The sequence below is a fragment of the Castor canadensis genome, chromosome 11 (assembly GCF_047511655.1).
Source record: "Castor canadensis chromosome 11, mCasCan1.hap1v2, whole genome shotgun sequence".
Taxonomy (NCBI): Eukaryota; Metazoa; Chordata; class Mammalia; order Rodentia; family Castoridae; genus Castor; species Castor canadensis.
The window spans coordinates 61,075,115-61,136,062 of NC_133396.1; the positions used below are offsets into that span (position 1 = coordinate 61,075,115).

The 60,948-nt window shown below is 41.5% G+C and overlaps 1 protein-coding gene across 1 annotated transcript; it reads right to left on the reverse strand.

The window, feature by feature from the left end:
* Positions 1-20,449: 20,449 nt before the first annotated feature.
* Positions 20,450-37,141, reverse strand: LOC109697448 (polyunsaturated fatty acid lipoxygenase ALOX15). The gene is given in 17 exon segments (XM_074044768.1): positions 20,450-20,647; positions 20,757-20,911; positions 20,914-20,923; positions 21,046-21,151; positions 28,918-29,034; positions 29,201-29,370; positions 29,475-29,642; positions 31,181-31,516; positions 32,665-32,808; positions 33,461-33,621; positions 33,832-33,935; positions 34,101-34,226; positions 34,322-34,400; positions 35,358-35,486; positions 35,489-35,558; positions 37,008-37,120; positions 37,123-37,141. Coding segments are annotated over 17 exon segments (2,187 nt in total). The 3' UTR covers positions 20,450-20,467.
* Between the last annotated feature and the right edge of the window lie 23,807 nt (positions 37,142-60,948).

The window sequence follows — 60,948 nt, forward strand, 5'->3', positions numbered from 1 at the left end:
CTCAGCCATGTAACTATAGCCAGGTTTTTTGAGTTGGGATGTTGGAGTACAAATCCTTTTATAATTATGAAAAAACCTCTATTATTGAAGTGAGTTAGGCTAAAGCAAGCCTCCTCCTGCCCCAGAGGCTTCTCCTTCCCCTTCTACCTCAGTGCTGCCCAATTCCTCCCTGCTACATTATCATTCCAGGCTGCCTTCCCTGCTTTACCCCACAGCCAAAGATTCCATTGTTCCCCAACACACCCAGAACATCCGCTTTCCCAACCTCCTCAGACCTAGGAGGATACCAAAATCAGGATGTTTCTCCATGGGCTTCCAAGTTATGTTTGCCTAGCACAGCTGGTCGGCTGGCTATAGGATGCAGCAGTCGGTGGAGGACTGGAGCCAAGAGCTTACACATCAGTCAGGTGAGTGGGACTGGAATTACAACAAGCTCCACTCTGACTGCAGTTCATGTGGTCTTGGCAAAGCACGTCAGTTCTCGGTATCAGTTTCCTCCTTTATCAAATAAGGGTAACATCCTTACTTCCTGAGTGAGTGAACTCTCACACCATCTTCATCTTGCTCACTGAGTCTCACAAGTTAACCACTCATAATCAGAGTCCACGGGACAACTGCAAAAGATACTCCCCAAACACAATAATCAGATGGCAGCTGTATCCTTTGCCACATGAGTCATTCCAAACCTCTAATAGCTTCTAATAAAGTTTTTCATCCTTCATCAGTGCACATTGCTATCAGATGATTATTTCACTAATGAAAAATCACACTGACTCAAGCCTTTTATTTTATTTTTTTACATATGCACAATGGAGTCTTAATCCCTCATTAAGAACAATGAAATGACATCATTTACTGGAGATCATCATGTTAAGTGAAATAAGCCATGTTATAAAGACAAGGACATTTTCTTTCATTTGTGGAAGCCAAAGCAAAACAAAACAACCAACCAAGGCCATGAAAATGGGGACTACAAGGGAGGAGGAAGGTGATTTGCAAGGGGGTTGGAGGAGAGAGAATACGACAGAGTAATAGAGGAGTTGAATACAATCAAAGTACACTATACGTATGCCCGGAAATAAGAAGATGAAACCCCATACTATGTACAATTTAATATACACAATAAAAATTCAAAAAGCTAGACTTTTGTAGAGAAAGAAAAATTGTTGTAAAACACTATGCATGTTACATCAGCAGCACCTCAGACATCTCATATTGCTGTCTCTTGACTGCATCAAGAACCACATTGAGTGATTGACCTGTACCATCTATGATGAGTGCCAAGCATCTTAAACACAGGGTCCCTCCTACACTGCTGGTGGGAATGTAAACTAGTACGACCACTGTGGAAAAAAATTTGGAGGCTACTTAAAAAGCTAAACATTGATCTACCATATGATCCAGCAACCACTCTTGGGGATATACCCAAAAGAATGTGACACAGGTTACTCCAGAGGCACCTGCACACCCATGTTTATTGCAACAATATTCACAATAGCCAAGTTATGGAAACAGCCAAGATGCCCAACTACTGACGAATGGATCAAGAAAATGTGGTATTTATATACAATTGAATTTTATGCAGCCATGAAGAAGAATGAAATGTTATCATTCGCTGGTAAATGGATGGAATTGGAGAACATCATTCTGAGTGAGGTTAGCCTGACCCAAAAGACCAAAAATCATATGTTCTCCCTCATATGTGGACATTAGATCAAGGGCAAACACAACAAGGGGATTGGACTTTGATCACATGATAAAGCGAGAGCACACAAGGGAGTATGAAGATAGGTAAGACACCTAAAAAACTAGATAGTATTTGCTGCCCTCAACACAGAGAAACTAATGCAGATACTTTAAAGCAACTGAGGCCAATAGGAGAAGGGGACCAGGAACTAGAGAAAAGGTTAGTTCAAGAAGAATTAACTTAGAAGGTAACACACATGCACAGGAAATCAATGTGAGTCAACTCCCTGTATAGCTATCCTTATCTCAAGTAGCAAAAACCCTGGGTCCTTCCTATTATTGCTTATACTCTCTCTTCAACAAAATTAGAGATAAGGGCAAAATAGTTTCTGCCGGGTAGCAAGGAGGTAGTGGGGGAGAGGGAGAGGGCAGGGGTGGTAAGTGAGGTGGGGGGGAAGGACGGAGAAATGACCCAAACATTGTATGTACATATGAATAAAATAAAAGTTAAGAAAAAACACAGGTTCCAGGACTGGTGAAGTAGGTCAAGTAGTAGAATACTTGCCTAGAAAGCATGAAGCTCTAAATTCAAACCCCAGTACCATGACAACAACAAAAAAGATTCCAATATATGTAACATCCCAATTTTTTTCTGCATGATGACAGGAAGTTTTAAAAAGACAGGACAAGAAAACAAAATGATGATACAAGGAACTTTCAGGCTCAATATTGCGGCAAAGAAATGAAGAATTTGAACAAATAGAATCAACTATGCCTGAGAAAGACTTAAAATTCAAATGTACATGCATTGTACAGTCATTCTTGAGAAGTCTCTATATGTTATCATTTAACAAAAGTACAAATTATAATTTTCTGCCTTTAATTACACTCAGATCCTCTTCTTATTGTAGTAATGCTAAAAAACTTTCTCACTATTGAGTCAGGATCTATCCAAGTGCATCAGAAAAGAACACGGAATAATAATAAGGTTCAAACACCACTTTGTTCATATTATACTGAGAAAATGCTCATTTCCGCACTTCAAACATCCATCAGAGTTCTTTTGACTCACTGTGTTAGTTATTGTGTCACTGTGATCAAGTATCTACCAAGAACACATAAATGAAGGAGTTCTTTTTTTGCTGATAGCTTTAGAGGTGTCATTCCATTATGGCAGGAAGGGTATAGCAGAAGAGAGCAGTTCACACCATGGCAGCCACGAAGCAAAGAGAGAGACAGGAAGGGGTCAGGAGAAAGATATCCTAAAGGATCCACCCCGAGAGACCTACTCCTAGATCCCACCTCCTAAAGTTTTCATATTTGCCCAAAATAACACCAACCTGTTCGGGAGCAAGTCCCCAACCCCTGAGCCTTTTGGGGAGGACATATCAAACCATAACACTCACAGATGCCTTTCAGCTTCTGCTTAAGCTATAATATATAATAAGCTCAAGAACTTAGTCAACAGGAACAAATGGAATTTTCTTTGTAGTCCCTTCAAACACTGTGTAGAGTGATCTAGTTTCCATTCACAGGATCACCAGAGCCCTCTTTACTGTTCCCAGCAGGCCACCTTCACAGAGCATCTGTGGGACCTAAGAATTCAGATGGGTCAGATGGTCCTGTTGAGAAAATTGAACTTCAATAGACTTTAAAGCCTCATCTATGGTAGAACAGCCAAACCAAACTTAATAACCCAAACTGAGGCTCTGAAACTACTACATATAATAAAGCTCTTTGACCGTGAATGGCCCCAAATTTTGTCTTTCTCAGTCTCAGTCTACCATGGTTAAAACAAGGATATTTGTTTTGTACCCATCCCTATGATCGAAAACAGTCACAGAGCTGATGATATGGAGCTCACCGAGTGGGTTCATAGGGGGATTTTTTATCCTTTGAGACTTAAAAGCATAGTCTTGATGCCATTGCTCTTGACTACTTCTAATCATTTTTACCTTATTTACATTTATTTACTCCTTTTTCCTAAGATTGGTTCACCAAATGATCTGGGCAAATAAAATATTAAATACTTAAAAATGACTTTGAATTCTAAGTAACATATCCACCTTTTGAAATGTTCCCGACAACAGTTAGGATCTGCTTTTCTATGAGGGGCTTCCTACCCTTCAGATGCCCGTGAGCAAAGGACAAATGTGAACTGGGTTTCTTTTGCTTCCTTTGTATGTTAACAACTCTGAGCCAAGCATTGTGACACATAGGTTATCCCAGCACTTGAAAGGCTGAGGAGGAGAATTGCAAGTGAAAGATCAGCATGGGCTATATAACAAGACTCTGTCTCAAAAAAAGAAACAAAAATGGGCTACTCATGGTGTCACACACTTGAAATCTCCCAGCTACTCGGGAGGCAAAATTAGGAGGATCACAGTTTGAGGCCGGCTTGACAAAGTTACTGCAAAACTCTATCTGAAAACTAAGGAAAAAAAAAAAAAAGACTGGTGACATAGCTCAAGCGGTACAGTGCTTGGCTAGCAAATGCAAGTCTCTGAGTTCAATCCCCAGTGCTGAAAAAAAAAAGCTTATCAGAGGGCTGGGAACACACTTCAGTAGTAGTAGAGTGCTGGTCTCGCAGGCATGAAACCCTGGGTTCAATCCCTGGCACTGAAATAAAAGTAAAGCATTAGGAATTCTAGAACAGTGAGGCAGGGGCTGTTTCTGAGAAAACTTTAAAAAGAAGAAGAAGGCAGAGGAGGAGGAGGAAGCCTGGGGACATGGCTCAAATGATGAAGTGTCTGCCTACCAAGGCAAAGGCCCTGAGTTCAAACCCCAGTTCCTAAAAAAAAAAAAGAATGTGTGTGAATTTCAAATTCCTAATTACTGCTTCAAGTACTAAACCCTAGAGAATTTCTATAGCTATGTCCAAAAATCTATCTCTTATAGACAGACACACAGGGGGGTGCTGCAAAAAAAGAAAATTCAGTTTGATTCCATTAGTTAAAGAAAGCTATTAATGAGAACAGACTTAGATGCCCATCATTTGAATGGGATATCAAAGAGTTCTGGGGAAATGGCAAGTATGCCTAAACCCTTCAGAAATGCTCCATGCTGCCCTTCCTATGGCAGACCCAGTAAGGTGTATATACCCTGCATGCATACTAAAGCACTGAGACAAAGAGATTCAGTCAAATAATTATCTACTAAGTGACAGAAATACAATTTCTATGTTTGGCAATGTGGTGACTAATGGATCGCTAGCAAAGACCTTCAAAAGCAAACTTACTCAATGGACCTAATACTAGTAGTTTGCCCATGGTGGTTCTCACCAATTGTGAAGAGCAATTATTGTCTTTCTATGGCTCTGTGAGAGTGGATTGTTGCCTAAAAATGTTGCTGTCCAGGCTCTCTTGCTCACTAAAGACGTTGTATATCGCCCATGGTCTTATCTTAATGGAAGTTGGGTTGTTGCCTGGACAGAAAGTTCATAGGAACTTCATCTTCTGAGTCTCTCTATTAAGTGAAATTCCACAGTTAAGAGGACATTCAAGAATAAGAGTCATGCTCCTGGCATCTCATGAGGGATGAAGGCCTCTTGCCCTCTCCTGAAGAGGCTGCGTAGACCAGCCATTACTGCCTCACTAGAGGAGGATCTGCCTCCCAGCCCCACTCCTCACAGTGAGCTAGTAATCAGAATGGAATCCCAACACTCTTGGTTGTAAATGCAAAGCCAGATTCTAGAAGACAAAGTTGATTTCAGAATTTGCTAATTTATGCCAGCAAAAATCTGAAGACTTTTGTAGAAATGGATTTATGAGAGTGATCAGCAAGGGTGAGAGGAACATTTGCACTAGGCGGGACTTGCTGAAGGAATGCACTTACCCCAAAAACTGCGTGGTCAGAGCTTACCCTGCTCGTCTAGAGACCTGCATAGACACATCTGGAAGTGGTTCTCACACTTGGTGGGTTGGTCAGCATGAAGTGTGATGCACTTCCAGATGTGCAAGTGAAATTTAGATGCCGTGAAACGCTGGACATATTGGAGAGGAAGCATTGAGAGGTATCAGTACACAAGAATTCTGGATTGGTTCCATTGCATGTGTCTCACCCCCGCACCTCCACACCACGTCCCCAGAGGAAACCCAGAAGATTCTCCCTCACCAGAACTGAGGAAGCCATGTTTTAACTGAGATTTGCTAAATATTCAGTGTATTTACACACACACACACAATGAACTTCGCCTGTGCCTATTTTAATTTGATACAAGTCTCCAGATAAACTAAAATTAATTTTTTAATTACCTTAATTTTGCATTAGTTTGAGAAACCAAAGTCAATTAAGGATCTGTAAAATATATTTAAGTTACCATCACAAAACTCACAGTAATTCTTCATAGTAGTATTTCTCAGAGAATTACATCTTTAAAAAAGACCTTATCCAAATGAGTGGAGTAACTGAAGACTCACATACGTTACAATATTATATGACATTTATAAGAAATAGCTTATAAAGTTATTTTTTATTATATCTTAATTTTGATGAAAGCTCATGCATCTGTTTATATACTTCAAATAGTAGTGTGCATATAGGGATTTATCTGACTCAAGAAGTGTAAAGACTTTAACTACTTAATTTGGTTTTTAAAGATCTAAGGTCTTACATGAACAAAATATGGAGATGTCATTTTTTATTTCCCACAATGTAAAAATCACAGAGATTATTAAGAACATTTCCTTTTTATTTTTATTCATATGTGCATAGAATGTTTGGGTCATTTCTCCCCCCTTCCCCCTGAAGAACATTTCCTTAAATCTAAATTTTACCAAGTCATTTAATTTTTCTAAAAGATTGCCTTGATTTAAAAAGTTAATTGAATATGGATTAAAAATAATTTTGCCATTTCTTTTTTTGCTAGGTAATATTAAAACTAAATACGTCTTTTTTTTTTTTTTACATTTTAAATTTTATTTGATTTAACAATGGGTATAAGTTTATTTTATTTTTTTTCATTTTTCTTTTATTATTCATATGTGCATACAAGGCTTGGTTCATTTCTCCCCCCTGCCCCCACCCCCTCCCTTACCACCCACTCCACCCCCTCCCGCTCCCCCCCTCAATACCCAGCAGAAACTATTTTGTCCTTATCTCTAATTTTGTTGTAGAGAGAGTATAAGCAATAATAGGAAGGAACAAGGGTTTTTGCTGGTTGAGATAAGGATAGCTATACAGGGCATTGACTCACATTGATTTCCTGTGCGTGTGTGTTACCTTCTAGGTTAATTCTTTTTGATCTCACCTTTTCTCTAGTTCCTGGTCCCCTTTACCTATTGGCCTCAGTTGCTTTAAGGTATCTGCTTTAGTTTCTCTGCATTAAGGGCAACAACTGCTAGCTAGTTTTTTAGGTGTCTTACCTATCCTCACCCCTCCCTTGTGTGCTCTCGCTTTATCATGTGCTCATAGTCCAATCCCCTTGTTGTGTTTGCCCTTGATCTAATGTCCACATATGAGGGAGAACATACGATTTTTGGTCTTTTGAGCCAGGCTAACCTCACTCAGAATGATGTTCTCCAGTTCCATCCATTTACCAGCGAATGATAACATTTCGTTCTTCTTCATGGCTGCATAAAATTCCATTGTGTGTAGATACCACATTTTCTTAATCCATTCGTCTGTGGTGGGGCATCTTGGCTGTTTCCATAACTTGGCTATTGTGAATAGTGCCGCAATAAACATGGATGTGCAGGTGCCTCTGGAGTAACAGTCTTTTGGGTATATCCCCAAGAGTGGTATTGCTGGATCAAATGGTAGATCGATGTCCAGCTTTTTAAGTAGCCTCCAAATTTTTTTCCAGAGTGGTTGTACTAGTCTACATTCCCACCAACAGTGTAAGAGGGTTCCTTTTTCCCCACATCCTCGCCAACACCTGTTGGTGGTGGTGTTGCTGATGATGGCTATTCTAACAGGGGTGAGGTGGAATCTTAGCGTGGTTTTAATTTGCATTTCCTTTATTGCTAGAGATGGTGAGCATTTTTTCATGTGTTTTCTGGCCATTTGAATTTCTTCTTTTGAGAAAGTTCTGTTTAGTTCACATGCCCATTTCTTTATTGGTTCATTAGTTTTGGGAGAATTTAGTTTTTTAAGTTCCCTGTATATTCTGGTTATCAGTCCTTTGTCTGATGTATAATTGGCAAATATTTTCTCCCACTCTGTGGGTGTTCTCTTCAGTTTAGAGACCATTTCTTTTGATGAACAGAAGCTTTTTAGTTTTATGAGGTCCCATTTATCTATGCTATCTCTTAGTTGCTGTGCTGCTGGGGTTTCATTGAGAAAGTTCTAACCTATACCTACTAACTCCAGAGTATTTCCTACTCTTTCTTGTATCAACTTAAGAGTTTGGGGTCTGATATTAAGATCCTTGATCCATTTTGAGTTAATCTTGGTATAGAGTGATATACATGGATCTAGTTTCAGTTTTTTGCAGACTGCTAACCAGTTTTCCCAGCAGTTTTTGTTGAAGAAGCTGCTATTTCTCCATCGTATATTTTTAGCTCCTTTGTCAAAGATAAGTTGCTTATAGTTGTGTGGCTTCATATCTGGATCCTCTATTCTGTTCCACTGGTCTTCATGTCTGTTTTTGTGCCAGTACCATGCTGTTTTTATTGTTATTGCTTTGTAATATAGTTTGAAGTCAGGTATTGTGATACCTCCTGCATTGTTCTTTTGACTGAGTATTGCCTTGGCTATTCGTGGCCTCTTGTGTTTCCATATAAATTTCACAGTAGATTTTTCAATCTCTTTAATGAATGTCATTGGAATTTTGATGGGAATTGCATTAAACATGTAGATTACTTTGGGGAGTATCGTCTTTATGAAGCCCCGATGTTGAAAAGTTTCTTCCACGTTTTTACAGGGCTGGACAGTGGTACAGGTCTGTCATCCCAACTATGCAGAAGGTAGAGATGGGAGGATCATAGTTCAAGGGTCTGTGCAAAAAAGAAAAAAAAGTTAGTGAGACCTCATCTCAAAAAATTAGTCAGGTGTGGTGACTACAAGTGCTGTATACCTGTAATCTCAGCTACCTGGGAGGCAGAGTTAGGAGGATCATGATCTGAGGCAGGTCCTGGGCAAAAGCATGAGACCCTATCTGAAAAATAATGAAAGCAAAAAGGGCTGGGAGTGTGGCTCAAGTGGTAGGTCAAATGCAACATCCTGACCTCAAACCCCAGCACCTCCAAAACACAAGAAGGTTTTCTTTATGACAGCCAGGCACAGCATTCAGGAGAGTAAGGCAAAAAGACCTCAAGTTTGAGGTCAGCCTGGGCTACATAGTGAGATCCTGTCTCAAAAACAAATTTTTATGACCACTAATAACTTGCTAGAAATTTATACTCTTGTTCTTTACCTTATAACTCAGTAGGGCAAGTTCAATTTTGATTAATAACAGTTGTGCATACTCACTCACACGGACCTTATTATATCCTCATCAGCATGTAATGTTTTTCTCTAGCCCAATAGTTCATAACTTGACTAAATGCTTTTGATCAAAAATTCCCTCTTTCCACTGAATACTTAGAGGAAGAGACTCTTCTGTGGTGGCCATGGAGGAAAGGCTCTCAGATTTAAGGGACTCTACTCAGCTGGAGGAGGCCAGTCAGAGGGTGGCCTCAGCTGCCACCTTTCAGTCCATTGCTGCGCTCACTCAGGTCCAAGCTTTCTCCAGGCTTCTGAAGCCAGTGAATGGCTGTGGAAAGGTACTGACTTGTCCTCACTGCCTCAGTGGGACTCCTCTGATGGGCAATCTTTGCTCTGGGGATTTCCATCACTCAGCCACGATCCATTCAGAACCACGCTGGGATCTAAGGCTCCTCCTGCCATATGTCCTTACTGTCCCTCCTCACACAGGTATCAGAACTGTATCACTGTCTTAGGCATTCCCTGTCTTCTTTTCTACTTCCCCTTTATCCTTCAAGGAATTTTCCAAATAAATTTCTTAGGTATTTATTTCTGTTTTGACATCTGCTTCTCAAAAGATTTAAATTGACACAGTTGGTAGAAGGCTGATCTAGAAGCAGGGATGGGACAAGATGGGACTTGGAGTAAGGAGGTCTGAAGCTCTACTTCAGAGCTACATGCATCTACATGGATGCATACATGCTGATATGAAATATGGAAACTGTGTCATGTTAGTGCCCACCAGCAAGCACACACTTCTGAAGAGACACTGAGCAACCAAGTACACACAACTAAACCTGTTGTCATTGCATAGGCCAACCTAGAGGTGGCACATGTGGGTACCTGAAGGCAGAGATGGGAGCTATGGCCCAAGAGAATGGACCTCTGTTTACCAAGGTCAGTTAGTTACTACTGCCTCTGATGTGGAAACTGCCATCTCCAAAGACCAGGACTGCACCTCTAATGTGACACTATTTCTCAAGAACAGCTGATTACATTTGGCCTCTCCTGTTCTAGAAGGGCCAGAGATTCATCCTCACAAGAAGAAATATCTATTCCTGGGTCATCTGTGCTCTGGAAACACTATCTATAAACCAAGGCTTTCCTGAAGCTGCCCTGGAGTCTGAGGCTCCTCCTATCCAAAAATCCCTTCCCTTTATCCCTGCATCATATCCTGAGGATCCCTCTGCCTGCTCTTCCCCCTTCGCTCTCTTTATTTTCCCCTAGAAAGTCTTTTGAACATTGAATTCCAATTTGACCTTTGCTTTTTGAAGGACTACAACTGACATAGTGCCTTAACATCTAATCCATATACATCATTTAATGTGGTTTTATAAGTTCCCAAGCACAATTTATGATTTGGTTTTTTTGCAAACACCGTGACATCATTACTTTGGCAATCATTTCATTTTCTTCCAGGCAGGAGAGTTTTTTTTTTAATGACTAATACAAACAAATCATTGGGCGTTTTGGCTGGATGTGTTCTTGCCCACTCCCCCCACCTCAGATGGCCTTTGGGATCTCTTATCTTAGCTGTTGCCAAACACTTAGAAGTTTCTTGCAACTAACAAAATGTAGCTTGGTTCAATTTGAAAGACTCAGTAGCCTTTCTTTTCTTTATTTTGCTTCATTAATTTTATTTGTTTATTCATTGATGGTATTGAGGATTGAACTCAAGTCCTCATGCTTTCTAGGCAAGTGCTCTACCACTGGAGCCACATGCTCAGTCCATAATTTATTTTATTTAATTTTTTCTGGTAGCATTCAGGGTATCATGCTTGCTAGGCAGATGCTCTTATCACTTGAGTCACTCCACCAGTCCTTAATTTTAATTTTGATTGACTTTCATCCTCTAACACTGTGAATTAAATAAATCCTCTTACTTTATAAGATAACATATCTTAAGTATTTCATTATAGTAACAAAAAATTAACTGACAAAGCATCCATTCATATTCTCCAAGAAGTGAAAAATTTCCTGATGTTGAAATAAAATTAAACACAAATATGCATAAACTAAAATTTCAAGTTCACCTGTTTTCCTTCTTATAGATTCTCACAGCAGGAAAATCTACTAGCCTCAATTTTAATAAATCATAATGTGATCAATGCTGTGATCAATTTCAAGACCAGCTCATCCTCTGAGCCAAATGCCAATAAATCACAGATGAAGTTTCACCTGCATCCCTTGAAATCAAACCCAATGCCATTTAGGGAAAGTTACTAGACAAAAATAATGACAGTAATTGAAGAAATTTTCTTCTTTTCCAATGTGTGGCAGATTGCTTCAAAATCCAGTCTCCCTTCCTATACAATACTACAATTATAGCCTGTCATACTGTGGCTGAATTACACTGCATTTCCCAATCTCCAATGGAACTGGATTTCACCATGTGACTTTGTTTTCTGGAATATATAAGCAATGTATTCTTATTTTTGTTTGGAATGTTTTTTCTATTCCTACTGACCACTATTCAGCTTCAACTATGAAGTTCAAGACAGCACCCTGTGAGATACAGATCTTAAAAATGAAAGAAAGGGACAATGGCCTTTGAATTACGCAGCAGAGCTCCTAGACCACCTGAAATACCTTCCTTGATGTGTTTTTTAGAAAGGAATAATTTCATCCTGAGACCCTCCATATTTTTGATCAATTGCACTTTCCAGCCTCTTTGTTGAGTGGTATGATCTACACTAGCTAATATACAATGCAGATTTTCTCAGCAAGTCAATTTTTTATCAGCATTGTTCTTAGTGGGTTAGAAACAGATGGCGGAGGCTGACAGGCTCCTCTTCTTTGCCCACACATTTTTATTTTCCATACCTTGTCCATATTCGGCAGTAGTATGGAGTTACTATTAGTACACCATTTTCTGCTCAGTTTAGCCAATCCACATCACTATCCAATCTGTTCATTGAAACAGACTGTCAAACTCTTTCCTTAAATAGAAAATTTAGATTTCAAAATGGATGTGCCAATAATCTCCTCTGGAACTAGCAAAGGAAATCTATAATAAATAATAATTTCCAGAAAACAAAAACATAGATTAAACCACGAATGCCAAACCAACCAATCATTGAGAAAATTAATCATAATTACAGACTCTTAGAGTTGAGGGTTGTTTTCAGAGGATGTAGCAAAAAGACATGGTCACAGAACAGTTTCAAAGGCTTACATGTCACTAATAATCTGCCCACCAAAAAGAAAGGTTGAAACATTGTTGAAGGATGAGCTAATCATACAGTTTTTCTAAAAACCAATTTACACACAACATCCCACATTTGATCAAAGCTATCTAATCATGTCAGAGACATATGACCAAATCCCCCAAAAAAGGCAAAAGAAGTCCTAGTAGTTATCAGTTAGCAAATAAATATTTAAAATAACAATGACTTTGGGTTTAAAGTGATACATATGAGAAAAATAATAAAACATGGTGGAAAATATGTAAAAAATGGAGAATTTCAGCAGTGGATTGGAATATATAAAAGAAAATTAGAATAAAACTTTAATCAGAAAATTACAGCTATTGAAATCAGGAATTTCATCTAGGGGTTTACCTACATATTAACATAGCAAAATGGGCCAATAACAGGCATGCAAGTTGAAGCACACAGAGGAGGTATAATGTAAACCTTATAAATGAGTATGACCTATATATAAGATATAGTTTTTTTAAGACTCCATTTTACTTGTTATTGGATTCCCAGAAGGAGAAGATTGGGAGATTGGACACATCTGAATAGATAATGGCTAAGTCAATGAAAACATTCAAGAATCTCTTGAGAACTCAACTAGGATAAAAATAAAGAAAAATGTTGCTGAAAACAAAGGACAAAGGAAAAACTTAAAAACACAAGAGGAAAAAAGACACTTTACTTTCAAAGGAAGAAAACAATAAGATTGATTTTAAATCCCTAACAGCTTCTGTGAAAGCCAGAAGACAATTGGTGGCATTTCTTAAGTGCTGAAAGAAGACTGCAGGCAACTGAAAATTCTATACCCCCTGAAAATATCAGTTAAAGTGAAAACAAGTTAGAGATATGGCAGACAAACTAAAACAAAGAATTGTCTTCACCACTCTATGAAACACTATAATGAGAAAAGGAGCAATCTCAGGGGAAAAAAACTGAAGAAAAGAACGAAGACCACGGAAAGAACTTTTTCAAGAAACATATTTGCTCATCCCAAAATCAAGATAAATAACCTTGATAACACCTACTGACCCTTACTAAGTCTGGTTCTTTGGTACAAAAGGAGCTGGAAGAACTTCAATTTCATTTCACTGTCAAGTAAGTTTTAACTAATGCTCTTTAATAAAAAGATATTTTCAGGGTTGACATCTTTCTTTTGCCAAAAAATACTGTTGTTGCATCTACAGAAAAGTATAAGTCAATTTTATTTATTTATGGTGGTCTGGGGTTTGAACTCAGGGTCTCATGCTTGCTAGGCAGGAGCTCTACCACTTGAGCCACTCCACCAACCCAAATTTATATTTTCAAGTGGAGAAGATGAATGTGGCATTTTTTAAATTTTCCTTTGATTAGGTAAAAAATTGGTTTCTCAAATACTTGTCTAATAAAATTGTTTATAAATAAAACAATTCACTTTTATAATAAAAATATTTTGATTAAAATCTTGTTAAGTGAATCTAATGCTATATCTTTTTTATGGAAAAGCTGATGAATTTTATGTAAATGATAAAAATTATTTTTAGAATTTTATTTTCCCAAAGACTATAATTTCTGCTGATAGATATATGCATCATTTCCAACCCATAACAGATATTGCAATTAAAAATTCTAACATTACTTAGGAAGAATAGTTTGTATAGTTCAAAGCAGACATTCAAAGTTGAATTACCCCACCCACAAAGCTTCCATGGTGTCTCCCCAAAGAGACCAATGGATCCCACAGATTCATATATGTAATTTTCACTTAATTGAAAGAGTTCACTGAGTCTATGGTTCTGGAAATTTGCAGAAAACTCTTTTAATTCAAGGATTTCAGGACAATTCACTAAATATAAACAATGTAAGGACATGGTTTTCAAGAAATTTCTGCCAAGTCATTATGGTGAAATTAAGAATAAATTTAAGATCTTAGTAAAGGAAATAATTTATCAAAAGTAGAAAGAATAAAATGACATTATTATCTGAATATAACATTATTGGTCCCATTTCTGCCTACAATACAGAAAGCCTGAATAAGCATTACTTCACCCTAAGAAGATAAAGCCTGATAAACACAATTATGACTTCTCCTGAAGACATCAGAGAACTATGTTTGTAGGTAACCACTATCACATAGTCTGATATCCCCATAAAGAGCAGCCCCTTCAAGGAAGACAGTTCACCTGTGCCACATCAGAAAAGATAACAGGACCACCATACAAGCACTTGAAAATTCAGTTAAAAATACTCAGTAATTCCTAAAGGCAGAGTATGAGCTATTCTGAAAGTACAGAATTCCTAAAAACTACCGACACAAGGGGAATCTTCACCCACTCACAGGCTCTTCCCCACCAACCTCCCCAAGGTGCTCATGAGGAGGACCGGGGGCAAACAAGAAAGTAGACAGCCTCCCTCAGGAGTACAGACCTGCAGAAGGGGATCAACCACCGCTGCAGGAAACTCACAAGCCTGAAACCTCCTTCCTTATGGAACACAGCCCCTAAGTTGATAGAGGAGAAACAGAAGAAGACCAACCTAAAGAGAGAAGAGTACAAAAAATACTATATCCCTGGAAGAAGGATAGGGAGCACCCCATTTTGAATGGTACCCTACCACTCAGGGTGGTACCAGAAACATTGTCCCACACCAAACCCATCAAAGACACAAGGCAAAGAGTGACTGCCACATGTAGGAGATGCAGGACCACTGAGTAAGCCCATCTTTTAGATACAGGTACACAAGGCCTTCCTAAAACTGAAAGCTGAACCAAAACAAAAGAGAAAGTCCCTTACCCTTCCCAGCCCCACCACCAGGTTAACAAGCAACAGCAGTCAACCACTGGAGGAGGCCAAGAGAACGGAGAGAGACCCCTGCAAGTGCAGAGGCAAGGCTGAAAGCTGATGATACAGGGGAGACTTTGAGACTAAACCCCTGGTGCCCCAGAGGGTTTTTGAATGTGGCAGTACACCAATGTAAACAGAAGCAATAACAAAACCACCTAAAGCCAATGTGTGAGTTATGTTTTCTCAGTACTGTGATAAAATACCTGACATAAGCCACTAATGGGAGGGAGGATTTGGTTTGGCTCATGGTTTCAGAGCTTTCAGTCCATAGTTTTTGGCTTGTTGATTCTGGGCCTTTAGGGAGGCAGAATATCATGGCAGCAGGAGCATGCGGCAAACGCACCTCAACTCCTTGTGAACAGGAGGGAAAGGGAGAGAAACGGAGAGGGGCCTAGGACAAAATACAGTCCCCAAGAACATACTCCACTTTCTATAGCTTTCAGAACCTCCCCAAATAGTACCAACACCTGGGGACCAAGCTCTCAACACAGGAGACTGTGGGATCATGTCATATTCAAACCATAACATTCTGCCCTTGGCTCCCAAAGTCTCATGTCTATCTCATAATGCAAAATGCATTTAGTCCATTTCCAAGAGTCTCTAAAGTCTTAATAGTTCCATCATGGTCATTAGTCCAAATTCAAGTCTTCTCTGAGGTTCAAGGGAAACTCTTAGCTGTAAGGCCTTATAAAATCAAAAATTACATGCTTCCTCTACAATGGCACAGAGTAAATGTTCCAAATTCAAAAGGGAGAAATAGGAAAATAGTAAGGAAGGATCCAACCAAAGCAAGACTGAAATCCATCATGGCAATCATTAAGTCTAGTATCTGAGGTACACAGTGGTGTGACACTGAGGCAGAAGAACAGGAAAGTACAGTTTGGCCAATGAGGGTAGATACTGACCAGATAAACTGTCACAAAAGTCCCACTCAAGACATGCCCTAACAAACAACAAGGTGATTGGACTTTGATCACATGATAAAAGTGAGTGCACACAAGGGAGATATGATGATAGGTAAGACACCTAAAAAACTAGATAGCATTTGTTGCCCTCAACGCAGAGAAACTAAAGCAAATACCTTAAAAGCAACTGAGGCCAATAGGAGAAGGGGACCAGAAACTAGAGAAAAGGTGAGATCAAAAAGAATTAACCTAGAAGGTAACACACATGCACAGGAAATCAATGTGAATCAACTCCCTGTGTAGCTATCCTTATCTCAACCAGCAAAAATCCTTGTTCCTTCCTATTATTGCTTATACTCTCTCTTCAACAAAATTAGAGATAAGGGCAAAATAGTTTCTGCCGGATATTGAGGGGGTGGGGGAGAGGGAGGGGGCGGAGTGGGTGGTAAGGGAGGGCGTGGGGGTGGGGGGAGAAATGACCCAAGTGGTGTATGCACATAAGAAAAAAAAAAAAGACATGCCCTAAGACCTGCCTAGGACATGCTCCCTTCAGTAAACATCTGGCTGGGAGTGTCCTTGGGACCCTCTTTTGTGTTAACTCAATAGCCACCATGTTGTGATAAAAGAGGGTGTTCATACAAAAGGGAAAGTCCTGGAACTAGCATACATACTGAGGGCTGGGGAACCTGTCCTAGGATGACCTTTCAAGACACCCCCCTACTTAAAGCTTCATACATATGGACTGCATCTCATGCATGTAATTATAACAGAAAGCATTATGGGTAGGGACATACATAGTCAAAATTAAGTTATGTAAGAAATGGTCTCTAAACTGAAAAGAACACCCACAGAGTGGGAGAAAATATTTGCCAACTACACATCAGACAAATGACTGATAACCAGAATATATAGGGAACTTAAAAAACTAAATTCTCCCAAAACTAATGAACCAATAAAGAAATGGGCAAGTGAACTAAACAGAACTTCTCAAAAGAAGAAATTCAAATAGCCAAAAAACACATGAAAAAATGCTCACCATCTCTAGCAATAAAGGAAATGCAAAGTAAAACCACACTAAGATTCCACTTCACCCCTGTTAGAATAGCCATCATTAGCAACACCACCACCAACAGGTGCTGGCGAGGATGTGGGGAAAAAGGAACCCTCTTACCCTGTTGGTGGGAATGTAAACTAGTACAACCACTCTGAAAAAAAATTTGGAGGCTACTTAAAAAGCTAAACATTGATCTACCATTTGATCCAGCAATACCACTCTTGGGGATATACCCAGAAGACACACACAGGATACTCCAAAGGCACCTGCACACCCATGTTTATTGTGGCACTATTCACCATAGCCAAGTTATGGAAACAGCCAAGATGCCCCAACACTGACAAATAGATTAAGAAAATGTGGTATCTATACACAATGGAATTTTATGCAGCCATGAAGAAGAACGAAATGTTATCATTCGCTGGTAAGTGGATGGAATTGGAGAACATCATTCTGAGTGAGGTTAGCCTGGCCCAAAAGACCAAAAATCGTATGTTCTCCCTCATATGTGGACATTAGATCAAGGGCAAACACAGCAAGGGGATTGGACTTTGAGCACAAGATAAAAGTGAGAGCACACAAGGGAGGGGTGAGGATAGGTAAGACTCCTAAAAAATTAGCTAGCATTTGTTGCCCTTAACACAGAGAAACTAAAGCAGATACCTTAAAAGCAACTGAGGCCAATAGGAGAAGGGGACCAGAAACTAGAGAAGAGGTTAGATCAAGAAGAATTAACTTAGAAGGTAACACACATGCACAGGAAATCAATGCGAATCAACTCCCTGTATAGGTATCCTTATCTCAACCAGCAAAAACCCTTGTTCCTTCCTATTATTGCTTATACTCTCTCTTCAACAAAATTAGAAATAAGGGCAAAATAGTTTCTGCCGAGTGTTGAGGGGGTAGGGGGGAGAGGGAGGGGGCAGAGTGGGTGGTAAGGGAGGAGGTGGGGGCAGGGGGGAGAAATGACCCAAGCCTTGTATGCACATATGAATAATAAAACAATAAAAAAAATTAAGTTATGTAACATCCTGTCAATCAAAACTGTCACTCTTAAGAGGGACACCACTTTCAGTGGTCCCTCTCAGCCCTAACCTTGGTCTTAAATGACATCCCTAACAGAGAATCAAGGCCCTTAAACTTCTTCACTCAGATCCACTCCCATCTGTGAGAGTATATTCCATTTTCAATAAATCTACACTTTGCTGGCTACTTCTGTCTGTTTTGTCAAGAACCTGGAGCACTCACTACCAAGAGATGCTCAGGAACTCCCCGACACCCCATACTGCACAGTAGCAATGTGACCCCTGAAGGATTTGGGCATCCCCACTCCGTGGCCTTGCCATTTGTAGCCTACATGGTCTCTCTCTTAGGTAGACAGCTTTTTTCAGCAGACATTCCACATTCCGGAATTTCCATCATCCTGGGGCCTCCATCGCACCTGGGCTTCACCTTCTCAGCTTCACACATCACTCTCTCAGGGGCTGTCTGCAGGAACTCCAACCCTGCCACTGGTTTCCTGGCCTCCCAAGCTTTCCTTTAAAAACTTGGTGGAAGATCCTATGACCCTGTAAATCTTGCAGTTTGCAAGCCTGCAAAACCAGTACTATGGAGATGATGCTAAGGTCTACTATGAGCTTGAAAGTTAACCAGGTCTCCTTGGATAATAGCCTCATTGGCCTGGGTGCCTGGGTGGCTGGGCATGGTGAAATGAATTCTGGCAAAACAACTTCCCAGGCAACCTTGGGTGAGCATGACACCCTGAATGTGTTCTTCTCTCAAAGGAAGTCTTTCAAATGACTTTCACACCCTTGAGCTTTCCATGAGCAGAGTCTGGCTCATTTCTGAAGTGCGCTCAAGGCATCTATTGCCAGTGCAAAGTACTTGGCCTAATCTGTTCAGCAGCCATACTTCCCTTGACCTCAACTTTACATGTGTTTCTCTTCTTAGTTTTTCAAACATCTCTGCTCTTCTTTTTTGCTTACAAACCTCATGGTAAACCTAGCTAAAAGCAGATAGCAATAATAATGCAACAATTTGAATGCTAGGCCATCTTAAAATTTTCTCCATCAGATTAATTAGTCCTTCACCTGTAAACTCAGCCTCCCACAAGTCTCAGGATACAGGACACAGACAAAAGGCAAACAATTTCTTTGCCAGACCATAATGCAAATGACCCCTAGTCCTTGCTCCCATTTGAAACCTCCAGAGCACAGACCTTACTGTCTGCATTTCTATCAGCATATTGGTCTCCTGAGCACCCACCAGAATCTCCCATTAAGCTCGGCTCACAGAATGCTAGAGCTTCTCTAGCCCACTTCTCCACCCTCTTCTAATTCCTCAAACAAACCAGTTCCAAAGATTTCTGAACCATGTGGTCAGTTACACACAATAACAATGCCACTTCTGTGATACCAATTTTCTGTGTCAGTTAGCTTTTCTAATCTCTGTGACAAAACACCCGACATAAATAACTTAAGGGAAGATTTGCTTTGGCCAAGGTTTCAGAGGTTTCAGTACATAGTCCTTGGTTCTCTTGCTTCTAGACCTGTGGTAACGGTCTCATCAGACTGGTGAGAGCATGAGGAAGAGGCTTCTCACCTCATGACAAACAGGAAACAGAGAGAGAGGGGGACTTAAAGAAAAGATATGCCTTCAAGATATGTGCTAAGTCCTATTCAGTTAGAAAAGAAAATAAATGTTGGTCCTCTATATTCTTTGTGTATGTGTGTATGTTGACTATAGTTTGAAATCAAGGCTTTGTGTTCCCAAAGCAGGTGCTCTACCACTTGAACCACACCTCCAGTCTATTTTGTCCAGCTTTTTTTTTAAATGAGATTTCTCAAACTATTTGTCTGAGCTGGTCTTGAACCTCACTCCTCCCCATCGCAGCTTCCCAAGTAGCTAGGGTTACAGGTGTGAGCCACCATGCCCAGACAATGCTCTAAATTCTTTTGCCAACATTTTATTTAAAATAGTTTGGTCTCAGTTCTTTCCCTCATTAGTCCAAAATATCTTTTTTGTTGTTGTTCAACTCCATTTAGGTTCAAAATCTAATTTGATTCAGAAAAGGTATGAAGCAGTATATATTATCGCCCTGTTGTAATCTCGAAAGAGTTGATTAAATGTGGCTATTAGTTGCTGGATAGGACATCAGAATGATGGGGGAGAGACGGATGGAAGAAGAGAAGAAAGGATGGAGGAAGTGAGGAAGAAATGGCCTTGAGGCAATGCAGCTAAAATAACATATGTCACTAGGGGTACATACTCTGAAAAGGTCACTCTTTGGGGAGAGTGGAACATAGATAAGTGGGCAGGGCTTGGGAGAGCAGGACTGCAACCACTAAGGGGTCACATTGTTATTGGGTGGAGGGGGCTGAAACAACCAAAAGCTGGGGACACTCATATGGCCACGTTGTTTTCCACCAGGCTGGGTCTCAGGTAATCATAGGGTATGTCCAGGCTTTCATTTCGTACCTCAATTTCCTTATCCAGTTCAGCCAGCTCTTCCCTGAATTTCGTCAGCACAGCGGTGGACTCAGGGCTTGAAAAATACTTCTCTGTGTGCTGGCCCAGGGGCACCTGGCATGGAAAGGAAAAGGCAGCTTAAGGTCTATGATCCCAGTCAGTTTGGGGCACCACACCTCCCTCTTTGCCTCCTTCCTCGGGACCCCAGGCACCTAGCTCTCACCATAACACATTGGCGTCTGCCAAGGTGCCAGGAGATGGACATCTGGAGATGAGCCTGATTAGGGCTGGGCAGAGTAGCCATTAATGTCTCCATAGTTGCATCTTTGGTGGTCAGAGGGGGCAGTCGCATGGTGCAGGGTGCATTAGAGACCCAAAGAACCAATCCAGCTAGAAAGGCAGGAATCTAGAGTCAAGGTCTATTAATCATGAAAACCCTTTACCCCACCTGCTCACAGCCCCCTCCCCCACTCCAGGCCTCAAATTTCCAGTTGCCTCCCCCTGTTAAATACCTGGCCCAGATGGATGGAAGAGTGCTGCCCAGTGCAGGTAAAAATGCACATGGTGACAAACTGGCAAGCCTGGAACCGAGACTGCAGAGAGGTGGGAAACCCCATAAGAGGTGGGAACAGTTAGAACTGTGAAGCCAGCAGTGTAGCAAAGAGAGAGAGGAGGCACAGAGAGGAGAACAGAGGTGTGAGAAAGGGTGCCAGGCACTCTCAGGAACTTGTGGAAACCCACATGTGAGTGGGGGTGGAGGAAAGGAAGACCCTGCTGGAAGGGTCCCAATCAGTGGGGGGTGCTGCTGGCTCACAAAAGCCAAGGGGAGATGTTTAACAAGCTGGTTGACATTCCATTGGTAGCCACAGTGGGGATATTCACACCATGGAAATGGCCAGGTATTAAACATCTTTTTTTTTTGGCTTTCACTTGGTTTTAATTTCTTCCTTATACAACTGTGTGTATTTTTTAAATGAGACTTTATATAATTATAAAAAATAAAATTATTTTCATTTTTCACTGAAATGAAGAAGTAATATTATAATATTCATAATATTCTTTTTTTTTCATTTTTCTTTTATTATTCATATGTGCATACAAGGCTTGATTCATTTCTCCCCCCTGCCCCCACCCCCTCCCTTACCACCCACTCCGCCCCCTCCCGCTCCCCCACCCCAATACCCAGCAGAAACTATTTTGCTCTTATTTCTAATTTTGTTGTAGAGAGAGTATAAGCAATAATAGGAAGGAACAAGGGTTTTTGCTGGTTGAGATAAGGATAGCTATACAGGGCATTGACTCACGTTGATTTCCTGTGCGTGGGTGTTACCTTCTAAGTTAATTCTTTTTGATCTCACCTTTTCTCTAGTACCTGTTCCCCTTTTCCTATTGGCCTCAGTTGCTTTAAGGTATCTGCTTTAGTTTCTCTGCGTAAAGGGCAACAGATGCTAGCTAGTTTTTTAGGTGTCTTACCTATCCTCCCCTCCCTTGTGTGCTCTCGCTTTTATCATGTGCTCATAGTCCAATCCCCTTGTTGTGTTTGCCCTTGATCTAATGTCCACATATGAGGGAGAACATACGATTTTTGGTCTTTTGGGCCAGGCTAACCTCACTCAGAATGATGTTCTCCAATTCCATCCATTTACCAGCGAATGATAACATTTCGTTCTTCTTCATGGCTGCATAAAATTCCATTGTGTATAGATACCACATTTTCTTAATCCATTCGTCAGTGCTGGGGCATCTTGGCTGTTTCCATAACTCAGCTATTGTGAATAGTGCCGCAATAAACATGGATGTGCAGGTGCCTCTGGAGTAACAGTCTTTTGGGTATATCCCCAAGAGTGGTATTGCTGGATCAAATGGTAGATCGATGTCCAGCTTTTTAAGTAGCCTCCAAATTTTTTTCCAGAGTGGTTGTACTAGTCTACATTCCCACCAACAGTGTAAGAGGGTTCCTTTTTCCCCACATCCTCGCCAACACCTGTTGGTGGTGGTGTTGCTGATGATGGCTATTCTAACAGGGGTGAGGTGGAATCTTAGCGTGGTTTTAATTTGCATTTCCTTTATTGCTAGAGATGGTGAGCATTTTTTCATGTGTTTTCTGGCCATTTGAATTTCTTCTTTTGAGAAAGTTCTGTTTAGTTCACGTGCCCATTTCTTTATTGGTTCATTAGTTTTGGGAGAATTTAGTTTTTTAAGTTCCCTGTATATTCTGGTTATCAGTCCTTTGTCTGATGTATAATTGGCAAATATTTTCTCCCACTCTGTGGGTGTTCTCTTCAGTTTAGAGACCATTTCTTTTGATGAACAGAAGCTTTTTAGTTTTATGAGGTCCCATTTATCTATGCTATCTCTTAGTTGCTGTGCTGCTGGGGTTTCATTGAGAAAGTTCTTACCTATACCTACTAACTCCAGAGTATTTCCTACTCTTTCTTGTATCAACTTAAGAGTTTAGGGTCTGATGTTAAGATCCTTGATCCATTTTGAGTTAATCTTGGTATAGGGTGATATACATGGATCTAGTTTCAGTTTTTTGCAGACTGCTAACCAGTTTTCCCAGCAGTTTTTGTTGAAGAAGCTGCTATTTCTCCATAGTATATTTTTAGCTCCTTTGTCAAAGATAAGTTGCTTATAGTTGTGTGGCTTCATATCTGGATCCTCTATTCTGTTCCACTGGTCTTCATGTCTGTTTTTGTGCCAGTACCATGCTGTTTTTATTGTTATTGCTTTGTAATATAGTTTGAAGTGAGGTATTGTGATACCTCCTGCATTGTTCTTTTGACTGAGTATTGCCTTGGCTATTCGTGGCCTCTTGTGTTTCCATATAAATTTCACAGTAGATTTTTCAATCTCTTTAATGAATGTCATTGGAATTTTGATGGGAATTGCATTAAACATGTAGATTACTTTGGGGAGTATCGACATTTTTACTATGTTGATTCTACCAATCCATGAGCATGGGAGATCTCTCCACTTTCTATAGTCTTCCTCAATCTCTTTCTTCAGAAGTGTATAGTTTTCCTTGTAGAGGTCTTTCACATCTTTTGTTAGGTTTACACCTAGGTATTTGATTTTGTTTGAGGCTATTGTAAATGGAATTGTTTTCATACATTCTTTTTCCGTTTGCTCATTGTTAGTGTATAGAAATGATAATGATTTTTCTATGTTGATTTTATATCCTGCTACCTTGCTATAGCTATTGATGATGTCTAGAAGCTACTGAGTAGAGTTTTTTGGGTCTTTAAGGTATAGGATTATGTCGTCTGCAAATAGGGATATTTTGACTGTTTGTATTCCTTTTATTCCTTCTTCTTGCCTAATTGCTCTGGCTAGGAATTCCAGTACTATGTTGAATAGGAGTGGAGATAGTGGGCATCCTTGTCTGGTTCCTGATTTTAGAGGGAATGGTTTTAATTTTTCCCCATTAAGTATAATGCTGGCTGTAGGTTTGTCATATATAGCTTTTATAATGTTGAGGAACTTTCCTTCTATTCCTAACTTTCTTAGAGCTTTTATCATGAAATGATGTTGGATCTTATCAAAGGCTTTTTCTGCATCTATTGAGATGATCAAGTGGTTTTTGTCTTTGCTTCTGTTAATTTGGTTTATTACGTTTATTGATTTTCGTATGTTGAACCACCCCTGCATCCCTGGGATGAAGCCTACCTGGTCGTGGTGAATAATCTTTTTGATGTGTTGCTGAATTCGGTTTGCCATTATTTTGTTGAGGATTTTTGCATCAATGTTCATTAAGGAGATTGGCCTATAGTTCTCCTTTTTGGAGGTGTCTTTGCCTGGTTTTGGGATAAGTGTAATACTGGCTTCATAAAATGTGTTTGGCAGTTTTCCTTCCCTTTCTATTTCGTGGAACAGTTTAAGGAGGGTTGGTATCAGTTCTTCTTTAAAGGTCTGATAGAATTCAGCAGAGAATCCATCAGGTCCTGGACTTTTCTTTTTGGGGAGACTCTTGATTGCTGCTTCAATTTCATTTTGTGTTATAGGTCTATTCAGGTGATTAATTTCCTCTTGGTTCAGTTTTGGATGATCATATGTATCTAGAAATCTGTCCATTTCTTTTAGATTTTCAAATTTATTTGAATATAGTTTCTCGAAGTAGTCTCTGATGATTTCCTGGATTTCCATGGTGTTTGTTGTTATCTCCCCTTTTGCATTCCTAATTCTACTAATTTGGGTTTTTCTCTCCTCATTTTAGTCAGGTTTGCCAGGGGTCTATCGATCTTGTTTATTTTTTCAAAGAACCAACTTTTTGTTTCATTAATTCTTTGTATGGTTTTTTTTTGGTTTCTATTTCATTGATTTCAGCTCTTATTTTTATTATTTCTCTCCTTCTATTTGTTTTGGGATTTGCTTGTTCTTGTTTTTCTAGGAGTTTGAGATGTATCATTAGGTCATTGATTTGGGATCTTTCAATCTTTTTAATATATGCACTCATGGCTATAAACTTTCCTCTCAAGACTGCCTTAGCTGTGTCCCATAGGTTCCAGTAGGTTGTGTTTTCATTTTCATTGACTTCCAGGAACTTTTTAATTTCCTCTTTTATTGCATCAATGATCCATTCTTCATTAAGTACTGAGTTATTTAGTTTCCAGCTATTTGCATGTTTTTTGTCTTTACTTTGTTGTTGAGTTCTACTTTTACTGCATTGTGGTCAGATAGTATGCACGGTATTATTTCTATTTTCTTATCTTTGCTGAGGCTTGCTTTGTGCCCTAGGATATAATCTATTTTGGAGAAGGTTCCATGGGCTGCTGAGAAGAATGTATATTGTGTAGAGGTTGGATGAAATGTTCTGTAGACATCTACTAGGTCCACTTGATCTATTGCATATTTTAGATCTTGGATTTCTTTATTGAGTTTTTGTTTGGATGACCTATCTATTGATGATAATGGAGTGTTAAACTCTCCCACAACCACTGTGTTGGCGTTTATATATGCTTTTAGGTTTTTCAGGGTATGTTTGATGAAATTGGGTGCGTTGACATTGGGTGTGTACAGATTGATGATTATTATTTCCTTTTGGTCTATTTCCCCTTTTATTAGTATGGAATGTCCTTCTTTATCTCGTTTGATCAATGTAGGTTTGAAGTCTACTTTGTCAGAGATAAGTATTGCTACTCCTGCTTGTTTTCGGGGGCCATTGGCTTGGTAAATCTTCTTCCAGCCTTTCATCCTAAGCATATGCTTATTTCTGTCGGTGAGATGAGTCTCCTGTAAGCAACAAATTGTTGGATCTTCTTTTTTAATCCATTTTGTCAAACGGTGTCTTTTGATGGGTGAATTGAGTCCATTAACATTAAGCGTTAGTACTGATAGGTATGTGGTGATTCCTGCCATTTAGTTGCCTTAGTTGTTTGAAGGTTTGATTGTGTGTACCTAACTTGATGTTACTCTCTACTGTCTTGCTTTTTTTTATCCTGTGGTTTGGTTGCTGCCTGCCTTTTCATGGTTAAGTTGGGTGTCACTTTCTGTGTGCAGGATCCCTTGCAGAATCTTTTGTAATGGTGGCTTTGTGGTCACATATTGTTTTAGTTTCTGCTTATCATGGAAGACTTTTATTGCTCCATCTATTTTGAATGATAGCTTTGCTGGGTAGAGTATCCTGGGGTTGAAGTTATTTTCATTCAGTGCCCGGAAGATCTCACCCCACGCTCTTCTTGCTTTTAATGTTTCTGTTGAGAAGTCTGCTGTGATTTTGATGGGTTTACCTATGTATGTTACTTGTTTTTTCTCTCTTACAGCCTTCAATATTCTTTCCTTAGTTTCTGAACTTGTTGTTTTAATGATGATATGTCGTGTAGTAGTTCTATTTTGATCTGGTCTGTTTGGTGTCCTGGAGGCCTCTTGCACTTGTATGGGAATATCTTTCTCTAGATTTGAGAAATTTTCCGTTATTGTTTTGTTGAATATATTACGCATTCCCTTCACTTGCACCTCTTCTCCTCCTTCGATGCCCATGATTCTCAAGTTTGGTCTTTTGATGGAGTCAGTGAGTTCTTGCATTTTCTTTTCACAGGTCTTGAGTTGTTTAATTAATAGTTCTTCGGTTTTTCCTTTAATTACCATTTCATCTTCAAGTTCTGAGATTCTGTCTTCTGTTTGTTCTATTCTGCTGGATTGGCCTTCCGTTTTGTTTTGCAGTTCTGTTTCATTCTTTTTTCTGAGGTTTTCCATATCCTGGCAGTTTTCTTCTTTATTGTTGTCTATTTTTGTCCTGAGTTCATTTATCCATTTATTCATTGTGTTCTCTCTTTCACTTTGGTGTTTATTCAGTGCTTCTATGGTTTCCTTTATTTCTTCTTTTGCTTTTTCAAATTCTCTATTTTTATTGTCTTGGAATTTCTTGAGTGTCTCCTGTACATTTTGGTTGACCCTATCCAGTATCATCTCTATAAAATTCTCATTGAGTACTTGTAGTATGTCTTCTTTTAAATTATTCTTATGGGCTTCATTGGGTCCTTTGGCATAGTTTATCTTCATTTTGTTGGAGTCTGGATCTGAGTTTCTGTTCTCTTCATTCCCCTCTGGTTCCTGTACTAATTTTTTGCTGTGGGGAAACTGGTTTCCCTGTTTTTTCTGTCTTCCCGTCATTGTCCTTGGTGTTGTTACTGTCCCTGTACTGTGTGTAATTAAGTATTTTCTAGCTTGTAATAATAACAATGGTAATATTTAGAATGGAAGAGTGAGCTGAGATGGAAAGCAAGAAGTTAAAGAAAAGGGGAAAACAAATATACAGACAAGAGGGAGAAAGCAGAACAAGGTATCAGACAAGAGAGTTTCAAAGGTATAAACAGGGAACGTTAGTGTACTAATCGACAGTAAGCTGAACAGACATTAGAGAGACAGAGAGAGGATTGAAAATCAAAGATAAAAAAATAAAAAATAAGTAAATGAAAGTAATATCTATATATAAAAATGAATTAAAATAAAATGGAAAATAGAAAATTAAAAAAAAAAAAAACTTCCAAGTTTATATGTAATGCAGTTTCAGTCTTAATAATTTGGGTGTCCGTCTCAATCTCCAGTCCTGGAGTTGGTGCCTCAGATGTTGTTCTGTAGTTGTCTCATCAAAGGGGATGCATAAAGTAGAACAAAACTACACACACACACACACACACACAGCCCCACCAAGTGTCCCCAGTTCAAATGCAATACAGTTTCAGTAAGCTTTTCGGCTTGCAGGTGTAATTCGGTTGTTCTCTCATCAAAAGTAGGGAGAAAAAGAAGAAAAAGCGTCTGGAGACAGTTCTGAGAGTGGTATCTGCAACTGTGGCTTGCCTGCCTGCTGCTCTCAGCCTGTAGCTGGCGGGGCGTTATTTATGCAGATCTCTGGGGTGAGCTAGCACTCACCTGGTCCCACAGGCATTATTTGCTCAGAGTTTTCCTGTGCAGGAGCCTCTGCTACAGGCTTTCCCCTTTCCAAGCACTGGGAAAGGTGACACTGCCCCCACGTTGTCAGGCCTGCGTGTTTATTTACAGTTCATGTGGGAGGTGGGTCTTCCCCCCTCTCCTCTGAAGTTTTCCTCCCACTGCCACTTTCACAAGCTTTCCTGCTCCTGCTTACTGGGCGGTGCTGCTGCTCCTGCCGGCCGCCATGTTTGTTTACAGTTCACGTGGGAAGTGGGTCTTCCCTCCTCTCACAAGCTTCCCTGCTCCTGGTGCTGGGCGCGTGCCCCGCTCCCGCCAGAGGCTCTCCGGCCCGCCTGGCTTGTTTATTTACAGTCCCGGGAAGGATTCCCTTCCCCCAATCTTCAGTGCTCAGGGCGCCCCACCCTCTTTCCAGCGTGTCTTAACTGTTCTTATTGCTTATTACTCAGTTTCTCTTTTTTTTTTTCCCGGGTGGAGGTCAGTCTGTCCAGGGGTCTATGCTGCTCTGGCCCAGGCTTGTCTGTGGGGCTACCGCGGTACCGTGAAGCTCACCTGGTCCGCGTCTTCCCAAGCCGTATGGGCGCCGGCCACTGGCGGCCCCGGGGGCCCTCCTCGTTTCTCTGTTTAATGTGAAGTGGAGATTCTCTGCATCGACTGGAGATGTGGAGAGGTCAAAGTTATGCCTTTTCTCGGTGATTATGCCTGCAAAGTGTGTCTCCAGCGTCTCTCCAAGATTTCACTATAGGAGGGTCGCTTTCTGCTTCCTACCTCTAGCCGCCATCTTGGAATTACAGCCTACACCTTGAACCACTTCACCAGCCCTTGGTATTAAACATTTATGAGCAATGCTCCAACTTTGGCTAAGAAGGGCTTTGGAAGTTCTCTTAGGGTCTGGAAATGCCTCTGGAAAATTCCATAGAAGTAGAGAGGATTTGAGGGAGGACTCTTTATAACTTCTGTCTTAATTATCACGGCAGGAACTCTTATTACCTCAGTCCTGGGCACCTCGCAACCCTGTCTCAGTGATCTCTTGACACCAGTTCTGCAGTTCATGGTCATCTCTCACAGCAGCATCCGCCTTATAGTAGAGATTCAGAATTCCCTCCACATACCTGCCAGGCAATGGTCAGGCCAAGTTAGCTGAAGCCCTTTGCTCCTTACTCACATGGCCAGGGCAGGGTGTCCAGCCCCCAACCAAGACACAGACCTCCTATTCTCCTAGCCCTCTTTCCACCCTTTTCCCCACCCACACCTGCCCTGTGTTCCTGTTTCCCTCACCTATGGATGATTTCCCGCAGTCATAGAGCATCTTGAGCATAGAAGGAAGATTTGACACCCAGGAGTACCCGCTCAGCCAAGTCATCAGGGGGACAGAAAGAGCTATAGGTGAGAAAGGCTCCAGCTCGCTTGATCAGCTCCACATGGCCTCCCTGACCTGTGCTCACCACCTAAGGAACAATGATGGACAGAGTTAAGCAAATCAGTTGCCCTAAATCCAGAGCCAGAAGGGAGAAGAAAAGAAATTCGACATCTCCCCTTTCTGTCCCCATACCTGGTCGAAAACACCACAGTCAGAGATCAACCCATTCCTGGCCCAGACATTAATTTCCATGGTCGCAGGTGAGGAACTACAAGTTACCGGGAGAAGAACAGAGGAGGGTGAAGTCAGAAGAGATCTATGGCAGGTCCCTGCCGAAAAGAGGGCTGAAAGGAGGAAACACTCAAGTTTCCAAGAAAAGCACAGTCTTGAGGCTCAGGGGCCTCAACACCAAGTTTGCTGCTGGTTTGCATTGCTAAATTCTTGACACAGATTGCTAACTTCATGCTTTACGATACTTGAAAAAAAAATTCTCCTTTTCATATTTTTGGCAGTACTGGGACTTGAACTCAGGGCTCCACACTTGCTAGGCAGGCATTCTACCACTTGAGCCACCCCACCAGCCCATTTTGTGATGAGTTTTTTCAAGATAGGGTCTTGTGAACTACTCTGCCCAGGGCTGCTTCAAACCACAATCCTCCTGATCTCTACCTCCCAAGTAGCTGGGAGTACAGGCGTGAGTCACTGGTGCCCGGCTCTTTCCATATTCTTCTCATAAGTCTACACCAATGTTCCTCTGCCATTAACACCTGACTAAGTAGCCTTTTGAGAAAATTTTTTCTGTTCTCATCCCCTCCCATGAAATGGTAATGCAACATACATACTGTATACCTATTTATGTACTGTATCATATCTATGCTTTAAACAGAAAAATAATACTTTTTGAGCCGGTCATTTTGATATACGCTCATAATACCGGCACTCAGGAAGCTGAAACAGGAAGCTCTCAAGTTTGAGGCCGGCCTGGCCTACATAAAAAAAAAAGAAAGAAAGAAGTCAAAAGAAAAAAGAATTGTTTTGCACACAGTCCCAGTGGGATGCCCCTTTGAAAATGCAGTCTAACCTCTGCCTGTCTCCAGAACCTCATCTCCTCCCTCTCCCCTTTGTCCATCAAATCCAGCTTCTTTCTGTTCTTCAGATAAGCCAAGCACATCCCAATGTAAAGGTCTTTGCCCTGCCTGCTCCACCAGCACAGAACACTGGGCTCCTTGACCATCTTACTGGATGGCTCCTCTGAGTCTCTTTCTCCAGGTGATTTCTTCAAATGAGTCTTCTCTGATCACGTAACCTAAACTCACCATCACATTACCTTGCTCTGGTTCTCTGCATCGTACTTGTCACAACCAATAGGTGCAATACAGTCTGTCTTTTGCCCTTACTGGAGATGAAAACCCCAAAAGATCGGGGCTCTGCCTACTGCAAAGTTATCACTTACATCTAGAATGGTTTTGATACGTGGAGGTTCTTTTTTAATGAGTGAACACTTTGCCCTGATTGGCTGTAATCAAACAGGCTGTTCTTTTGGCCTGATCCCTTCTCACTAGCATATGTTAACATTTTGGAACTCTTCAAAGACTGCTGAAAAGAGTCTTGTGTTATTTGCATAGTTCTCTCTGATTAGATGGGCTCTTTAGTCATTTGCATGTACTGTCTGAGTATCTGCTTTATATATAAAGAGTAGGACGTTTTATTCCTTTCCTCAGGAATCATTTTCATCCCCTTGGGAGGTAATGTCACTCATTGAAATTGCAGGGCAGGAGCTAGAGGTGTAGCTCAAGCGGTAGAGCACCTGTCTGGCAAGTGCGAAGGCCTGAGTTTAAATCCCAGTACCACCAAAAAAATTATTTTAAAAAAAGAAAGTGAAGGGCAAGCTAGCTCACACTTTCTTGCTCTCTTGTCTCCCATTGATGGGTTCTCCCGAAACCATCTCTCCTAAGAGGCCACGGAGGGGAGACTGTCATGCTGTGGGAAGAGAAGTAGCAGGAGACAAGGGAATAAGGTGGTACCTTATAGACTGGATGTACAGATGGAAGACACCTCTTGGTGGCCACAGCAAGGACCTCAGCCATCAAGTGTCCTCTCAGAAGATGAGACTACAGCTCGTGGAGCTGAAAGTCAGCACTGCGGACCCAGCATTTGGCCAGGAGCCAGACTATTGGGGGTCTGTGGGCAGGAAAATTGGTGGGGGGGATGGCTCCGATTCTTGGCAGTTCAAGCTGGAGCAGAGACAAGAGCAGGAAGAAAGAGTTGGAAAAGGGATTGAGTGCTAGAGGCACAGCAATTACCCCTGTCTTATACCTGTAACCTCTCGCTTCTTTCAGCTTTGCCCGGCTTTCTCTATCTTACTGCAGCTCCTGGCTCCAGCTGTCATTTCTCCCCCTCCTCCTCCTATGCATTCACAGCAGGCCTTGGGCTAGCTCCATGCAGGCCTCAATGTCTTCAATCTTCTGAGGAACTGCACTTCTACCAACTTCTCCAGCCTCTGCTTCCCCTGCCAGTCCCATCAATGTTGGCAAGATCCAATCCCCCACTTCCTTCATCCCACACTCCTGTGCAAAAATCTCAGCCTTTATCTTCTACTGGACCTCTGCACAAAGGACTGAGTTTCCAGTTCTCAGCTGCCTGTAAGACGATTTACATTTCTTCCCATTAACTCAAAACTGTCAAGCCAGACCCTACCTGGGCATCTTTTCCTTCTTATTTGCTCAATGTGTGAAGATGTCTTGCCCGACTCTCCTTTTTCCTCTCTCCTTGAACACAGGCCAGTAGAATTCCCCTCTAGACTCATCCATCTTTTTCTCCATCCCAACAATTACTCCTGCATGGGAGCCCATCACCTCCAAGCTTTAGCATACAACCCTAGTCCCAACATTCAGTTTCTCCTTTCTTTAATGCATCCTAAACACATTTGTCTGTCTAAGGTGGCTACAGCATCTTTCACCACAGCCTTCCCTATGCTCCTACTTAGCTTACCTAACACTGGCTCAACTCATCTTACATTATTCCTTCATACCCAGTCTAAGAATCTACTGACTTCTCTCCCCAGCCTCTCTGCCCAAGCCATCTCTCTCTGGGAATAGGTTCTTCCTTCCCTCCTGCTTGTCTAAGTCCTGCTGCTCCTCCAAGGGTCCCTCCCACATTGTCTCTGTCCTCAGCACTAGCATTTTCACAAACTTGCCCAGTCTATCTCTCTGGTGAGGCTGCAAAATCCCTGAAAATCAAAGACTTTGCCCATTTCCTCCTTGAATGCCTCCCCCAATGCACGATGCCTTTGCAGAGAGTAGGTGCTCAATGAACTTGGATGGGAGTGGGGACTGACTGAGAAGGTCAACCACTGTGGAACAGAAATCCTAGGACCTCTCACCTGGATGGCCATGGGTAGAAGGTGCCCATCAGATTGCAGTTTCAGCATGACCAGAGGGGCAGCCAGGTACTGCTGCCTAAAAAGGATGACATTGGCCTTGATCCCATCCAGCAGGGAGAAGTCAGCTTCAAACAGTGTGCCTCCCTAAAGAGGAAGAAGGAAAAAGCTTATGTCAGCATAAGGCATCTTCCCACCTGATTCTCCAAAGGGAGAAGGGAGAAAAGGAACTAACTTGTCTCCATCACCTACTTTATACTAGGTAGTGGATTACATGCTCAGAAGGTTCTTATACACTCTATTTGAATTGGCCCCAGTTTCCAGAAGAGGAAACAGATGGTCAGAGAGCTTGGAGTATCTTGCCTAAGGATATATAGCTTACAATAGCAGAGCTGGGATTCAAATCCTAGTCTGCCCAATTCTATAATCCCTTAAATTTTTTCTATTAAGGTCACAGGTTGATTCCTGATTAACAATACCACTCTTCTGACCCTTATTCTCTTATTCCACACCCTTCCTGAATCCATGGCACCAAGACCCAGTCACATTTCCTCATTTTTATTGTGTCTCTATCAAGCATCCCACCACAGACAACCACACACACACATAAACACACACACACACACACACACAATATGCTGTGTTCACGTGGGGCAGAAAATCATGGGGGCTATATTTCTGAATAGGATTTCTCCTGTAGAAATATTTCTTGCTAACCAGCAGCAAACTGGGCCCACGGGGACACTACAGTTGACACTAACACCACCTCCATTTCACTTTTGGGTTCCAACATCCATACCTGGAGCTCCTTTTCCAGCTGGGCCTGCAGCTCCTCCATCCCTGGAGGGAACACTAGGTGAGCAGGGAGGCAAGCAGAGTGTCTCAGTAGCATGGGGTTGGCGCCATTCAGAAACTGGTACCCAAAAAATGGGTCCTCCTTCCAGGAGTCCCAAACCCTCTCTGGGGATGGCAGTTGACTGTGCTATTGGATCTGAGTTCCTGGTCCCTCCAATCCCCAACAAACCATCCCCACTTGACCCCATCCTGCCAGAGAGACCCAAGCTTCAGTCTCCCAAACCTGGTTCTTCCAATTTCCCTGCATTGGGTAGGAATTGAGGTTAGGGAGGGAGGTAAGGGTCCTTGGAGAAGTATTAGGGAGTGGAAACTGACCAGCCAGCTTGCTGTGGCCACACTTGAAAATGCACTTGAAGTCATCAGGATCATTCCATCAACTCATAATATTTATAGGTATTTTCACAGCAAAGTTTGCCAGCCTCTGGAAAAAAATGAAACAAGAGATTGACACTTATTCTTGCGATCTAACATCACAACCACCAGCAACTCCCTTGGACTGGTCAAAACCACTACAGTCCACAGGTCCAATGGCTTCCACAAGACTAGGAATCCCCCATCTACCCTTCCCTCTACCCAGTTCTCACCCCACAATCAATGAAGTGTCGAAGTTAATTTGCTTGTCCTCCAGAAATCGCTCATCTACAGGGAGGTCAGATAAATTGGACCCAGCTACATTCAGGATTAAGCCATCCTTCCAATTACCCCACCAGGAGAGGGGGGAGAAATGAAATCAGGCATTTGTGTCCACAAAGGACCAACAGTTCTATGTAGGGTCACCTTGGGGCAGGGGAGGAGGACTAACCAGTATAGCTTCTTTCTCTCCTTCAGCTCCTCTTCCCTGTGTTTCTTGAACAATCCTTGAGTGTCCTCAACCACCGTGCATCCTGGAAGTGTGGAGGATGACATGGTGGGACTCCTGCCGATGGCCTCTTCCCTGTCCTTGCCAGGTGTGCCTCCTCAGCCAGTCCTTCTGGCTGGCCCTGTCCCTGCCTCCAGGACACCTGTGCCAGCTCTGGCAATCCTCTTTTTTGGAGGAAGGGAAAGGGCTAGGGAAGTGCATTGTTTATTATTGTTGGTGTTACCTTATATTTGCCTTTTATTTCCTGGAATGAACGGACTCAGAAAGATCAAAGTGCAAATTCCAAGCAGCTATTTTATTGGCTGCTGTTATAATCCTAAATCAATGGTAGAGTTTACTATAAATAAATACAATCTCTTTGACTTCAAGTTCCTTAGAAGTAACTTGATGCTTAAAAATAGTTTTCACACTGCTGGGTGCCAGTAACTCACACCTGTAATCCTAGCTATTTGGGAGTCTGAAATCAGGAGGATTACAATTTGGGGCCAGCCCTGGCAAATAGTTTGTGACTCCTCATCTCCAAAATAATTTGAGGTGTGGCTCAAGTGGCAGAGCACCTGCTTTGCAAGCTCAAAGCCCTAAGTTCAAACCGCAGGCCCATCCAAAAAAAAAATAGTTTCATACTAAAGAAAAAGAAAAAGGAGAAAGGATTAGCCTAACCAACCTCTCTGAAGAAACAGCCAGGGCAACAGGACAACTTACAGGGACAGTTCCTAATATGTTTCTGCAAGTTACAGGATGTGGTTTTTTCAGATTTGATATGCCACAGGAAAGGCACCGATAGCAGTTGTGTTTCTGCAATTTACTACAGCAGCCCTCTTCTTTGACAACTCCCAAAGACTCCCTGCCCTCAAGGTCCTGACTGTATGCTCTGCACCTGCTTCCTCATACCAACACCCCTGAGCTTCTCTTTAGGCTACACACACTCGTGCACACGCACACACCCTCGCACACACGCATGCACACACACGCCTCCACTCACCAGTGCCTTCAGGAAGGCTCAGGATGCCTTTGCCCTGCACCCAGCAGTAACAAGGGAACCTGTACTCGGCCCCTCCATTCCCAGGGCCCTGCACAGAGATCCAGTTGCAGAACCAGGCATCATCCTGAAGTGCCATTTTTGCAGTTTGACAAACAGCAGTGGCCCAAGGTACTCTGACACATCCACCGTGAATTCCTCCACCTGTAGGCGACAGAAGTCTCAGTATGGGTGGTGCCTTCTGGGAAGGATACTCTGGCTGAGTCCTGCTCGCACTTGGACATCAAAAAGTAGCAAGAAGGAAGCCAGAAAGAGAAAAGGAGCACACATGGGGCATGACCCCACTCTGGGTCCTCAAATACCTTAACCCTGACTGAGAGGGAAGGAATGAGAAGATGGAAGGGAGCATTCCTTCCTTCATTTTTTCCTCGCTATATTCATTATGCCAAGCTCCCAGCCAGGCACTAGGAACCCTGCACCAGGGCACCAGCCAACACAGAGTTGAGCTGGGAAACACTATATTGGCCACTGTGTTGCCCACCTAGGCTGAGGGCCAACAGAGACCTCATCCCTGGAGCAGGCTTCTGGAAGGACTTTCCGTTCATTCAAGCAGAGACTAGAGGAGAGAGTAAGAAAAGGGCATGCCAGGCAGAGGCCATGGAGAGAGCAGTGGTCAGAGAAGGGAGCAGCCACATAGAGCTGGAAACCAGAGGTCAGGTCTGGGGAGACAACACGATGGGGTCCTGAGAGTCACAGAAGTCAAACCAAGGGCTTTGGATTTGGTGTTGAGAAGGAGTAGGAACCATTCAAATGTTTTATTCAGGCACAATATTCAGAGGGTAGGAATGTACTGGGGAGAAATCGCAGGGCTTCAGAAGGGTCTGGAGCAGAGGTAGCGACCCAGTTAAGAAGGTCAAGGGGACGTGGGAGGTGGGGAGACAAACACCAGAGAAGTTCAGGAAACAGAACTGACTGAGCTCGCTCCATTCTTGGTCAGATGGAAGTGAGGAGAGGGAGGGGGCGCCAGTGACCCCAGGGGAAGACAAAAGAGGCCTGGGAGGAGGCAAGAGGGGAGCCCCCGGTTCCCACATGCGCCTTCGAAGCGTCCAAGTGTCCGTGGCACAAGCATCAGGACCTGCGGATCGGGGAGAGGATGGGAATTTGGGAGTCAGCAGCAGCAGGAAAAAAAGAGAAAAAAAAATATATCAGGACAGGAAAGAACACCGGGTAGATGTGAGCAGAAAGACGTGGGTCCAGGAATTGAGAGTTCTCAGTTCCTTCCCTCCTCCCTCCTTCCCTAATCTTACTGCCCACTCCAGGTGACAAAGCCCCCAAGCGTCTGTAAAGGAGATTGGAAATAGCAACTCTTAAAAATAGAGGAATCGGGACAGGCGGCCGCTGCAAGGACCGCTGAGATTGGAGACTCTGTGGAATGAGGGCGCACGGGAATATTCCCTAAATTCCACGGCGGCAGGAAGTTAGTGAGCGCTTACTGTATGCCACCAACTGCCCTCAAGCGCTTTACCGTGCAGTCACCGTGCGCTCTCAGCTGGGAATGAGGGGCCAGACGCCTGCTGGGCACGTCTCCTCCCCGGAATTTGATGGCTGGACAGCAGGGACGCCGCACAACGCACCCGGCTCCCCTTAGCTCACCTTGTCCCGGGAGGGTCGTAGCAGCGCCCCGAGCGCCGCCTCCCCATGCTGGCCGACCAGCCACAGCTGCACCAGATTGTTGGAGCCCGCGTACAAGGAAACCCCGGTGGAGACCGGATGCGGTAGACACCCATCTCGCTCAAAGACCTTTTCACGCCTCTGACAGTGAGGAGTTGTGGACAAGCTAAATGGAGAGCCCGAGACCCCGCCCTCTTGTGGGTGTCGGGGGTTTTGATGGCACAGTACCAATACTGCCTTGCAATGCTCAGGGGCCCCAGCTCCTGGATCTTGGCTCAGCCCCACCCTAGAAAGGCGGAGCCCTGGCGGAGGCAGAACTGACAACCATTATGGTGGGAGAGGACAGAAGGAGGAACCAGATTAGGATTTGGGCAGAAAACAAGCAAAAAAGCAATCAACATATAGCCCAGCAAAACCAGATCGAGTGAGAAGAGTGCGCTCCTGGGACTGACTCTGGAGCAAGTGAGATGACTGGGAAGTCCCCAGCCCCATTTCACACACACACACACACACACACACGTTGTTGGTTCATCCATGTCAAAGGACAAGATAAGGTTGCGAAGTGTGCGAGGAGACACCATCTTCTGCACCATTTGAAGAAGGTACATTTGGGCCACCAAATTAATTCGACCAACTTTGCACACTTTGCCTGCCCTATGTCAGGCATTTGGCTCATTCCTTTGGCTCCTAAAAGCATCTACTTTCCTGTTGCCTGCAGGACAAAAGCCCAAACTTCTTGGCCTTCAAAGCCCTTGCTAACCAGACCTACCCCCTTTCCCCCCATTCCACCGCATCCCTTCCTCATCTCCCATGGCTTCGTTTGGCGCTAGAGCCATTTGTTCCCCAGAACCCACCATGCTGTTCACTGGAAGAACTTGTCTCCAGAAAATTCACTCATCCTTCTGAATCCTGATTAAACTCCAGTTTTTCAGTGACGTCTAACTTGGCGATGCCATCCTTCTCACCTCACCAAGCTAATCAGCTTTCTTCTCTACCACTAAGTATGGTATGTACAATCCTTCCATTAGTGCACACTGAATACTGCATTTTGATAATTTCCATGTCTGTATGCACCACTAACATGAGTTCCTCCAAGGTGTGGGGGGGGGGGTCACATTCCTCACAGGATTTACTCAATTGTGTTTCCCCTGGATTTAACACAGTGCCAGGGCTTGTGGGTGTCAAGGAGTGTTCACTGAAAAATCAATTATAAATAAATCCTTTCTTCTGGGAACACAGAGTAAGCAAAAAACTGCCAGTCAATGTAAATAATAAGAGAATAAAAGGGCTAGAGAGGTGGCTACAATGTAGAGCACCTGCCTAGCAAGCACAAGGACCTGAGTTCAATCCCCAGTACTGCCAAAAAAATTAAGAACAAGAAAATGAACTCTGATGTTACCATGGCATAAAGTATTATAAGCAAGGTAAAACAAATGAAGTCAGTGGAAATATGTAGGTGACTCATACTTTTAGCAAGGACATTCATGTGATTCAGAATTTAGAAGGAATTGACTATCTTCTCCCTGTCTCCGGCCCCAAACCTCCATCCCCAGATATCACCCTTACCAGTCTTTTCTGTGCACATTTCCAAGAAAGTATATGCCTATCATGTTGTCCTTTCCCTGCACGTGGTGACATAATTTATACACTCGCTGTTCCATACCTTGTTTACTCTAGATTACAACATAAATCAGGAAATCACTTCGTATCAGTACATAAAGACCCCCCTTGTTATTTGCGAAGATTACTATTGTTTTCGTGTACCATAATATCACTCTACCAGACCCTTACAAGCAGACATTAGGATTATTAGCAACCTTTTGTAGCTACTTCTTTTCCGCTGGGGAAATAAACATCATGTGTCCATCATTTCTCCTAGGTATGTACATGTGTAGCTCAAAATCTTAGAGATGGAATTCATAGGCCATAAGAATGTGTAATTTAAATTTTTTTAGGCAGGGGGGAGAAATGAACCAAGCCTTGTATGCACATATGAATAATAAAAGAAAAATAAAAAATAAGATAAAATAAAATAAATTTTTTTAAATAATGTGTGATTTTGGCAGAAATAAATACCTTGCCATAAAAAGTTGTACCAATTTATACTTTCGCCAACAAACAATTGTAAGAATGATAATGATTTTTACCTTAGCCAGTCTAGTAGGTGAAAAATAGTACTCTAGTTTTAATCTTAATTTGCATGGTCTCCTAGTATAAGTGTAAGCTCAAGCATCTTTTCATATTGTAAGAGCTATTTACATTTCCTTTTCTGTGAAAGTTATCCTACTTTTCTTTTGAGTTTTAGTCTTTTTTCTTACTGATTTGTAGGAACTACTATTAAATTGGGAATTAACCCTTTTCTAGCTTTATCACTATTAACAGAGATCCAAAACCCACAATGGTCCTTTTTGCCTATGTTAACGCCTTAGAGCCTTTATTTGGGTCTTTAATATTACTCTCCAAATGAGAAACCTGGACCCTTAAAGGGTAGCTGATTCCATGTCTGTGGCAGGTAAAATACAGGCTAAGTCTGGAACATTCTGTTGTGACCAAAAGGTATGGTGGTTTCAAGAAGGTCACAGGCAGTACTGAAAGGGCAAGATGTCTTAATTAAAGGGGTTCTCACTAGCTAAACTCTGATATGCTGAGTAGCAAAAACAAAATAATAAATAGGGTAACTTGAAATAACTAAAATATATGGCTTAGAATTCTTCATGATGCACATAACGCAAAATTCAAAATTTCTCAAACAACAGAAAAATTATCTCAGGAAACAAGCCCATATGGTAGGTTGTTTAGGTCAATGACTCAACCACATTATCAAAGCTTTTTTGGGGGGGAGGGATTCTTTTGGGGTTTTCCCATCTTCCACTCTTCCATTCTTCATGAGTTAGTTCCTCCTTAGCTATTTCCACAGTGGCAGCAGAATGGCTGCTACCATCCAGAAATCCCATACAGATATGATGACATCCAGTGAGAAAAGGAAGACCATTTCTTCCTGTGTCTCCTTTTATAAGAGCAGGAAAAGCTTTCTCAGAAATCATACAGGATGCTTCCTGACAACCTAAAATAAGCTACACAGAAACAAGTTCTCCAAAACAAAGAATTTATTCAAAAATAGCAAGAGATTGTAATCCATGATACACAGGTATTGTGGACCATAAGCAGAAGCAGGGAAACAAAGGAAGACAAAGAGGTTTAAAGACAAAATAAGGAAGGTTCTATACATTTTCTGAAACAATTATCCCTGATAATAAAGATGGCATTCATCCAAGATTGAACAGGCAGCTCCTGGGCAGACATCTTATTCAAAGGGACCTACACTAAGAGGGATGCAGTTCAGCAGTCTCTCAAGAGAGTTCCTATTATCAAGCAAATGTGCCTGAGGACCCTAACTCCATGGCCCCTGCTCTATTTTGTTAAGGTTTGACACAAAAGACTCCATTTTGATTCTGATAACCTTCACATTCCCCTTACCTCTTTTTGGCCAAAACTGAATGCCAAGACTGAAACCATTAACAGGGCAAGGGAGATGGAAACACTGATTGTCTTAGCCTCATGAGGATTTTTGTCCTGCCTTATTAAGGATGCACAAGCAAACATACTTTCCCCCCACCCCCTCACATAAGGAAGAAGGTTGGGATAATGCCTTGGGACATAGGCACCCAAGAATGCCTGCTGTAATTAGTTTGAGAAAGGCTTGAATTCATAAAAATATTCAAAAGTTTACTGTAAGTTGTTACAAAAATGTATTATAACACAGAAGATAACAAATAATTCAGACTTTTGACAGTTGTACGTTTTCATAAGAAAGAATATTACTATATATGAACAGTGTGTTTCTTCAAAGTATACACCATTCATAACAAACAGATATTTGCTTATTTCCATTAGTAAATAGATAAAAACAGAGACCTGTTTGTGAGCCAACTAAATCTGAACAAATTGGAACTCTTCTAAAAACAGAAAGGTCCTTTTGGCACATGTGCTCACACATGATAGTCATGTAGAAAGGAGCTCAAAACACTTAATCAGCACTGGTGCCTACACTCCATGACCAAGGAGAAAGGAAGTCCTAAGGTTCTGCATTAGTCAAATGTGTTAAAATGGAATGCCAATGTGCAAACACCATCCTTCTCTCCCACAGATAATTCCACTGGATGTTTTGTTAGTCCTGAGAAGACATTAATGACACATGCGTGTGTTTTCAATAAGACTCACAAAGCAAGACAACAGGACCCATGCCATAATAACTGAACTCGGGGTTCCATATCTCTGGCCTAATGAATATGAAGGAGTGCTTCATTTCAGGGGAGAGACAGGTTGCAGAAACAGAAAACAACAGAGAGCAAACACTGATAAACTCACTCAGCCTGCAGAAGATTCACTGGAAAAATATAGTTCCTTGGAACAAAAGAACTTCACACCCCAGCCATGACTCAATCTGCTGTGAAAATGGATTTTATAGCCTCAGTAGATTGAGGATTGAGGACAGTAAGCATATACTTTGGGAGGTGTGGAGAAAGTCTGATAAGATTTCAATAATGCCAAGAAAACATTAAAAGAAATATTTTAACAAAATATTTTAAAACATATTTTAGCCAGACATAGTGATACATGCCTGTGGTTCCAGCTACTCAGCAGGCTGAAGCAGGAGGACCACTTGAGTCCAAGAGTTTGGGACCGGCCTGAACAACATAGTGAGACCCCATCTCTTAAAAAGAAAGAATGTGTCTTTTCCTAGGGAAAACCAAAAACAAGTAAAAACAATGAAGTAATTAATTAAATCCACAGGATTGATGTCTTAAAACATATTTAAGTATAATTTGGGATTTAGTTTGTTTAAGATAGGCTCTCACTAAGTAGCCCAAGCTGCCCTCAAAAGATTCTCCTGCCTTAGCCTCCCAAATGCTGGAAATACAGACAAGTACCACCATACCCAGCAGATTTAAGTGCAATTACAATCTTGTGTTTGTGTTTGTTTCCTGCACTGTTTGAAGTAGAAGTAATGATCAAGACAGGCATGCATGAAAATGTCACAGTGAAAGCCACCATTTTGTACAATTAATATATGCTAATAAAAGAGAATCATTAGCAGGGTGCCAGTGGCTCACATCTGTAATCATATCTACTTGAGAGACTGAGATTGGGAGGATCAAGGTTTGAGGCTAGCCCAGGTAAATAATTTGTGACACCAATCTCCAAAATAACCACAGCAAAATGAACTGGAAGTATGGCTCAAGCAGTGGAGCACCTGCTTTGCAAGTGCAAAGTCCTGAGTTCAAAGCCCAGACCTACCAAAAAAAAAATCATTAAATTAAAATTGTAGCTGTAGTTTAAATTGCTTTAAAAACCTTAATGAAAATTGCAGTCAATGTTTAAATATTAAAGAAAATTTATGCTTCCAAGCTCCATTTATACATGCTTAATAAATTGGGCATTAAATAAAACATGAATGTTTTTGGGATGTTCTCTTCATGGACAAAAATATCCCTAAACATTAAAAACTTCTATCAACTATGAACATAAACTATGTCAACAATAAGCCTAGATAAATACCTAAAAGGGTGCACACCAAAGTAATGATTATCTCTAGAGAATGGGGAGGACAGGAAAGGCACTCTCATATTTACATACTTTGGAATTTTTTTTAATTTTAGGGAAACATGAGTTATTTTTTAATCTCAAAATTTTAATTTGGTCAAAAAACAAGGCTATAAATGCTATCATAAAAGTATGAACTGTAATCAAGCATGCCTATAAGGAAAGCCCCAAAACTGAAGTTCAAGTTTTCTCTTATAAATGAAATTCAGAAAAATCAAAATGTCATAGATAAAATTTATCATCTATGCATATGACATAAACCAAATAATTTTCTTATAGATTGAAAGCACGATTCCAAAAATGATTGCCAGTGATTTGTAGGTACCTCAGGGAGGTTAGACGGTGATGTTATTGTGATCTTGAGAAGGGAAACCCAGCCCATTTCCTTCCTTTTGACAAGAAATCTCTAGTGGTTGTGCTATGCATGTTTGGTCTTGGACTCTGTGGAGAGGGGGCAGATGAGTTTCTCTTTATTGGTCTTCAAGAAGAGAGGAATTATACTTGTGAAGCTGTGCTTAAGGAAATACAATCAAGAAATTTCATTCACACCTGAATCTGACTTATATGAAATTCTAACTCTTATTGTAATAGGATTAGATTTTGGAGTGCCTTGGGAGGAGGTAAGTGTATTTTCAATGTGTATAGCCAATCTACAAAATGGCCCTGGGGTCCTCGCATCATGATCTTCATAGTATTACAGATATTATTATTATTATTATAGTATCATAAATATTTCAGAGTTTCCTTCCAAATTGTATTCATTCTGGTTGAATGAATAACAGAAGTGGTGGGGTGACTTGCAAAGATAGGTCTTAAAAGACTTTGCAGCATTATAACCTCTCTCCCCCCAACCTCCCATTCTCTGGGAGAAATCAGCTTCCATGTTATGAGGACACACTCAAGAAACTCTACATAGCAAGGAACTAAGCCTTCCTGCCATGAGCAAATGAGGGACCAAGGCCTCCAGCCAACAGCCTTGTAAGTGTGCCATCTTGAAAACACATCCACTAGCTCCAGTTAAGCCTTCCAATGACTTGGTCATGACCAAGTAAAAGACCTGAACTAGAACCACTTGACCATCAAAATTGTGTGAGATAATATTTATTGATTTATGCCACTAAGTTTTCAATAATTTCAATCTAATAATAATTATTGATATGGCCCGTGTACTTATTTTTTGAATCTCCAAACTCACAAGCTAATATCTCTCATCTATTCCTCCCTAATTGTTTCCAGGTGCTACCCACTAAGTCCATCTAATTGTCTTTGGAGTGGGATAGGAGACTTCTTGGGGCTAGGGAAGTAGCTCAGTGGTAGAGCATTTGGCCAGCACAAGGCTCCATTCCCAGCACCACAGAGAGAGACAGACAGAGAAAAAGACTTCACAGAGTCCATGGAAATGCTATTAGAAAACTGATCAACCAAAAAAGCAATTGGTCAATAATGTTAATTTGAAAGAAAGGCCACCTACCTATGGTAATTCAGATTTACTGAGCAAGGTTTCAGACTGTAATCAAAGGGACAGGCTTGGACAAACAGCAAAGCTTCCTATGCAAGTGATATCTACTAGCCACTCTGTGTTCCCTCCTACTCCCCACATGATAAGAGATAGTAAGCACTGGCAAGAGAAAGTAGATTCAAATTAACTGCAGAGAGAACTCTGGATGCTGACCCTGCTTCCCTGTGGCTTCTAACATCTCTGCTTTTTTTTTTTTTTTTTTCAGCATTTAAGTTTTTTCCTTTATTGTCTGCTGTCTTGTGGTTTTCCACCATTTATTCTTTTTTTGTTGTTTTATTATTCATATGTGCATACAAGGCTTGGGTCATTTCTTCCCCCTGCCCCCACCCCCTCCCTTACCACCCACTCCACCCCCTCCCTCTCCCCCCACCCCCTCAATACCCAGCAGAAACTATTTTGCCCTTATCTCTAATTTTGTTGAAGAGAGAGTATAAGCAATAATAGGAAGGAACAAGTGTTTTTGCTGGTTGAGATAAGGATAGCTATACAAGGAGTTGAGTCACATTAATTTCCTGTGCATGGGTGTTACCTTCTAGGTTAATTCTTTTTGATCTAACCTTTTCTCTAGTTCCTGGTCCCCTTTTCCTATTGGCCTCAGTTGCTTTTAAGGTATCTGCTTTAGTTTCTCTGCGTTGAGGGCAACAAATGCTAGCTAATTTTTTAGGTGTCTTACCTATCCTCACCCCTCCCTTGTGTGCTTTCACTTTTATCATGTGCTCAAAGTCCAATCCCATTGTTGTGTTTGCCCTTGATCTAATGTCCACATATGAGGGAGAACATACGATTTTTGGTCTTTTGGGCCAGGCTAACCTCACTCAGAATGATGTTCTCCAATTCCATCCATTTACCAGCAAATGATAACATTTCGTTCTTCTTCATGGCTGCATAAAATTCCATTGTGTATAGATACCACATTTTCTTAATCCATTCATCAGTGGTGGGGCATCTTGGCTGTTTCCATAACTTGGCTATTGTGAATAGCTAGCACCATTTCTTGAAGAGACTCTCCTTCTATTGAATTGCCTCTGCATCTTTGACAAAAGCCAGGTCACCATATTTGTATCTATTTTGGGACTATCTATTGCGTTCCATGGTCTATGTTTTTATCATTCAGCCAGCACCACACAGACATGATTCCTGGGGCTTTACAAGTCATGAAATCATGGAATGTGAGTCTTGGAGCTTTGTTCTTCAGTCCCAAACTTTTTCAGCTCTTCTGTTTCCTTAGTCTTTAGAATCAGCTTACTAATATTCACAAAATTTCCTGCTAAGTTTTTTTATTGAGATTGCATTAAATCCACAGGTATATTTGAAGAGCATTAACATCTAACAATGTTGACTTTCAGCCCATGAACAGCCACATCTCTACAATTATTTAGTGTTCTTTGGTTTCTTACTAATCGTGGAGAGCAGATTATGAGAAGCCTGTGAGGACTGGACGCTGGACGCGAGCAAGGTGAGATGCAGCTCAACTGTTTTTCCTAAGATGTTTCTGTAGGCTGAGATTGGCCACAGAAGAGGAAAATGCAAAACAGCTGTTTCTCCTAAGTTGTTTATGTTCAGAGAAGCAGAAATGTAGGTTTCTCATGTTACAATGTCACCCCCCCCTCCCTGAGAACCACTGCTGCACCCTGTTTACCACTGTATATGAAAGACATATACACTTGTGAAGGAGGACACAGACATTTTGCTTTGGGGCTTTTTGTTTTTGGCTTTTGCTTTTGCCTTTAGATGAAGGATGTGGGAGGCTTTGGAAGGGAAAAGGATTGCTGAAGGAGAATTGCTAAAGGGGAATTGCTAAAGAGGGGTTGATAGAAAGTCTGCACTGAGAACTTTATACATAGGCTTTAGAAAAGCTAAGCTAAAGAAAAGCTAAAGAGAACATGGGACAGTGCAAGTCTAAGGAAAGAGGTTTTAAGCAAGGTTTTAAAGAAGACTTTAGAAGCAAGGTTTTAAAGAACTGAAAAGGAATAAGGCCTTAAAGAATAAAGATAGAAAAAGCAGAGTAAAATGAAGTTAATAATAGAGAAAATTAGTCATGAGGGTTTTGCGTCTCCACCCAAGCACCCAACACACCTGATCGCACTTTCTGTCTGTCTATCCTGTATCTTCTCTGAATCTCCAGTCACCCCCAGTTTAGCCCAGTTAGGTTCAGTAATGATCAGGCACGAGAGAAAGCTTGCTCCAACAAGGGAGCAAGAGAAAAAGCTCCCTCCAGGACTAATACTAATTTTATAATTTCAAGCATACAGGTATGCATGTATTTGTTAGAGTTACACCAGTTTTTCTTTTTTGGTGAGATTGCAAATAGTACTCTTTTCTTCTACATTTTAACTGTTCATTGCTACTATAAATACATTTAGGACTAGGGGTGGAGCCCAGTGGTAGTGTGTTAGCCTAGGAATCCATTTGACTTTTATATACTGATCCTGTATCCTGCAGTCTTGAAAAGCCCACTTACTAGTTCTAAGTGCTTTTGGGTTGATTCTTTGGATTATCTGTGTAAACAACTGCAGTAGATCATTTGCTGTTACTATAACAAAATACCTGAGACATATTATTTTATTTTAAAAGTTTATATTGTGGCACCAGCATCAACTTGCTCTAGTGAGGAACTCCTGGGCTACATCGTGTGGTGGATGGCATCGTGGTGGGATGTTAGCAAGGTTGGAGCACTGAGAAACAAAGACATCACAGGGTAAAACAGGAGCCTGAGAGCAGAGAGGGAGGGACCAGTCTTGGTCTTCTGCAATAACTCTCTGTCAATAACCAGAAGCTGGAGGTATGACTCAAGCAGTAGTCAAAGCCCTAAATTCAAACCCTCATACCACACACACACACACACACACAAAAGGACTATCTACAACATAGTCCCACAAGATCTGACTTAATCCCTTCTGAGGTCAGCGCCTTCAGTGATCTAATTGCCTTCCCCTAGGCTTTGTCTCTTAAAGGTTCCGGTACTTCCCAGCATCACCAACCAGAGAATCAAGTCTCAGCACATGACCACATCCAAACATGAGTAAAAATCTTATCAAATGCAGTGGGGATCATTTTATTTCTTCTATTCTAGTCTGAAAGACTTTTATTTATTTTCTTGCAATGTTGCACTGGCTAGGACTCCCAATACAATGATGAATAGAAATGGTAAGCACGGTGGCTCAAGTAGTTGAGTACCTGCCTAGCAAACATGAGGCCCTCATGTTCAAATCCCGGTACCACCAAAAAAAAAAAAAAAAGTATGGAAGAAATGGTAAGTGTGGAAAACCTTTCCTTGTTAAGAGGAAAGTATTTAATATTTCACAGCTAAGTGTAATGTGCCACACCTCCAGCCATTTTTGCTTCAGTTATTTTTTGAATATGGTCTTACATTTTTATTTGGAGCTAGATTCCTCCTACCTGTGCCTCTCTCATAACTGAAACCACAGGCATGCACCACCATGTCCAGTTTGTTGGTTGAGATGGGGTCTAACTAGCTTTTTGCTTTGGCTGGCCTTGAAACACTATCATCCCAATTTCTGCCTCCCAAGTAACTAGGATTATAGATGTGCCTCACCATGCCCAGCCCTTAAAACAACTGTTAACATACTTGATACGAGTTTACTTTTTTCCACTAAATAGACCCTCTTTATATATTTTTTTATTTTGACTTGGTACACAATAATATATGGGAGTTTCATTGTGATAATTCCATACATGCATCCAGTATACTTTGAATACTAGACTCTCCTCAATCTACTATCTGTAGATTTTACTATGTTTTCTGTTTTCCCTTTCACTGCCTTCTTTAAAATTACTTACATATTTTAATATTGCATTTTAATTTACCTATTAGCTTTGAGGCTGTATTTATTTGTATTGTTTTTCAATAATTATTATTATTTCTTCAAATATACTTCTGCACAAATTTTTTCTTTTCTCTCTGGGACTTCAATGATATGGTTGTCAGACCTTTCAGTGTTGCTGCTCAGGTCACTGAGGCAGCAGTGTGTGCTTATTTTTACTTCCTTTTTCTCTATGTTCATCACCGTAGACAATTCCTGATTAGTCACATTTTCCTCTGTCATCTCCATTCCCCTATTGACCAATCCCAGTCAAATTTTTTATTTCAGATATTTCTTTCTTCAACTCTAAATCTTCCACTTAGTCCTTTTTATGGGTTCTATATTTCTTAGAGAACGTCTTGTCTTTTCACTCATTGCCTAATGATGTATGTCTGTAAGAGTGCTTTAGTTTTGTTTAATACTTCCAGCAATGGAGTCATCCCACAGCTGGGTTCTGTTAATTGCCTTTTTTTCTTGAGAATTTGTCATATCTTCCAGATTTTTTTATGTCAGGTAATTTGAATTATATTCTGAATATTTTAAATACATGTTGAAAGACTCTGAGTTCTATCAAAATCCTCTGGATAATACTGGTGATTTTTTTTTGTTTGGTTTGCTTTGTTTTAGCAGACAATTGACCTGTTTATATTCAGACATCAAGCCCAGGTCAACCATCTATCTTCCCTTCTATAATTTCAATGCTAAAGACCCTGCCTATGCTGCTGTAAGTCTGTTCCATACATTCATCTCTCTTGGACTGGGAACTGGATAGGAGTTTATATCAAAATTTAATTCTCAAATGTGTGCTATGTTGAATTTCATCTACTCCATCCATGCACATCTCTGGGATTAACCCAAGACTGCTATTAATTCCTACACAGAATCAAAGGTTCCTCCTCTGTAACTATCTCCTCTCCAGTATTTCCCTACCCTCTCCAACTTCCAGGGGCCCATTTCTTCCATTTTTGGGTTTTGAGAGGGTTGTTTTGGTTTTTATTATCATATTATTGTACTGGGGGAACATTGTGACATTTACAAAAGATTTTACAATGTATCATAGTTGAATTCAACCCCCATCATTCTCCTTTATCCCCCTCCCCTCCATTCCTGAAATAGTTTCAACAGGTCTCATTTTTCCATTTTCATACATGAGTACATAACATTTCCACTACATTTACCCTCCTGCACCCTTTCCTTACATCCTCCCCATCCCACTGACACCAAACCCCTAGACAGGACCTGTTTTACCTTTCCATTCTCCATTTAAAACAAAAACAAAAACATTTTTGTTCTTTTAAGGTAACTATACAGACAGTCTCGTTATAACATTTCCATGTATATGTATTATATCCCAGATTGGTTCATCCCCTCTGTTTTTCTCCTTTCTACCTTAGTCCCCCTCTTATGGTGATTTCAAAAGGTTTTAAAATTCTACATTCATTTTGCATAGACAGTACATCAACCATATTCACTCTGCCAGTCCGAACTCCTAGTTTTGATGTAGCAAGAATGGCACTTGTGATTAAACCTTTACCTTTGACATTGTGACAGATTGTATAATCCAGACATAGCTGCTTCAATGTGTCCTATCCCACAGTCTTCTTATGATGGAACACTGACTCTCCTCCCATTGAGTGGGTGTGCAATTTTAGTCTCCTGTTGAGTGGACCCTTCTGACTTCCTCAACCTCTAGAGTAGAACAGAAGCAATTGTCTGTAGTTTCCAGGGCTAGATCATAAAAACTCCATACACTCCTCTCTACCTCTTCCCTTGAGACTGAGAGCCATGCTACAAGGAAGCCCAAGCCACGGAGTAAGACGGAATGTAAATGTTCCAGCTGATGAGGCAGGCTCACAAAGGGAGATAACGTACCATGCGACCTCTCTTAAACAAATATCCTACTACTCCAACAAAGTCCTGAGCCATCTCTACAGCAATAAATCCCCTCTAAATTGTAAGTACCCTGGCAGTCTTAAGTATCATTCTAAGAGAGCTCTTTGCAAAATAGCATCCAAATGAGGTACTTTTGGTTCTGCCTTGCTTGTTAAAAAAAAAACGCCTACCCACAATTTGACCTCCTAGGCCAAGTCCTCTTACTTAGGACCTCTTGAATATTGGTCACATCTCATATATACAATTAAAGGCCAAAAATTAGAACCACATGTGCAAAATACCCCTTATTATTGATAAAGCAATGTTAAGTAAACCTGCCATGCCTAGATTTTTCCCACCTTACAATTTGTAAAGTAGGCTTAAACAAAGAAATCAATGCTTCCATACAAAACCCACCACTTCCCTAGTGATGGTTTCCTCTTACTTTTTCTTTCCTTTTCTTTCTATAAAGTTTTGCTACTGTTTTGCAATTTATGTCTCTGTCCATTTCTCTGTGACACAGAACTCAGAATCTTTTGGACTAGTATCTTCTTAGAACACTAAGTCCAGTAACACTGACAGTCAGCCTCCACCACTAAATGTGTGAGTCAGGAAGATGACTCTGGTTCCAGACACCATATAACTATAATCATAGAGAGATTCCAAGCAAGAACCTCCTAGCCCAAGTAACCCTCAAAGCCATGTGAAATAATGATAAAATAAAATAATATTTTAATCCTCCAAGTTTTTGGAGTAATTTGTTATAGAACATATTTGGTACTAGGAATAGGTGTTACTGAAACAAAAATCTAAAATGTGGCCTGACTTTAGGACCAGGACGTAGGCAGACCCAAAGGGCCTCGAGGAGTTCATTGGAGGAAGCTGTAGTAAGAGCTTAGAGGAAAGTGTTACTGGAAGCTAAAGGAAAGGAGTTATGTATGCAGTGGAACTTGTTACATATGTAACATTATTATATAGTTTTGGAAATGTTTTTCTCCTCCAGTAACATAAAAGATGAAAAATATACTAAATAAACTCAGTGATGTAAGGAAATTTCAAATCGAAGTATTGAAATTATCACCTGACTTCTCACTGCCCATGATAAAAATACAAGAGGTGAGAAATAAGTTGAAAACAAAATATTAAATATAAATGATCCAGCAATTTCTGAGTTCAAAAATTAAACTATTTCCCATTCTCAGTCCTTTAGATGATTAATGATGTCAAAGTTAAGAAGTGGCTTCTGAGCAGAGGTATACTCCAGTTAGTTTTCAAAAAACATGGTCTAAAGATTAAGCCAAAGGCATGACCATATAATTGCTTCTTAAAACCTTTGAAAGATTTAAACAGACAAAGCCTTCTAAGAATCTTAAGGATGTTCCTGACAGAGTGTGTCTGCTAAGACAATAGGACTTTTAAGGACATTAAGGGCAGGGAGTCCAAACTACAGAAGATAAGGGCTGTCAGTTGAAACATCTATATATGGTTTCTCCACAAGGCATGGGTGTCCTCACCACATGGCATCCAGGTCCCAAGAGGGAACGTCCCATGACAACAAAGAGGACGAAATTGCATGACCTAGTCTTAGAAGTCACATAGCAGCACTTTCATTGGATTCTACTGGTTGAGGCAGTTGCAAAGACATTTTTACAAAGAGATTTGTAAAATGGATTTTATCTAATAGATTGGAATATAGTTGAGAGATATAACACAAAGATTTGGGGTTTGTTGCTTTTGTTTGTTTTTACTTAATGAGCTGGAAATGGAACAAACGAATAGTACTAACAGAAAACTTTAGACCCACAAGAATCCATCTAAGAAAACTATTCACCTATGAACATAAGCTACTATTTATAGAAAATGAAAGATGACTTAAAACCCTGGAGGGTGAAGCCAGGAGCCGCAGAAAACTAACAAGCAGTAGAACTGAGGCATGATTAAAGAGCTGTGCCTGAGAAACACCCAGGAAGTCTCATCTACACCTTGATGAGGCCCTGAACATTAAGCTGATGCCATTACCGATCATGACTTGTAAGGAGGACTTGAGTATGCTTTGCTTGTAGGAGTGATGTGACCTCTTGTGGCTAGAGGATGGACTGTGACATACTGTGTTTTCCAGATATGACCACCATAGCATACATATCCTACATTCTCTTCTATGACACTGATGCTCCTCTCATTGAGAAGGATCTATGTCCCCTTCATCATGCACCTGAGTGAACCTTTGCAACTGCCTCAACCAGTAGAATCCAATGGAAGTGATGCTATGTGACTTCTAAGACTAGGTCATGCAATTCCTTTCTCTTTGTTACCATGGGATGTTCCCTCTTGGGACCTGGATGCTGTGAGGACACCCATGCCTCATGAAGAAACCCCACCCAGTCTCTGACTGACAGCCCTAATTGGAGACCCCCAATAGAATGCTGAAATCAACCACAGATGTGTGAGCTGGGAAGCCTTTGGGATGACTCTGGCCTCAGCCCTGTCTGACCACAACCACATGTGATTCCCTAAGTGAGAAGAACTTAGCTGAGCCTGTTGCAGGATATTCAAGCAGGGAACCAGGACACCAGGGATTTTCAGGGAGCAACATTTATTAGCGTGCCAGCAGTGGCTCAGATGATTCACATCCAAAGGCTGAGCCCCAAGAACAAAGGGGCCTTGCCTTATATACCCTTGCAAGCAGGTTACAGAAGTGAGAAGCAAAGTTTAACCCATATATGGTTACTTGTAATTTCACTGGCTACTTTATCCTCAGTACTACATGACCATTTTCAGGTTCAGTTTTTCTTAAGTTTCAGTTTCCTGCCATGCCTTCCCTCCTCCCTACTACATAATTCCCCTCTTTGATGCTCAGACCCATCTAGGGTCAAAGAGCATCATCCTGATTCAGGGGTTTGTATTTCCACAGCATCATTACATGGGTGGCTGTTTTCCTTTCTATAGTGGCCTCCATAATGGTCCTGACAGACTGCAATACCAAGGGAAGGAACCAGGCAGGGTAACATCAAACATACTCCCGAGGCAAGAGTCATTGCCCCATCAGGGTCTTGAATCTGCCCAAGGCAGAGACCCAACCTCCAAACAGACTGTTTAGGTCCCACCCTTTCCACATCTGTGTGAATACATGTGCCATTTTTCTAATATTAGTGGCAATTTCTGTTACTGCTTTCCTGTTGTCATCTATGTGGAGGCAACAGTCTGTCTGATCGGTTGAACTTGCCACATGTTCACCCTTCCTCAGCTAAAAGGTAATCCAAGGCCAGGCAATTATGATATACAGAAGCTCGCTTTTGGGTCTGTTGCTTGGCCAGTAGCTCCAGGGCAAAGGCAGTCTAGTTGGTAATAACTTCTATGACTGCCTATAACCTAATGATTCTGTTGACCATATAGATGGGGGTCTGGTAATCCCAGCACCCATCCTGGGCCCAAGTGGCTGGTCCATAGGTCTCATTGCTCCTCTGGGGAGGCCATTTGTCCTTTCCCCATCTCGTTGGCCCCTACTTCAAGGTCCCTTTTTATTCTAGGCCCCAGAGTTTCAAAAAGGGGGACCCCAGTTGTTCCCATTGGTGGTTGGGCAACAGGCTGGATAATTCCTACAGTACAGCTTCCCTTCCAAGTCCTAGGGAGTTTGGTATAAACTCACTTCCCACATATCCAGAATAAACCATCCAGAGCCCTCCACCACCCTGGGTCATTATTGGTGAGGTTATCCCAATAGTTGCCAACCTTGGAATAGATTCACCTCACCAGTAGTAGAACAATTCGAGAGGCTGTCATTGGGTGGAGAACCATGACACTGAGGACTGTTTTCCAATGGGGGCAATACCCAATACCATTTAGGCTCATCAGGCCACCAGGTTAGATTAGTCCCATTCCAAGACAGTACCCTTTTGCAAGAGGTCTCCTCCCCACACTTTTCATATTCTGGCCTGATTTTTTTGATACATTCTTCCCCAATTACCTCTGATGTGAGAGCCTAGGACAGTTATTCTCTTGTCTAGTTATAGGCTGATTCCACAATAAAAGTTGGTATATATTTAAACTGATCCCTCACCAAGGCCATTCCTCACTCATGAGGGCGCCTCTGCACACACAGCAGTTTGAGACATTTAGTTCTTTGGCAATCCTTTCTGCCAGGTCTAGAAAAGGATTTTTTTCCTATTGTTGAGAAGTCTAATCCTCTGTTTAATTCACCTCTGATTTCATTTTACAGTGACCCAGTGCCTTGATTGGCAGCTGGCCATGGTCTGGGTGAGAGTACCTCTGACACTCAGTTTACTGTCTCTCTAACAAGCTGTTCCTGAGCTAGATCCTGCACTCCCTCACCATCAGAACTTACCCAATGTCCCAAATAGGTCCAGCAGACCCACTCTCCTGGCTTTCTATTGCAAATGTAGCCTGCATTGTTCCCCTTATTCTGGGACTTCCAGTATCACTTACCAGCAACCCCTCAAACCTGAAGCGTATACAAGCCGATGTAACACCCGACCTGTTGGTGTGTGTATGATACAAAGTATGGCGGCTTGGAGGTCCCAACAAAGGCTCTCCTATAACATTCAGTACATGAGGGAAACTTTGCAAGAGCCAATCCAAGAGGTAAGAGTGCGAATGTGTAGAGGAAGGCAGGGGTGCATCCCAAGTTCAAATTTCCGCCATGCTTAGACTAGTCAGCTTCTGGAGTGACTAGAGGAGGGCCATCCTCTTGTTGTTCATGGTTCCTTGTTGTTTCCCAGGAAGCAGGGTCCTGCTAAGAAAGGGTGCAGGCATTCCAGAGGGTGATCTTGAACGGTGAGGCTGGGTCAGGGATGCACTCCCACTTGAGAGAGACTGGCTTCACTCAGCTGTGGTGAATCCAGGGAGTAATTTCTGCTACCTTAACTGTGGTGGGGGTAAACAAAATAACAGCAAAAGGGCCCTCCAATGGTGTTTTAACATTTCCCCTTATAATGTGTGGGAGTTGTCAGGCTAACAGGAAGTTTCTCTCAGACCCAGTCATTGATTTTCGAAAGAGTTAATCCGAGGACCTACATCTGTTGCCTCAAGGTAAGAACACCTATTTCTTTGAGGTCCCCTCATATACCCTTGATTGGGGAGGGGGGAGGTAGGTGTCCATGAAGGACTTCAAAAGGTGAAAGCCCTGTCTGCTTTGTGGGACTAGACCTGATCCTTAGTAATACTATGGGTAGTAACTGATCCCACTGTAGATAGGTCTTCTGACATAGTTTTTCCAACTGAAATTTTAGAGTTCTATTCATATGTTCCACTTTTTCTCAACTCTGGGGGTGGTAGACCGTTTGCAACTTCCAGGTGATTCCTAAGTTCTTAGCTACCAGCTGCACCACCTCAGCAACAAAGGCTGGCCTATTATCCAACCTGATAGACATAGGTATCCCAAACCAAGGGATATCTAATTTAGCAGGCATTGACACCTCCCTGGTCTTTTCATTCCACATGGGGAAAGCTTCCACCAATCCTGAGAAGGTACAGACAAACACCAATAGATACTTGCATCCTTGAACTCATGGCATTTCAGTGAAGTCCATGATCAAGTTTTCAAGGAGAGTTCTGCCAGTGGTCTGCACCTGGAGCGGCACCCTTGACCCTTGCCAGGAGTTGTTTTTGGCACATAGGCTACATTTTTCACATTGCCTTACTTATGCTAGAGAGCTTGGGGACATAGAAGTGCTGGGCCAGGGTGGTCTTGAGGGTCATGCACCCTCAAGAATGGGTTCCTTTGATTTCTCTCTACACTTGGAAGTTACGGCCACAATCCTACAGGTCTCTTCCAGACAAGGTCTTAGCCACATGGGCTGACTGAGAACTGCATCCTATCAGCAATTAATGTAGGGAAACTGATCTGGGTGCCCAGACTTCCCTAAAATTACTCTATAGACTTCATTTACTACAATGTTGTCTACCGACCTTTCCAGGGACCACCCGACACCAAAAGTGGACCAATATAATTCACAAAGGGTCCTAAGCTTTGTTAGGCGTTAACTTGACTCCATAGTCTCCATTAAATCTGTTTTTAAAGTTTTTAAGCATACACTCCAAGGAGGTGCCCTTACTCTAATTTCCACCCATTTCCTCACATTACCAGATGTCAAGACAGACACAGAGGGGTAGGGGTTTTGGAAAAGAGGTAAGAGGTCCTCTGACACACAGGGAAGAACAATATGTGCCCCTTATCAGTGACCTGGACACAGTTGCCCAGCCAGGAGCTGCACCTCCACAGGGTCCTCATTGGCTTCACAGCCAGGATATGTCTCAGACACACATACACACACACACACACACATATGCACTTCCACCCCACTCCCTGAACTTGACAGACATTCCAGATAGGACTACTCGAGTATCTGTGGGAGGTGATCAGGCTCCCCTTCTGCCTCCCAAAGGCAGGCCTGTTATTTGAACCCAGTTCTTACCAGTCTCACAGGTGAGGCTCCCAACTGGTTCCTGAGCCTTCTCTGGGTTTCTTTGTGCAACTGAGACTTGCTCTCCAGTGCGGATCAACAGGTCTGCAGGAGCCTAGCCCAACAAGCTGGGGATGCTGAGTCCCAGTGACAAGAAGGTGAAAACACAGTTTCCAAATCCCAGACTGAGCACCAGAAATGTTGCAGGATATTCAAGCAGGGAAACAGAACACCAAGTCCTTTCAGGGAGCAATATTTATTAGCATGCCAGCAGTGGCTCAGCTCATCCAAAGGCTGAGCCTTAAGAACAAAGGAGCCTTGCCTTATTTACCCTTGCAAGCAGGTTACAGAAGCAAGAAGCAAAGTTTAACCCATATATGGTTACTTGTAATTTCACTGGCTACTTTATCCTCAGTACTACGTGACTGTTTTCAGGTTTAATTTTTCTTAAGTTTCAGTTTCCTGCCATGCCTTCCCTCCTCCCTACTATAAGCCAAGTTATTCCCATCAACTGTCAAACTACAAAAGATAATGACTCAAGACATTATTAATGTCTTTAGTCACTAAATTTTACGATGGTTCAATGCAACAATTGATAACTAGAAGACATATGCAGAAGCCAAAGACAGGAGGTAGAAGACCTGGAGAGAGTAACTAACCCACTCCTTATCACCATAAGTGTTGACAGAAACCACAGGCCCCTTGGCTTAAAGGAGACTGACCCTAGACAGAAGGCATACCAGCTACACCTAGGACATATATCCAATTAATAGTCTTCCTTTCTTGTGGAAGTCAAGAGATATTTCAATCTCTCCCACAAGCAAAGAGATATATCAAGTGCACAGCTCCTGAGGTAAATCAAGTGTAGCAAAAATCCAGGCAGGATATGGCACTTTTCCCCAGGTCATCATTCAGTTGATTGCTTTCTAGTCCCCACACTACACCAACAAAAAATATATATTGATTGGGCTCATGTAGGTTGAATGAAAGAGGCATTGTGGAGAAAAAAGTGAAATTTCTAAAGCTTTTTCTTAGTCACAGAAAAAACAAGGAAATAATACCCCAAAAGGGACCCCAAAGAAGGGTCCCATCCTAGCATCTTAGAGGAAATGAGGGGAATACTGGGCAGAGTCAAATAAGGCCTACGGTCACAAGCAAATACTATGTTCTCACCTCTCCCCACCCACCTCTCAAGGAAAGAACTTGTGTAGTGCATTGGACTTTCATCACTGTGACAAAATAGCTGACATAAACATCTTAAAGGAGTTGTTGGCTCATAGTTTCCAAGGTTTTCATCCATAGTTCTTGTCTATTAATTCAGGGCCTGTGGTGAAGCAGAACATCATGGAGGTAGAGGCATGTGGCAGAGGATACTCACCTCATGGTGGAGAGGAAGCACACAGAAAGAGAGAAACAGAGATGGTCTAGGGAAAGATACAACTTCAAGAACAAATACCCTTACTGACCTACTTCCTTCAGCTAGGCCCCACACTTTATAGTTTCCAGAATGTCCCAAAATAGCACTATCACCTGGGAACCAAACATTCAATAACAACCCTGTTGGGAACATTTCATAGTCAAACCATAACTTACAGTAATTTTGAGGTGGTAGAAAATATACTATCAAGACAAGACTATCACAATGTATAGAGGTATAGATTTTGTTCTTCAGGCAACTGAGAGCACCCCTGGTAGGGAATTACTAAAGAAGGTACACTGAAACTGTAAGGTTTTCTAAAAACTCTTAAAAATCACTTTAACCATGGAAAAATTCCTTTGAACAATGAATATACGTTTTTAAAAAGTGAAGGACAGGAATGTAAAACAGGTCCTGTTAGGTGAGTACTATTGGGAGAAGAAATAAAGGAGGGTGAATATGGTCTATGTACTTTATATAATTGTATGAAAATATAACAATAAAACCTGTTGAAATCATTTTAAGTAGCCAGGAGGGTGATGGAGGGGGTGAACCTAACCAAGATACATTGTAAGCATATATTAAAATGTCACAATGAAACCCCTTCTACAACTAATACATGCTAATAAAAAATGTTTTTAAGGACTTTGAACATACCCAAACTTTAGAATTTGGTGGCAGCAGCAGGAAATACAAACTAAAATATGAGAGGCTAGCCAGGCACAGTGGCTCAGACCTATAATCCTAGCTACTTGGGAGGCAGAGATCAGGAGGATCACAGTGCAAAGCCAACCTCAACAAATAGTTAGTGAGACCCTATCTCAAAAATACCCAACACAAAAAATTCCAGGACTGGCAGAGTGGCTCAAGTGGTCAAGCATCTACTTACCAAACATGAGACATTGACTTCAAACCTTAGTACTGCAAAAGAAAATTAAAAATAAAAGGTCAATATGTTCTAATAAACTTCTAGATTACACCTAGAGCCAAAACTGAATAAACATATGATTTAATAAATATTTATAGGACAATTATTGACATCTTCCCTCTCTAACCTTTTTTAGCTAGAAAAATGCATTTGTTATTTGAAACTCAGGAAAATATTTTCAGCTCAAAGTCTTTCAAAATCAAAGGAAAGTTACTATTCAGCTATGGGATGATAAGCTGAAAGTTATACCTAATGATCAGCTCTCTTAACAGAGAAAGAAAGAGATCATTATAAAAAATGGCCTGACTCTGTAATTTATAACAACAGACAAGCCAGAGGAAGAGCATCAGGAATCATGAAAGAGATGGCAACACAACTGAAAAAGCATGAATAAATAGAAAAGAAACAGAGAAAAGCATAAAATACTCCCAAGCACTATCCTTGGCTCCACTGGGTTGGGGGGAATCCAAACAGGTAATCACAAGGTAAACCAGATAGCCCTTATGAAGACTAGCAATTCTAGCTGTGGGATAAATTCACAGTTTCCACATGCTTTAAAGCCAGAGGGGAGATTTGGTGAGACAGTGACTGCTCCAGCGTGGAAGGCTAATTTCAGTCAAAAAAGACATTCTAGCTGAGCATTGGTAGCTCACACATGTGATCCTAGATACTTGGGAGACAGAGACTGGGAGGATTGCAGTTTGAGCCAACCTTGACAAATAGTTTGTGAGTCTACATCAACCAATAGCTAGGCACAGTGGCACACACCTATCATCTCAGTTACAGCAGGAAGTATAAAATAAGAAGATTGTGGTCCAAGCCAGCCTGGGCAAAAAGCAAGGACCTATTTCCAAATAACCAGAGTAAAAAGGGATAGAGGTATGGCTCAAATGGTAAAGCACCTGCCTAACAAGCACAAAGCCCTTAGTCCAAATCCCAGTACTTAAAAAAAAAAGAGAAAAGGAAAAAGAAAGAAAGAAAAGGAGAGAGGGAGTAAGACATTCTCCGAGCTATAGCAAGGTGCCATCTTGCAATAGGGCCTGTTGTTTGATACTTGCAAACAAAGAACAATCACAGCTCGCAGAGTCTTGAGACAGCCTGCCACAGTGTCTGGGTGGGAAATGGCCACAAGAGGTGGCTGTAGTGAAGGACAAGATCTTATGTGGACCTGTAGGGAAGCTCAAGCAATAGGGAGCTCCAGCAGTGAAGGGTGTGATGGTCATGGCCCCATCCTCTCTGGCAAGGAGCAAGTCTCAACACCTGAGGGTAATGAGAAAACAGCACAAGCCCATGATGGCAGAGTATTCAGCCTTCTGGTCCTGTCTCCTGGCTAATGTGTTGGCTACCAGGTGGATCTGAGAGCCTCAAACTCATAGCCACTGGATCACGTGATTTCCACAGCCTCCTACTCTCACAGAGAGGTGAACTGCCAGGCAAGGCCTGAAAGCAGTATGACTAACAGGCAGAGTGCCTCAGTTTCTCATTTCTCCCCTGCCAGTACAGAACTCAGTGTTCGATTTGCTCCCCCACTCTCTGATGCATTCAGGGGTCACCTCTACTCCTGGGGAGAAGGGCTTGCGGAGTAAGTGGAAATCTGCCTGGGGATAAAGGCCCCTGCAGCCAGCAGGGGCTACCAGTATACAAACAAGGAAAGATTCTATAGTAAAAGCACACAGAAGCAAATGCTGACCCTTCCATAAGAGACTGCAGCTAGTTTTCCTCAATCTAAACCGTGCTGGGGATCAGGCCCAGTGCCCTGAGCATGTGGGCAAAGACTTGGCTTCTGAGTCCAATGGTGAGAAATAGCCCTGCAGTTAATTAAAACCTCCAACCAACAACTTGGCCTCTGATGCACAAATCCTGATGCAGAAACACATGAAATATGAGAAAGTACAAGAAATATGAAAAGGCAACATGACTCACCCAAAACTCAACAACTCCAAAGTAACACTGATAGTGTATGAAATCTCAGATTTCAGAAAATGATTATAAGAATGGTCAATGAAATTAAAGAGAACATAAATAAATGTCTGAATGAATTCCAAGAGAACTCAAATAAATGCCTGAGTAAAATAAAGAAAGATGATGAAGGACATGGAAGATAAATTCAAGCTGGTGTTATGGCTCAAGTGGTAGAGCCCTGCCTAGCAAGCATGAGGCCCTAAGTTCAATCCTCAGGAGAGAGAGAAAGAGAGAGAGAGAGAGAAATTCAAAAGATATCAAAATTCTGAAAAAAAATCAAATTAAAATTCTGGAAATAAAAAGCTCAATAAGATAAGTAAAAAAAAATAATTGAAAGCCTCTTCAGTAGATTGGATCAAATTGAAAACAAAACATGAG